This window comes from Callospermophilus lateralis, chromosome 1 (genome assembly GCF_048772815.1).
Source record: "Callospermophilus lateralis isolate mCalLat2 chromosome 1, mCalLat2.hap1, whole genome shotgun sequence".
Classification (NCBI taxonomy): Eukaryota; Metazoa; Chordata; class Mammalia; order Rodentia; family Sciuridae; genus Callospermophilus; species Callospermophilus lateralis.
This window is the reverse complement of record NC_135305.1, coordinates 31,698,060-31,764,390: the sequence shown is the minus strand read 5'-3', so window position 1 is coordinate 31,764,390 and position 66,331 is coordinate 31,698,060. Positions and strand designations below refer to the sequence as shown.

General features: G+C 33.7%; 1 protein-coding gene across 2 annotated transcripts; it reads right to left on the bottom strand.

Moving 5' to 3' along the window:
* Window positions 1-8,610: 8,610 nt before the first annotated feature.
* Window positions 8,611-50,446, bottom strand: Casd1 (CAS1 domain sialic acid O acetyltransferase 1). 2 transcript variants are annotated; one of them, XM_076833791.1, is made up of 18 exons: window positions 50,089-50,446; window positions 43,238-43,334; window positions 42,387-42,507; window positions 35,857-35,901; window positions 34,547-34,609; window positions 31,563-31,607; window positions 31,065-31,188; window positions 29,674-29,888; window positions 27,653-28,075; window positions 26,348-26,437; window positions 21,746-21,865; window positions 20,647-20,803; window positions 19,204-19,283; window positions 16,720-16,821; window positions 14,425-14,565; window positions 13,700-13,777; window positions 10,880-10,972; window positions 8,611-10,083 (listed from the first exon to the last, which is right to left on the bottom strand). In XM_076833791.1, exons 1-18 carry the CDS (start codon window positions 50,219-50,221, stop codon window positions 9,817-9,819), a joined length of 2,394 nt encoding a protein of 797 aa, XP_076689906.1. In that variant the 5' UTR covers window positions 50,222-50,446; the 3' UTR covers window positions 8,611-9,816. The 2 variants fall into 2 exon arrangements, with proteins under 2 accessions (XP_076689906.1, XP_076689914.1); XM_076833799.1 differs by lacking the exons at window positions 31,065-31,188; window positions 31,563-31,607; window positions 34,547-34,609; ... (2 more) ...; window positions 43,238-43,334; window positions 50,089-50,446 and adding an exon at window positions 30,781-30,883.
* Window positions 50,447-66,331: the final 15,885 nt, after the last annotated feature.

Below are 66,331 nucleotides of genomic sequence, written 5' to 3'. Positions count from 1 at the left end.
GAGATGAAAACAGATATCACACTTGATAACACAAGAATACAAAGGACCATTAGGGCCTTTATGGATAACCATATGTTCACAAATTGGAAAACGTAGAATAAATGGGCAAATTTCTAGACACTTCTAATTTACCAAAAAATAGAAAAAGCTAACAGACCAATGTTAAGCAATGAAACTGGATCAGAATTAAAAGTTCTTCTGACAAAGATCATGGTACATCCCCTTCCTATATCCCTGAGACCTTCCCTCCTAGGTACTTTCTCTCTAGCTATCATTTTTATTGGACCACAGTATCTAAATGCAATGCTATCGTATTATGACATAAGTTAATACAAAACTTTCCTGAGTTATTGCTCTATGTAACCAATTCTTTGACAGGGCATCATTGTGTCTCTTAGCAAAGTGCCTATACATAAATAGTAGGTACTCAGAATATTTGTTGAATGAATGAATAAAGTGTGTTTTCCTTCTGGGCAAGATCACAATATAAATAAAACATGATTCTTAACAATTAAAAAAAATTCTCCTGACAAAGGAAGGCCCAGGGCTGGATGGTTTTTCCACTGGGTTCTACCTAAGTTTTAAAGAATACCAATTCTTCTCAAATAATTCGAAAAAACTGAAAGGTAAGGAACTACCATACTCATTCTAGGAGGCAAGCATTACCATGACACCAAAACCAGATGACAACAAAAAAGGAAAACTATGACTAACATTCCTGATGAACACAGACACAAAAATTCTCAAAAAACTACTAGTAAATCAAATCCAACAGCGTATCAAAAAGATCATTCACCATGGTATTTATCCAAGGGGTGCAAGGATTGGTCAATATATACAAATCAGTAAAGGTAATAAATAATATCAACAGACTGATGGATAAAAATCATATTTCAAAAGATGCAGAAAAAGCATTTGATAAAATTCAACACTTCTTCATGATAAAACCCTGACCAAATTATATATATGAAATACTTCAAAATATTAGCTACAATTAGGCAAGAGAAAGAAAAAAAGGCATACAAGCAGAATAGGGGAGAAGTAAAATTATCACTGTTTGCATATATGATTATATAATTGAAAAATTAAGGACTCACTCCACCAAAAAATCTGGTAAACAAATTTAGTAAACTTGCAGGATATAAAATCAAGCTATAATTAGTATCATTTTTATATAATAATGAATTGGCTAAGAAAGAAATTATTAAATCCAACCTGAACACGATAGCTATTAAATAAATAAATAAATACTTAAGAATAAACTTAAACCAAGGAAATGATTCTTACAATAAAAATTACAAAACACTGATGAAAGAAATTGCACATACACTTATAGAGAAAAGACATCTCACATTCATTTATTAGAAGAATATTAATTGTCTACATAACCCAAAGTGATTTACAGATTCAATGCAATTCTCAAAATACCAATGATATTCTTCATAGAAGTAGCAAAAACAATCCCAAGGTTCGTATGAAAGCAAAAAAGACCCCCCAAAATAGCCCAAATAATCTTAAGCAAAAAGAACTAAACTGGAGGCTGGCAATTCTAGATTTCAAGACATACTACAGATCTACAGTGATCAAAACTGCATGGTACTGGTAATAAAAAGTAGATACAGTTCCTAGGAATGAAATAACTGGATGGTTCTTGAGAACATATATAAACTAAAAAATGCTACATTTAGTGGAAAGAAACCCAACTTTATAGCCTGTAACTCAATTCATGAATGTAAATAAGTCAAAAAAAAAATTTTTTTTGGGGGGGGCGGGTACATGGGATTGAACTTAGGGTTGCTAACAATTGAGCAAAATCCCCAGTCCTTTTTATTTTTTTAAATTTTGAGACAGGATCTTGCTAAGTTGCTTAGGGCCTTGCTAAGTTGCTGGGACTGGCTTTGAACTTGTGACCCTTCCGCCTCAGCCTCCTAAACCACTGGGATTAGAGGCGTGCACCACCAAGTCTGGAACTTCAGCATTCTTTTGCAGAGTAATATTCAAAGTGATAAGATAGGTCTATATTTCAGTATTTGTGATTAAGCTATAGGAGTCATTTTCCCTAAAATGATGTGAAGACTTTAATCTCCTTCAACCATTCTGAAATTTTCTAAGGACAATGCTGAATACCTTCCTGTCACACAGAAGACTCCTATGTGGTATATTCAATTCATAAGCTAAATATTGAACTGTCTGTAATACAAGCCATGGAACACAGTTTGTGATATCAACGACTATCTTAACAGTTTTAGTTATGAAGTCATTTTCACGGGATGAGTGGACTTAAGTTCCCTGTCACTGCAGAAATTTTTAATTTCAATTTCACTTTGTAAGTCCATGGATCTTCACAATAGCCATTTATCATACTTACTAATTAAGTTTATTAAGATGAGCCTATATAAAACTTTAAGATTCTATCAGAACAATCCATTAATGAGCCATTTCCTTATTATGAACCTGATAAGACTTTTTGAATCACTTGGTTACATTAGAGTTCTCACAGAAAACACAAATATAACTGGCATCTGGATTTTTATCCACGGCAATAGAAAATGGCACAAACTATACCTTTCACAATTTTTTTCCCCCTGTAAAGTCTCAGGCACATTTGAATATGCTGAGGGAAAAAAGTTTTTCCAGTTAGTCATTTTTAAAAGCTTATTTCTTTTTGGCATATAATTTCTACCAGTCAAAATTCACACTGTGTGCTGGGCTTGGTGGCGTATGCCTATAATTTCAGTGACTCATGAAGCTGAGGCAGGAGGATGGAGAGTTCAAAGCCATCCTTAGCTTCAGCAACCGGGAGGTGCTAAGCAATTCAGTGAGACCCTGTCTCTAAATAAAATACAAAATAGGGCTGGGGATGTGCTCAGTGGTTGAGTGCCCCTGAGTTCAATCCTGGTCTCCTCTCTCCCCTCAAAAAAATTCACAGTGTGTAACTTGTTTTGATGCAATTTTTTTCACTTATTATATATCTGAATTTTGCAACATTACTGTTTAAAGTTTTTCATGTGAAACCAAGTCCTGTGGAAATTTCAGTCTTTTATTCAATTCAATAATCTGTTTTTATCTACATTGGCATTCACATATACATTTCTATGTACTGGGTCCTGGTTTTTACTATAGTTTCATAAAGGTTTATTTATTTATTTATTTTTTTTGTACCAGAGATTGAACTCATGGGCACTGTTCCACTGTGTCACATCCCCAGCCCTACTTGTATTTTATTTAGAGACAGAATCTCACTGAGTTGCTTAGTGTCTTGCTTTTGCTGAGGCTGGCTTTGAACTCTCAATTCTCCTGCTTCAGCCTCTGGAGCCATCATAATGGTCTTTTGATAGTCATGGTTTCCCTATTGAACATGGAGGAATACTTTTTTACTTACCCCCCCCCCCCCCACACACACATACACAAATGTAATCTCTCTTTTAAATTCATGGCTTTCTTTTTTATTTTTAAACATACATTTATTTATTTATTTATTTGGTGCTGAGGATCGAACCCAGGGCCTCACATGCTAGGTGAGCACTCTACCATTGAGCCACAACCCCACCTCTCGTGGCTTTCTTGATTTACTTTTTCATCTTCTTACTTTAACAGATACTTGAGTGCAAAAAAATAATTCACTACTACAAGAAAAAAATTAGTGAAGTACAATAACAAATGACACCTCACATTTGACCCCAATAAAAAGTGAGAAAAAAGGAAATGTCAGGAACCATAGTGAGGGCAAGTTATGCTCTACCTGGTATGGCTGGTGCTTGGCTATGACAGGCATTTGCCATCGAGTAGAAAGATCCCACTTTATTTGGGCTATATTATATATTAAATTATATAATATTATATATTAAATTATATTTTTATGACAGCCAAATAGAATATATCTTTAGCCTTTTGTCCATATCCCAAAAGAATTTTTTTTTCCAAATATCTCATCAAATGCAGGGCTGTCTAGCAGCTTCAAAAACTGGGGTTAGTAAGTGGAATGGTTTTACAGCATTCATCAATTCACTAATTCAGGAAATGGTAACTGAGAGAAGCATTGTTAAAGCAGCCAGGGATACTATAGTAGAATGAAACAGAAAGATTCTTGTCCTTAGAAATACACATTGTAAAAGAGGGAGATGGAAAATTAAAAATCAAACTGTTAAGTATGTGAGCTATGGACATTAATCCAAGAAACAACAGTTGATACTGTTTTGGAACAAAATGGTCACATTGGAGGTAATGAAATGTTGCTAAATATGGATGCACTGTGAAAAGGAAGCTGGAAAGACTATTTAGCCCAAGACATGAGGTGTGCGAAGAAAAAAAGGCATCAAAATAACCCTTCAATCTTTTGTCTAAACTATGTAGTTGCTATTTGCTAAGATGGAAAAGACTGTGGGAGCTTTTATTTGTGTTTTTGTGGGGACAGTACTAGGGATATTAGGGGTTTGAATTCAGGCTTCTTACATATGAGATGTTCTTTAGCTATTCAGATGGGATAAAGTAAGCAGGTGAAGATGAGGCTGAATTTTGGAGAAAAGGTTCAGGTTGTATAGAATTGGTAGTCATAAGCACAGAGATGATATTTAAAGTCACCTGATTAGTTGACATCACTTAAGGAATGGGTCTGGTAGAAATCTGAGGACTGAGCTTTGGGAATTCCAGTTTGGAGGTAGGGGGTATGAAGAGACTGAAGGAATGGCTATCTCCTATCAGGGCAGAAATAAAACAAAAATGGGGTTGTCATGGAAGCATGGCAAAGAAATGCTTGGAAGAGGAGACAATACATCAACTGTTAAATGCTGCTCATGAGTCAAGTAGCATAACAACTAGAAATGATTGTTGGATTTAGCAATGTACATTCTCATTGATCTTGAAAACAGCATTCCTTTGGGAACACAAGGGGCAAAGAGGAATTTTGTTTTTAAGATAGGAAAAATGAATTCAGAACTTCTTAGTTCATTGTCAAGGCTTTCTTTCTATATTTACTTTGTGGACAGCACCTTACTGTGTCCATACTATCTTTACCCTGGAGTTTTGCAACCTTACTTAAGGAATGGAAGATAGGACAAAAAAAGGGACCAGATGATTAATGTTAGAATAGTTTAAAAGATGATTCAGTACTTGGTTTCACAGAGATGAAGTTTGTTATTGTTTGGATGTGAGGTGTCTCCTAAAAGCTCACATAAGACAATGCAAGAAGGTTCAGAGAATAAATGACTGGGATATGAGAGAGCCTTAACCAAATCAGTGAATCAATTATCTGATGGGATTAACTGAATGGTAACTGGAGGCAGGTGGGATTAAGCTGGAGGTGGGGCATTAGGTGTGTGGCTTTGGGGGTTCATATTTGTATCTGGCAAATGGAGATCCTTCTCTCTGCTTTCTGATCGCCATGTGAGCCATTTCCCTCCACCACACTCTTCCTCCATGATGTTCCGCCTCATCTGGAGTCCCAAGGAATGGAGCTGGCTGTCTTCTAAGATCTCGGTAACTGTGAGCCCCCAAATAAACTTCCTGTTCTACAATAGTGTTGGTTGGGTCTTTTAGACACAGCAGCAAAAAAGCTGATTATGTAAACAAAGTTTAAATTCAACTTTTAAAAATAAGTTGGATTGAGGCTGGGGTTGTAGCTCAGTGGTAGAGTACTTGCCTTGCATGCATGAGGCACTGGGTTGATCCTCAGCACCACATAAAAATAAATATTTAAATAAAAAGATATTGTGCTCATCTACAACTAAAATATATTTTCAAAAATCAGATTGATTTAGGCAGATAAAAAGAGTGAAAACAAAGAAGGGGAAAAGCAGTATTGTCTACGGTGAGCTGATATTCTTATTAAAAAGAGATAGGTGATAATATGGAGAGTGTTGGCCATTAGCTAAGAACTGGTTTTATTATTGTCATTGGAGATTACAAGTTACCAACCTGTGATAGTTCTAGAATTAGAAAAAAAAGAGAAAAAAACCCAATATTTTCATGAGAACAATATTTTTTAGCAATTTTCATTATTAGAAAATTCTTTTAAATGTGTTTTAATAGTTACTACTAGATATCAATGATATAAAAGCTAATACAAAAAGCTGAAAATTAACAAAATTATAATTATCTTTACGTATGGAGATTATGAATTACAAAAGTTAAAAACAACTTCTGGGTAACCAATACCTTTTAAAATGTTGCTCTATTTCATTTTTATTCTCTAGAATATTTTAAAATTATATTATAAATAGGATTTAGATAAATTATTTCTAATCTGTTTTATAGCTTATAATGCTCTCAACTTTTGAAAAAAATTGCCTTTTATACTACTTTATTAATGTACCTTTTAAGAAAATTTTCTATTTCTATTTCTATAAGATACTAGGAATTTTGTTAAAAGAAAAAGATTAAAAAGTGCTTTTCAAAAATGAATGTCATAAGTTTTTGTCAATCTTTGAAACTATCCTAAATAAAACCAAAGTTAAGATTTACAATATTTGAAATAGTTGTTAATACCAACTCTTCAAGTAATGAATCAAGTTTCTTTTCTTCTTCTTCTGTTTTTTTAAGCAAGAGAAGCTATTAGGTTGGAACATATGAAACTCTCTGTTATGGTTTAGATATAAGATGTTCCCCAAAACCTCCTCTGTGAGACAATGTATGAAAGTTTAGAGGTGAAATGATTGGGTTATGAGAGCCTTGACCTAATTGGTGCATTAATCCTCTGATAGGGATCAATTGGATGTTCCTGTGTCCCTGGAGGAGGGTCAGGAGGGGAATGCTCATAGGGTTTATATTTTGTCAGTGGTGAGGGGAGTTTTTACTCTGCTTCCTGGTGTGATGTCCTGAGCCAGTTTTCTCTGCCACACTCTTTCACCATGATGTTCTGCCTCACCTTGGGCCCAGAACGGTGAGGTCAACCATCTGTGGACTGACACCCCTGAAACCATAAGCCCCAAAATACACTTTTCCTCCTCTAAATTCATTCTTGTCATGTCTTTTGGTGATGGCAGCAAAAAGCTGACTAAAACATCAATTTTGTAGGTAAAAAAATGAGAGCAAATAGCAATTTAATATTGTTCAGCAGAAAAATCTTTAACTTGGTTGCCCCAAGATTTGCTAGATTGATAAAAGTACAAATTTAAAGAAAGAAGGGCATTCTCCTAGAAACTGCAAACATTCTTTGAGACACTGACTTTCATTTAGTGTCTATGCCATGAAGGCCCTGCCCTCTCTCCTATGGATATCCATCTAGTCAACCTTATGGTTTACAATTAAGTTTAAAAAAAAAATTTAAAGTCTACAGACACACCTAAGCTTAAGAGCTTCCTACGCTGATACCTGAAATATAACATATGTGGGGGAAAAAATTCACCCATTTAAAGATTTTTAATAAATTACAACTGAACAGTAAGATGTTAATGTTATTTTACTACCAGCACCAAAAGCAACTAATATGATCTTTCTCAGAGGTACAATAAGTTATTTTAGGTGTAGGCTGACTTTTTAATACTCCTGCTGGCTAGCCACAAAATGGAAAGGTATGGCACAAGGAAGAAGGAAAGATCCAGGTAGAATTGAGTCAGGCAAGTTCCTTTTGGAGCCAGATGGCTGATTTCTGAATGTAATTTTTATTACAGAAAGCCTAAGTGAAGAAACTTTTGTGGTTTTTACCTCAATTTTAGCATATCCAAATATGTTTTTAAACATCTTATTTGAAGAATCTCATGACTGAGTAAGAAACTGGTCAGTACATGAGTCAATGCAGAAAAAAATTTAAGAAGTTTACCATACACAGATGCTTATCATTGTGCCCACTTCCACAATAACCTCTTACTTATAAAGACATATTAAATAATTTTAAGTATAAATATACTATATTTTAATTGTTAAATATAGTTATACCTAAAAAAATAATTTTGTATATTAAACAAGAACATGTGATGAAGAAATAGGGCTTATCAGTTAAGTTTTAGGCCTGAGTTCAAATAAGAGAGAAAAGCTTACATATAATCACATGGAAATCACTACTGAAAGATGTAAGTTACTGGTCATCTTTCTTTTTCAATTGTTTCATCAGGAAGAATCTTTTTCAGGTGATAAAACTTACAAGCTAAATTAAAATGCACTCTACTCATTGGCAAGCTACATGAGCAAGAATAATGTGATCACAGTACTTGGAAGTTTTTGATTTATAACTGTACTATTCTCTACTTATAAGGCTGCAGTCTAGGAGGCAGAGCAATGAATCATTACAATTGTCTATCCGGGAAATGTCAAAAGATTAAGTAAGGGCAGAAGAAGAGAAAAAAGGAAAAAACACACATTTCTGTCCAAGAAATATTCCTCAATTAGTGGAAACATATCAGTAGCACATAAACCCAGTGCTACAGAAATAATAATTAAATTTTAAAAGTCTTCAAGTAAAACTACATATATACCATGATGCTTAAACTTTCTGGTAGAAGAAGAGATTATCCTTACAAGTACTAACAACTAAGTTATTCCTTACTCACTGTAACTTAGAGATCTATTCCTGTTTAATGAGTTTGAAAAAGCACACTGAAATTAAAGAAATGAATTAGAAACCTGAACCAATTATTAACGGATCGAGCTTTTTAAAAAAATGAACATAAGTAGTTTAATTGATCCTTTGCCAATACAAAAATAAGCATCCACAGAATGTTTATTTACTGTTTAAATTACTCCACATTTTTACATACTGTGAACAGAAAATATATTTTACCTCACACATAGTAAAAGCAAATAAGTGCAATCTTTCAAACATTAAAAATCATAATCAAATCTGTACAACAGATAAATAAACATTTACCTCTAACAGTTAGCTTATAAAAAAACCAAACAAAAAATATTTATTGCCCAAGTCACCAGTTTACTTAAAATTCTACTACAGTCAAACATCTCCATCATAACAACTTGAATCTTTACTGCACATGTTTAGACTGATAAATATTTTTTTTAATGGGAGGGATAATAGGAAATACCAAAATGGTTATAAAGAACTTTCCAAACATTGGAAATAATATACAAAAATTAATTAGGGAGGGGAAAACATTAAACCACAGGGTAACTGGTATTACACTGCTACAGCTTAAGGAAAAGAAATGGGTGTATGTTTGCACTGAAAAGGAAAGTTTGGCCTTTTTATAAAAAGAAGCAATGACAACATCAACAATGATAAAACCCTGTCATGGAGCCTTAGAACAATTCTGAGAGACAAAGGGTACAAAGATTTAGACTTGTATACCTGACAACCACAGTAAGGACAAAAATCATGTCAGCAAACATGAACAAGCAAAACATGAATACATATAAATTAAAGGCATACTGTTCATCATTCCATGTCATTGCACATAAGAACACAATACTGCAAGTCATTCTTGAGTAGAAAAGTTTTCAATGAAGTAGAAGTTCCACAATGAAGACAGGCACAGATAATCTTATTACCACAAATTTAGTAAATATCAAAACAGTGGTGTCACTAGGCTAATTATATCATCTATACTTTGTACTGGAAAGGTAATCATTTCCCTGCCTTCATATGTTAACTTAAAATCATCATAAATGGAAAACAGCTCCAGTAGAAAAGACTTTTCACATGCACTCCTATGTTGCATTCTGGTTCATCAATTTTTTCTTAGTATTTCACATCAGGTATGTACACTGCCGATATATACAACCACACTGTTCAACAGACATCCCTAAACTGTTCTTTTGCCACATGTTTGTATTTACACAGACATTTGTATTACCAGATAGATCCTTTTCTTCTCCAGACAGATACAAAGTAAGCCTGAAGAGTTTTAAGTTTTTTGAGATTTTAGGAACCTAATGTCTTGATTTATCTTGAATGGATGATAAGATGAGTAGTCCACAAAAAAACGCAGCTATACATGCCAACCTTTTCAAGAGAGATGAGTTATCTTTAGGAATAATAATCTGTGCAAGATCATTAGTGATCTGAGAAATTTCATGTGCCACACAAACGAAGATGAAAGTGCTGACAATGATGTTGAGCATAGGGTTTCCAGGTATGAGTACCAAAATACCCCTTGTGTCGGCTGCCAGCCATATGTGATACTGACAAATAAACAGCTAGGAGAAAAAATATTTGAAGTTAGACATATACATAGGGTCCATGAATAAATCACAGTTTTTCTTAATTTACTCAATATTGGCCCTGAAAAGTCCAGTGCCATTTACTCTCCAGAATTCCTACCTCTGTATGCTCTTTCTTACAAGTGAAGCTGAACAAAATGAAGACTAACTCGAGAATGCAAATTTTTCCTACTTTAAAAGAAAACTTAATAAACTTCATAATATTAAAATTAATCTGATTATGATATAAATTCTATTGTTTTAAGACATTCTGTTTTACATAATAAAACTCAGGCTATGCAGTATATATCTACTTAAACTGACTTCATAGGTAATATTATATTATGCATCTCACAAAAATGTAATGAATTTAAATATTTTCCCACAATTTTCAATCATAATAAAGGTAAATTTAATTATGGTAAGCATCAATAATCTGAATTACAGAAACATGTTTAATTATGAAGATGAACAACAAATCAAAATCCCATCACCTTGATTTCATTTATATCTGGATGAGTATTTTTCTCTTCTGATCTCAGTATCTTGTTTGTGCTCAAATGCTTAAGACATCATGAAGAATGTTTTGAAATTATCTTCATCTAGTCATTTTAAAATAAGGCTTTAAAAATATTCTAAAGTACTTTAATGTTTTTAAAAGTTCTGAGTCTTTTCATAATTTTATAAATAAAATAGTTCTGGTTTAAAAAGGTGTGTCAGGTCTACACACTCACATTGTACACTCATACACAATATCTGGTTGTGAAACAAAGCAAAATATGAATGCACCAACCTCTAATGAAATTTTTCCAAACCAAGCAAAAAATGAACTGTAAACTGAACGGGCATATCCAGGAATATTCCTTATTAGGATGAAGGCTAAAATCTAAGGGAAAACCATACAGGTAAATTTCATTAACATATTTATTAAAAAGTATTTTGCATAAAGCTTTCCTTTCAGTAAAAAGTTTGTTCTTTATGTTCTCGAATTTGACACATATACATATAACTTTGAAAACGTGATGTGACCATTAAGTTGAGAAAATTATATGAGGTACTTACTATAGCATACATTGCAAGTCATTTAAAGAAACATTAGGTAATTAATAGTATAGGTAGTATACATAAGTGGTTAAAAAAAAATCATAAAAGTGAGACCTAAGTAGAATCCTCAAACATAAAACTACTTAATAGACTATTATATTTAAAATATTACATAAGTTGTGATATAAAATACTAGAAAAATTGACACATATTATAAATCATTAGCCTGAGGGATAGAAAATGTGGAGATAGTCACATGACTCTTCCCTTCTTTCTGTCTGTAATCTGTTATTTTCCAAGATGTATTTCATTTCTTTAGTATGTTCAAATCTTTCATTTTTTCATATTCTTAGGAATGTCATTGGGGGAGAAACTCAAAGAAATAATAACCATGGAGAACAAAGGTGAGGTCTGAAAAATTTTTCTTATTACTTTAACACAAACATAATGATAATATTTAAAATCTGACCATCATTTATCACTTGCTGGGTACTGTGCTAAGTATTTAACATACATTATTTATGGGTAATCACCTGTTATACAGGTAAGCCCTTTCTGAAATTTCTAACCAGACTTATAGGCAAACCCAAAAGGTTGGAATTCAAGACTAATACATAAGCCTTCTGATGGGTCAGGGAAATAAGTTTCAATAGAATACTAGAAACCTTTAATATGTTTAAAATTTTAAAGGAGCTCCCTCATATTATATATATATATATATTATATATATGTATGTATATGTATATATATGGGTGTGTATATATGTATATATATTATATTACATATATATTATACACACACATCCTTATATGACATATAATCACAATGTCCTATGATATACAAATACACACATACACACTCAATACACACACACACACAAATACATACATCTGTTCACACCTTAAAGTAAGAGTGAAATATGGGGCCGGGGATATAGCTCAGTTGGTAGAGTGCTTGCTTTGCATGCACAAGCCCCTGAGTTCAATCCCCCACACCACTATCACCACAACAAAAAAAGTGAAATATAGTCTGGAATAGAATGTAACCTATACTATATGAAGCTACTTGGATGCTGTTGACTTTTATAATGTGGGACAAATTTTCTTGAAAAGAAGTAGCAGTTGGGCTAGGGTTGTGGCTCAGCGGAAGAGCGCTCGCCTTGTACGTGAGAGGCCCTGGGTTCAATCCTCAGCACCACATAAAAGTAAATAAATGGATGGAGTTCTTCTATTAGTGTCATTCTATGTGCTGGAACCCTCTCCCTTTGCTTTTCTTATGTTCTTCTGTGTGGGTGCACTGTAATGCTAATGTTCCCTCCCATTCTGTAAGTCATGGGGCTGATATATGATATACAAAGCATTACTAGTACTGTCTACAGAAGTCATGAAAATGTTACTTGAATATAGTATAAAATTTCATTATCAGTTTAATTTGGAAAAATCTATCATCTGCTTGGTGCCACTTAGTATACAAAGGTTTAAAGGAAACAAAATAGTCTCTGTATGGAAAAGAAGACTTAAGAGAAGATTCTCCAGGAACTCTCCCTGCTCCTCTAGGTTGGTCTACTCATCTTTCAGACTTCAACTTAGACACTATTTCCTCTAAGAACCCTGCTCTGAAGTCAAGATAAGTTAGAAAGAACTTCTACATGTTTCCAAAGCAATCTGTACTTAATCATCCCCATACTAATCACATCGTATTACTACTAGAGGTGCTATACCTCTGCAAAATATCAATCTTATTTTAGTTGTCTCCATCTCTGTACTAATTGCATACTTTTCTGGATTTTGGCTCTCTGAGTTCCAACCTTAGTGCCCTTTGTTCAAGTTCCTTGAATATACCATGCTCCCCTCCACTACAAGGCCTAAGTTTTTGCTTCCCACTGTGCCTTCATCCTTTCATTCTCAGTTTAATTTTCCCAGGAAAATCATCCCTGGCTCCTGATCAACTTCCCCTCAACTCCAAGTAGGTCTCATACCCTTATTATATTCCATTATAGCATTATGTATTTCTGTTCAGACTTATGTATTTATTATATGATTACTATCTGTATGATAAGAATGTAGGCACCATGAGGGTAAAAACTATGCCTGATTTGGTAACCACCGCATCCTCGGTATAATATCTAACATATAGTATAAAAAATTGTTAAATGAATTAAAAAGTGTTAAATATTTATTGACCCATATCTCTATTAGGGTGTAATTTTCTTGTGGACAGGTTTTTATATGAGAAGGAAATTAACTTTTCTTTTTTTTTGGTGGTGCTGGGCATCGAACCCAGGCCCTTATGCATGCAAGGCAAGCACTCTACCAACTGAGCTATATCCCCAGCCTGGGAATTAACATTTCTTAAGTGACAAAAACTGAGTTACATGATTTCCACATGTTTAATACAACAATTCTGAGACAGATTTTAATAACTCTAATATTACAGAGGAAGGCAGCTCTTGAAAAGATTTAGTTACTTCCCTACATTTTCTGGAATTTGAATTGAAATCTCTATCTCTAAAGACTATGTTGTTATAAAAAATTAAGGAGTAAAATTTTCCCTAAATCAAGATAATTACCTGCACCACAGAAACAGATGGGTGGAGTTCATTGCACTCTGCTTTGTTTTTACAACTGCTAGCCCAGATGGAATAGGTCTACAACAAAAAATGTACCCGTAAGTTCACAAAAATAGATAATTCTTTTTTTTTTTTTTAAAGAGAGAGTGAGAGAGAGAGGGGGAGAGAGAGAGAGAGAATTTTTAATATTTTATTTTTTAGTCTTCGGCGGACACAACATCTTTGGGTGCTGAGGATCGAACCCGGGCCGCACGCATGCCAGGCGAGCGCGCTACCGCTTGAGCCACATCCCCAGCCCATATAGATAATTCTTAAACAGAAAATTCTCACAATTTTTAAATAGTTTTCTTCATTTAAAACATTACAGTTCCAACTATCTGCAGGTGTATTCATCAATATTCTAACTTTATTGTGCACACAAGAAAACAGGGGAAAAGAGATTTGTGCTTTTCTGGAAATAATGATCATAAAGCAGTGATACCAAACATGAGCTCTTTATGTCAAACACTTTATAATATATTTGATTACTTTTGAAACTCCTATTTCATTGAACTCTCAATTATTCTTTTAGAATGTGCCACTTGGAAACTATAAGGTTAAAAATGGAATTTTAAAAGTATATATCTACTTATTAAAAATAACTGATTATGTTCCTATATCTTAAAGTTCATTTTCTATACCACTTAAGACTTTAGTAAATGAGAAGATTACATCTTAAAACTTACCAAGAAAGAAACTACTGAAATAAACAATAGAAAGTTTGAAATTTTGTTTGAAAAAAGAGGTTCACCCTTTCCTTCAGAAAGTATTTGACGCTTCTGTAAAGCCAAATAAATAAAAGCAAACAGCATTCCATGGAAGACTACCTGAAAAAGAGAAAATCTGTTTTTAATAGATACTTTCAAAACTCAGCAAATATATCTATATTAATAACAGTAAGTAGGTTGAAAGCTTTAAAATTTAGAATTCCTATCAAGAAGCTAAACTTCAAAAGTAAAACTTAAAACAACAAAATAAAGCCAATGATAGTTAAGAAACCTCCAGCAACAGACAGGCAAACATGTCTGGCAAAACTATGAGATAAGGGCTGGAGTTGTGGCTCAGTGGTTGAGCGCTCAGCTAGCACGTGTGAGGCCCTGGGTTTGATCCTCAGCACCACATAAAAATAAATAAATAAATATTAAAAACAAAACAAAACAAAAAACTATGAGATAAACCTGGTTCATTTTCAGCAATCCCACTCAATGTTTACTCAAAATCCCAACTAAAATTTAGTTTTCTAAAGTTAGAATCGAACTTAGTTTTCTAAAATTAGCAATTGTAACAAAGGCAATTTACTTATTTAAATTTTGTTGGTATTGGGAATTGAGCCCAGCATGCTAAGCTACTGATTTATATCTACAGCCCTAAAAATTTAAAAGTAATAAGAAACTCTCCTAAAGAAACATGATAAAATTTAAATATACCCAACAATGATAAAACATTTTTTACTGATCCTTTTAGTTAAATAAAAAACAATACGACCAAATCATTCTTTTAAAAAAGAGTATATGCACATAAGAATGAAAAAAACGTTGGAGCAGAAAGAACATGAACTTTTTTGTGTATGTATGTAGTCTTAAAAAAGATATACATACATACATACACAAAGACAATGTGAATTATTACTACAGAACAAATATTTGTGTCCCCCTTCCCAAATTCAAATGTTGAAACATAATCCACAATGTGATAGTTTTAGAGGAGGAGCCCCTTTGAGAAAAGAAAAGGTCATGAAGATGGAGCCTTTATGAATGGGATTAATGCCTTATAGGGCCCTTTTGCCTTTTCCATCATGTGAGGACACAGCTAGAAGAGAGCAGTCTACAGAAAGTAGGCCCTCACCAGACACCAAATCTGCCAGCACCTTATCTTGGACTTCCCAAGAGAAACAATTTTTTAAATTGTTTATGAGCCACCCAGTCTATGGTATGATGTTAAGATAACCCAAAAAGACTAAGATAGGTATATCATGTAGAGTGTACTCCCATGAGACCTTAGCAAAGATTTTTTTTTATTTATGCAGTTTGGAAATGCAGTGAAGTACTTCGGAAAGAGCATAGGTACTGAAAACCAGGAATGTCACAGAATAGATAGTAAGAAAATACTTGTTGAAAGAAAAAAGAAATTGTTGTTGAGGCTGGCTTTGAATCTGTAATCCTCCTGTCTCAGTCTCGGGGGCAGGGGATTAGCAAGGATGGTGGAATGTGATAGACATTATTACCCAAAGTATGCGTATGAAGATACAAGTTGGGTGTCAAAATACTATATATACAAATAGAGAAATGAAAAATTGTGGTATATATGTATAAGAAGAATTGTAATGCATTCCGTTGTCATTTTTTAAAAATCAAATTAAAAAAGGGACAAAAAAAAGAAAAAAAGAGTCAAAAGATGGGAAGAAAAGAGGAATGAAATAATATTTATTGTTTAGTATTTTCCAGTGCTGTACTAGATGTTCTATATTTTCTCAGCCTTTTAAATCTTAACCATCTTTCAAAATTAAGTTCATGGAACTTAAGTTCATCCAACTCACTGCTTTTCTTCTTTGCATATGTCTACCATAAAACCCGAATCACATAGTTTAGTATCCCACTATAACTAGTTATAGTGGATTTTAAACTACATTATTAAGGCTTAGAAGCCCAGTGGTACATCTTCTTTCTTCAATATATATTTCATCACACTAACACCTAGGACATGTACTGAAACTTAGTAAATGTATGTTTGTGTGTATATAGATATGTGAATCACCTATAAGTTAAAATTATAACTCAGACAAAAGTCACTTACTTCATAGACAACATTTTTACATTTTCCTGCTAATAAATACACCCACGCATGGGTGGGTTTGGACTGCTTTGCCTTACTAAATCAATGTTTCTTTATTCTAAAATTAATCAAAACTAGATAGAAAATCTCCAAATCATTTTGTAACAGTATAATTTGAAAAGGCAAAATATCATAAAGTAAATACATACATAACGGTCTAACCGCCATCTGAACCACCATTCATATACATTCCCTTTCAGTTCAAAACACTTGGACAATGGCCAAAGAGAAAAGATCTTCTCAAATGCACCCTAGGAAAAGAATCCAAAAAAATATTAAGCTAAGATGATATATGTCAAAACTTGCTTTGTAAGCCTATTGTAAAATTTAGTTTTCTAAAGTTAGGATCAATAAGGGTTCATTCACAATTTTTAAATTCTATTCATTTCATATGAAAGTATGACTTCATTTGAAATTCATTTTAAAATAAACTTACCCATGGCTAATAAAATGACTTAAAGCTTTTTCAACTGATTTGGATTTCACATAAAGCTACTGACACTGCAAAAATTTAAAAAACTCTAGTAATTAGGAAATTATTCTTTTCAAATTTTTAGTCTAATAAACAAAACAATTAATATTTACTAATCTACCAGAAAAATACAAAATAATTCAACTAATATGTTAATACTATTTCCAAAGAATGATTGTTAACGTTAAAATATAGTTTTTCTTCCTCTAAATGTCCTTAGTAATCTATAATTAACTACTGGAGTTAAAAGAGTGCTCTGAATTAGTCACCTTACCCAAATGCCATTACTAGCCTTTGAAATAGTTTATACTTTTACTTTGGTCAAGTTAGTGAATGGTACCCTCTTAGTAATCTGACAGCTGGAAAATCTGGGAATGAAGAGGCAGAAGTCTTGGGTACATTCCTGCACATTAATGAAGTCTTTTAAAAAGAGAACAAAACCCTCAATTTCTAGGGTAAGGAATGATGACAAACTCTATTATGGAAAGCTCCATTTTTATCCCTAATGCCACAGCATATGGCTTTAAAAAAGTTATTTAAAAACAAGGAAATAAATGAAAATAATATTGTATTTTAGGTAATGATGGATCCTTAGGTCAGAAGAACTTTATTACTTTATAACAAAATGCAATAATCTTCACTTAAGCACAGAATTAAGAAATGCATATAGCACATTAAAAATAGGTTCTATTAAAATCTACAGCTCAGAAAATTAAGAATAATTTTTTACAGAGTTGCAACCTGAAATACACTGAAATATAGCTATGTTATATATATCTATATTAAATACAAATATATGTATCTCATAGATCACATATGTAGCATATCTGACAATATATTTGATATATTTATAATCTAAACTTTTATTATGTGATCAACAAACAAGTATTTATTGAGCATTCATTTTAAAAACGATAGTGGGCTACACTAGACTATGTGCTTTTTTGTTATCCAGTGGTCAACACTGACCTAAAGCTGAGGAAACTTTTTAATATCTTCTATTGAATCAGTTTTCTTTTATTTCCCTTAGAAGTGCTCACAGAGTGTTGGGAATATTAATGAATTAATGTCATGTAGTCATTCCTGTTGCCTATTTTTTTATACATTTGCCTGTTGCTTTCTTTTATTTTTTTTTTTAAATATTTTGCTTTTTAGTTGTAGTTGGACACACTACCTTTGTTTTATTTATTTTATTTTTATGTGGTGCCGAGGATGGAACCCAGCATCTTGCACATGCTAGGTGAGTGCTCTACTACTGAGCCACAACCCCAGCCCAGTTGTTTTCTTATTACTTTATGTCCTATAAAAACCCTGGATGTCACAGAATAGAAATGTTTTAAGTACTTTCAAGTATGAAAGTAAGTACAAAATCCTCCCTTTCCTACCCCAAATCTCTCCCCAAAACATCCTTGCAGAATCATACATATACACAATGTATCTACAGTGTATTTACACCTGACACAATCAGGTATAAAACAGTGTTGGAGATGTGAGTAAACTGTAGAATATGTCAAAACTATAGGCATTCAAATTAAAACATTTTGTTATAAATATCATGCTGCCCAAATAGCATGCCTGTGGGGTAGATTTAATCAGGAGTTAGTTAGACTGTTACCCTGACAAAATAACAGAAAATCTCAATCATCAGAATAGGGGGATATAAGGTCAGAGATGGGAAGATGACCAAAAATTTTAATAAATTAAACATATAACACATATACAAATCCCTCTTCGCCTAAGTTGGTTTTACTAACTGCCAAAATTTTACTTCGTGCAGTTACAGAAAAATCAAGTTACAGTTTGATGCAATGAATAATGCACAAACTAAGTTACAAATTCTGTCAAGAGAATTTTGATTTCCACTTAGAGTAGTGTCTTATAAGAGGCATTCAATAAACGTTTGATTGATCAAAGTCAAGTAAAATGGATCTTGAACAATTGCCAGAGGAAGAGCTTTAAATTGCTCTTACAACAAAAACAGTGGTAACAAAAGTAGATAGGTCTCAAAAGAACTATACTGAGTAGTCAACTACAGAGTGACACTTTTATTACAGTCATTAAAAAATGAAGCTAAAAAAAAGCTCTGATTCTTCTCACATACTTTAATAGACTTGAACTTTAAAATAAATTACAAAATATAAACTGAAAAGACTGTACCAACCTGAGAATATGCCAAAAAACATATGCATAACAGCAAAAAGCCTAGTTTCAATAAAAGGCCAAAATGCCAGAAACAATTTCCTAAGAGAGAAAATATTTAGTTTACTAAGAAATAGAAATTTACATTAGAAAGCATGTTAAATATTCTTAATTTAACATATTTATACCCTGAATAGTTCTTAAAATAATTTAAGGCTGCTTATAGGGATATGCAAAATATAACTACATAGTATAAATTACAGTAAAAGAAAAAAAGGCGGAGGATTCTTGTGATGAATGAGGCTACAACATATAACTGACACCCTATGTACCTGCTGTTCATGTACTATAAATATATTTAGAAATTACATCTGGGTTCAATTATACCTGTCCATTATCAAAAGATACAACAAAATATAGAATGATATACTCAATGTACTATTAAAAACTCATGCTGAATATAACTTAGGTAATATTGCTTATAACAATGAAGTTTCAAGAAGAGAGCTTAACCTCTCTAATGGACTAGGATTTAATCATAAAACATATTTTAACATGCATATTTTAAGTTATGTGTTCAAAGTTTAGGTATATTGATTGTTTAGCTGATTAATATGCTAGGTTTGTAATTAATGTTAGGTTTGTAATACAGAAATTACACAATAGAAACTGCACAAAGACACTAACATTTACAGAGGATGGACCTCTTTCTTGAAAATTATTCGTTATTATAATGAACACCAATGGAAAAATATTTTTGATACACAACATTTGTTTGACAGTTAGATACATTTGTAAAAATAAAAATTTCTTTATTTTTCCAAAAAGGGGAAGATTTCATTTTCAAGATATAATCTTGAGAGAAAAAAGCACTATATAAATGACCTTGGCCTTACTTTGAACATGATCAATAACAGGATATGGTAAATCTGAAAATGACAACCCTTTGAACACTTTAGTTACTTATATATAAAACTGCTTAAATGGTTGTCTAGATGATAAAGTATGCTAATGCTTTTAAACTTTGACAAAAAAAATTTACAAGTGAATGTTTACTCAAAATCTCAATATATTTAAGAAATATAAAAGGTGCTAATATTGAACCAAAATAAAAGGGGCCTGAAGCCATATTTGGCTTTCCCTTTTCTATTACAGCTACTTTTACTCTGGCTCTTTGTAAGGCAGTATGAAAACTGTTTCAATTAACATGTGAAATTGTTTTAAAAAATTTAAATTTAAAAAACAAACACACACCAAACATAAATGTAAATTAGTATTCTGGAGTGTTATATTACATTATATTATATTCTACAGTGAGTGACTTACATTTTAGAAACAATTTTTTTAATTTCAAAATATGAGAACTACATATAAACTGTCTACTTCTCTTAATAAAAATAATAGCTTTTAGTGACTAAAGAGAAATTTAATACACTGAAATAAATTAATAAGAAAGTATACTTACCGTTTGCTCTCTTTTGGATAATCTGTGGCCACAGTGCTAAAGTAACATATATGACCATGAACCATACAGTGACCAAGGGAACAAAGTAATAGAATTGATAAGGTCGATCCATTACTATACATAACACCACTACCAGGAAATTGAGACGAAATAAGACCTATTAAAAAGGAGAAGAAAATGGTTTACATTTCAAGTATATGTAAAAAGCAAAGACAGATTTTTTCTGACAGAGTATTAAGACTCAAATGACAGTACATTTTACTATTTTTTTTTTTTTTTAACAATCACTGTAAAGAGTTGATGCATCCTTATAATCCTTATATTAACTACATCCCAGCAAAGTCCTAGCCTGAGTTGTCTGGCTACAAGTGCCACCTTGTTAAATGTAGGGGGAAAAGCTGTAACCCTCCTTCATAGGGCTATAGGTAAGCAGTGATTAGATGACCTTGAGAAAAGCGTGTCTGCCCCTTTCACACAAAGATGTTAATTTACCCAATTTGGGATTAAAATTCAGTGTTGTTTTAACTATGGAGTAATATTACTCAAGAGAAAAAATGTCCCTGGGGCCTTTATAACAGTCTTTCAGATACCTGTTTGAAGTTACTCAAAGGACAAAATTTGAGCAGATTTAAATAGTGCTCTCCCACTTACTATGTGGCTTTGGTTGATTATTTAATCTCTCTGAACCTCAGTTTCCTCATTTATAAACATGAAGATAACTAAGAGTTGCAACAGAGGATAAATAAAAATAATGGTTAGAAACTACTTAACATGAGGTAGAAAACAGAAATCCTCAGAGAGAAAAAACAGAATATAATAGTAATTACAGGTAACTGTGTATATCTCTACAAAACTAAATTAAAAATGTTGTTCCTTGTGGATCAGTGTTTTCATTATATATTCATAAATACTCTCTAAATTATATTTTCCTTCTATCCCTAATAAATTATTTATCTTAAATTACCAAATACAGAAATGCAACTGTGAATTGCTATTTCATAAATTCTAATCATTCATGTTCTTAAAATGACCATATTTATATTTTCCCAACAGTTAGGCACAAAAACATGTTAAATTAAAAAAAAAAATCCATTCTTACCTGACATACTCTATGGATTCCAAAGTCTCCTTTTATCCAAAAATATGAAAAATGTCCATACCCTGTCTGAAACAGATATGCAGCAACCAGAACTCGAATGTGCATGTACACAGGCAAAAACTGTTGACAAAAATAGATAAAATATAAGATGGAATAAACTATACCTTGAATCATCATAACAAGTACATTTAATGAAGATAATAAAATAGCATTTTAATTTGGTATTAGATCAATGACAAGATTATTCTCAATAGTTAAGGATCATAGCAGGAATTACAACAATGTAGATTTTGGAATCAGACAGATGTAGGTCCAAAGTCTAGTTCTGTCACTTTTTAGCTATATGACTTTGAGACTTCTAATCTGCAGAATAGCTCAAAATATTAAAAATATTATCATTTCAACATGCAAGGAGATATTTTGCATTCCTTCTTTATATAGTTTTTGACCTTAGTATGAATTTATTTTAAATAATCATACTTAATCTGTGATGTATTTCAAATGTATAGCACATCTTAATTTTTACTACTTGTACTTCAAGTGGTCAACATGGCAGAGCTACCACAATGGAGAATCTAGCTCTGGAGCCATTTTCTTGGGTTAAATCACTTACATCTGATGGTTCTACAAGTACTTGAAAACAAATGTCAAACCTATGCTAACTATCCCCAATGACTCCAACCACTCTCCTTATAACATGTTTTCAAGCTGCTTTAATACTGGGGCTGAGACTGCAAAGTTGGGCTTGATTATTATACTAAAACAGTAAATACAACTAACTTAAACTGAATTAAATACCATCACAACAATTTTCTAAATTCTTACCAATGTTGGCCTATTATAAACTTCATGAAATATTTTTCCTTTTTTTTCTTTTTGAGTACCAGAGATTGAACTTTGGGGCACTCAACCACTGAGCTACATCTCTAGCCCTGTTTTGTATTTTACTTAGAGATAGGGTCTCACTGAGTTGCTTAGCACCTTGCTGTTACTGAGGCTGAGGCTGAAACTGGCTTTGAACTCTCGATCTTCCTGCCTCAGCCTCCCAAGTTACTGGGATTGTAGGCATGCGCCACTGTGCCTGGCCTTTTCATAACTCTGTAAGATACTTATGCTAACAGAAAAGTTCTAAGACCAATACAATGAACATCTATATAGCATGGTGAAAAAATAAAAATTATGTTATAGAACATGTAGCAGCACTCCTAAATATTTCACCATGTTATCTCCCAGGAAGAAAGGATAGTTTCTCACATGACCACATTATAGCAATCATATCCAAGAAATTTATATGAATATAATTTTATCTACTACACAAGCTCTACTTAAATTCTGAATATTTTAGTACTATCCTATATGATTAAAAAATGTTTTTTAATTTAGGACTCTTAAATCAAGGATCATTTGTATTTAGTTGTCATAGCTCTTCAGTATCTTTTAATCCCAACTGTTTTTCTGGACTCCTAAGTCTTTCATGAGTTCAGTGTTTCTTTTAACAAAATTTTAGTATTAAAAAAATATATATGGAATTTTAACTTCATTAGATTTAATAATTAAGCTGACTTCTGGTTCTATTGTTTTACTAGTGTCCCCAATTTTTCCTCACAAACTTTCATTCAGGTCTCCTTCTGAAACTTTGAAAGGAAAAACCACTACTACTACCACCCCCTCCCCACATACACAAAGGCACAATGGAACACAAAATCATCTATTGTCCACACATGCATACATACATATATACATATTTATACACAAATATATTTGTTTGTGTTGGGGGGTATTAGGGATTGAACACAGGAGAGGAACTCTACCATTGACCTATACCCCTTTTTTCTTTTTTATTTTGAGACAGGGTTTCATTAAATTGCTGAGGCTGGCCTTGAACTGGTGATCTTCCTGCCTCAGTTTCCTGAGTCACTGGGATTACAGGCATGTGCCACTATGCCATGATACACTTTTTTGGGGGAGGGGGTGAATAGCGGGGATTCAATTTAGGGGCACTCAACCACCAAGCCATATCCCCAGCACTATCTTATTTATTTATTTATTTTAATTTTTGTAGTTGTCAATGGACCTTTATTTATTTATATGCAGTGCTGAGAATCAGACCCAGTGCCTCCCTCGTGCTAGGCAAGTGCTCTACCACTGAGCCACAACTCTAGCCCCCCAGCCCTATCTTGTATTTTACTTACAGACAGGGTCTTACTGAGTTGCTTAGTACCTTGGCTTTGAACTTGTGATCCTTTTGCCTCAGGCTCCCAAGCCCCTGGGATTATGAGCATGTGCCACTGCACCCGGCTACACATTACATTTTTAAAGCATGTTTGTACTAACAAGTACAATGTGCCAGACCATCTGGGTTATTTTAATAATTCTGTTGAATTTTGAAAGTTTTTCTCTTTTAGCATAAAAACAGTATAACTAAAAGTTTGGCATATTTTACTCAAAATATTCCATTTATTTATTTATTTTAATTGTAGATGGACACAATATCTTATTTATTTATTTTTATGTGGTTCTGAGGATGGAACCCAGGGCTTCATGCCAGCGAGGCAAGTGCTCTATCACTGAGCTACAACCCCAGTGCCTGTACTCAAAATATTAGATTAGGTAATAAAAATAATCATGGCAGTTAAAAAGTTTTTAGTGAGGTTAATGTCTCAACGATCTAAGAATCAGGTCCCAAAAACATCTATATTAACAATGTTTTGCTAATGTAGAAATAGGTAATTTTAAACACAAAATCTTATCTAATACAACAGGGATATTTGATTAATCATTATAAATGACCTGTTAAAGAAAAGTATATCCTTCTAGAACAGGTTTCTTTTTGTGTTTTTTTTTTAAATTATATATTAGAATATATTGGGATGTAGCCTAAGAAGATATATTAGACTGTTAGGCTGGTAAATGATTATAAGAAAATCCAAATTGCCTTCATTCTTTTATGATTTAAATCCTTTCTAGAATCACTGAATCGAGGAAGTTAATCTGCCATTAATTCTTTCTACCTAATTTTTTTAATAGTAGTATCACCTTTTAATATGTCAGCAATTAATTATGTCTCTAAACAGCATTTTCAAACAAAACACTTTTTTCCCCAAATTAATTCAGTCTTCATTCATATGTCAGATATTTCTAGGATTCAATTTCATACCTACATCTTTCTTAGAGAACCTATGGATTTATCCAATTAATTCTCAGCTAGGTTTACAAACTAAGTCTTACCATCTCCATTTTTCTTTGTCTTGGATCTCTTTTACTTTCCTGGCTCAACCAGAGTTTCTTAAATCCACCATCCCCTTTCAGCTGCAGTAATCACAGAATTTTCACTGCTCCCACAAATATATATATCATAATCAGTAAAAATTACATTTCATTCCTTTGCCTTCTACCCTCCAAACAAAACATCTATAAAATCACCAACAGTTTTTGGAAATAATAGAGAAAATGAAGTATAATATTTTTTTCAAATTTTTAAAGTCATCTGAAAATACCCCAGTGATAATATTAGTTACCTTCTTAATTGGCTGCTATTAAATTTTCAAATTACTCTTTTTTGAGCACTTTCTCTTATCTCAATTTATCATTGATTCAAATACTGTTTATAGATATATGCTTTATATAAGCAAATACAGCAATACAATAATTTAGTTGTTCCCAAATTGAGATTCTTAAATTTTTAAAACATGTTTTATAGAAGTCAGTTTGGATCTTTACTCTAATAGCTGTGTGAATACAGGTTGTTAGGCTCACCTGCAAAAGCATGTTTTACCTGTAGGCTAGCTGGAATGTTACAACCCAGAATGAACACATCTTTATCTAACCCTACCATATCTAAGGTAGCCACACATCATGAAAATACTGAGTCTTTTAAGACACCTAGGAACATCAAAAGGAGTTTGCTGAGGTACAGAAGGATCCTCCACAGTACCAAGGAGGAAATGCTCAGGAAGTATGGTATACCCAACATAGTCTACAATCGCAGTCCATGTGTATCTGGATTCTCTAAACTGAGGAAAGAGAGTTTTGTGTTTTTTTGTTTTGGACACAATAGTTTTATTTTGTTTATTTAGTTTCTTTATGTGGTGCTGGGATCAAATCTATTGCCTCACACATGCTAGGTAAGCTCTCTACCACTGACCCATGAACTCAGCCTGACAGTTCTAAGCTTCTTAAACTTTAAAAATGTAAAACTAATTGGTAAACTTCACAAACTATAGTGAAGAGTAAAATATAAACTAATTTGTTTACTTTGATAGTTACCTGCCTATTCTAAATAGTTGGTCATCTACAAAGTTTCTTGAAAACCTTGCATTGGCTATTCAACAAGATGACATCAAATAATACCCTGAGATATCAGCTGTTCCTATTATGTTAAGGCCAAGTTAATACAAATCAAGTAAAGTATTGCTTTTCTTTTTAAATTCATTTTGCTTTTAAACTAATAGATTCTCAGAGTTAGGAGAATGAGAAAGATTGAGAGCTAAAAAGGGTCTCTAACCTGTAGAGAGAAACAAACAAAAAACCTGTATCCCTGAAAAAAATGTTAAACTGACATTATTTCCTATATTTTCTGAACTTAAAATTTAAAATACTCACAGTACTTGCTCCAGAGATGTGATAAATCAAAATCACAAGTTGCATCCAGCCCTTCCACTCATCTGTTTGTTCTCTATTTAATACTTTAGTCTGTAGAAAGGAATCAAAATCTGTTTTAAAATCTACCAGGAAGTAATTATTTGAACAATATATATCAACTATAGTTTTCTTATAGTATATAAAGTTAATGCTTTTGTCAAAAGACTCTTGATTATGTGAGTGATGAAGATGGTTACAAATTATTATTTAAAAAGATCTAATAAATTATTTTGAAGTTAAAAAAAACTATAAACTAAAAAGATTCTGAATGTTTAAGTTGATCTTTACATTCTTATTAGGTGATCTTTAAACTATGACAGATGTATTTATAAATCTAAAAATGGCATTCAACAATTTATCAAATTTTAGAATTTCGGAGATTAAAAAAAGATTTTACAGTTCTCTTACATTTTACTGACAGCTCTATTATTATAATTTATTTTACTATATACTCTCATTGGAGATGAACAGTTGATTAATCATCCTCATTTGAGAGTTATTTTTTAAGTTAGAATTAATTTAAGTAACTCATGCCTTAAAAAGCAATTACACAAATATTCTGAGGAATGACAGCAATTCTAAATTAGGAATTAGTGGAGTAGTGGCCACATCATCATGTAAATTCTAATTTGTGTGTGTATATGTATATGCATACCCACACACATGTGCGTGCGCGTGCGTACACACACACACACACAAACACACATACACAGGCATTTGTTAATACAATTTTTTAAATAAAAGAAAATAAAATAGTAGATTCTAGTTAAGCCTTAGATGGGGCTTAAAGACCATTATAAAATCAGAAGTGCTTCTACTTTTCTCCATCCCCAAGTAGGCAAAATAACACTAAGTCATGACTTCTTTTGCACAGGTCATACTTTTCCAACTTTTCAACAATCTTCATTCAACCCTTTGAACTTTCTCCAAACTATTTCAAAAAAATTAAGTTAAAAATCCACTAAGTGGGGAACGGAACAAAAAGATGGAAAGGGGAAGTGCTGAAGAATAAAATAGATCAAATTATCTTATATGCATGTATAAATATGTTACAAAGCATTCCACTATTATGTGTAATTATAATGTATCAATAAAATAAATTATTTTTCTAAGAAAGAATCCACTAAGTAGAAGTACAAAATTCCTTCATCCTCATCTGTATACATGTTTGTATATTCTGGCATAATAAGTAATATTACTTCTTTAACCTAAATTTTGGAATGATATAAGATGGACAGTAGAAACTAAAAAGAGAACGATTCTTACCTCTTTAGTATTTTCATTGTAAAATACTCCCAAAACCAAGATGTAGATAATTGGAATAAAGAAAGACGAATGGGTATAAAACTTGTTTTCCTTCATAAACAGATTTGCACGGTCACACATGTAGAAGTAAGCCATAATCAGGCCAAGTTTGCAGAAAGATTGTAAAAGTATTTCTAATGGAGATGCAGGGTTATTAATAATATTTTTCTTTTCCTCACCACTTTCCAAATCAGTACATGGCTTATTCTTTCGATGAGCATTACGATGAATTACATAAAAAATTAAATATCCAATAATAGATAAGGTGAAAAAGCAAGCAGCTAGTTTCTGTATGAGAGTAAGAGGAGGCTGGGGTTGACAACAGGAACCATCTACAGGCTTCAAAATCTTATTGCAGTACACATTCATAAGAATCATTGCACTCTGCGAACAAATCAAGTTATTTGGTTATTATCTTGTCAGTGATGTATTTCACATTTGATTTTTCTCCTATGAATATTGCTGAGTTTTCAACACTGAAACCAAAATGGACTGTATATTTTGTAACCATTTCCAAAAAAACTCATGCAAATAATGGTATTCCACCAATATGCAATGAGTAGCTCAGGGTGCTTCAAACTTCTAGGCTATGATCCATGATAAAAAATTCAGATTATAATGTGACGCAGGAAGCAATTTATAGGAAACGATACCTGTCTTTATTACTTGAAATACATTTTTGATATGGCACTATCCTTTGAGAAAAAGATGGATTTCATGGCTGCCAATGGATCATAACCTTTGGTTAAAAAAATAATGATGAGTCAAGGACCAAAGAATTTTAATTGGCAGACTTTCAAAACAGAACATACCAAAATATTTTAGCATTCCAGTCTTTTGAGGTTTAAAAAAATGTAAAATAACTGCCATCACAAAATTAATTCTTAGCAAATTATTAATTCTTAGCATTTTAGTAATGGCTTATGGACATTTAGGACTCTGCAGTTTTAAGATTTCTAACGTTAAATAAAATGTGGAATCTTCAACATGGTATGATTATAATAAAAATTTCTAGGTAAGCTGATGAGATTCTATTTGAAGACTCAAACTCTAGTTTTATGAAAACTTTTATAGTTCAGACATCTGTGAAACTCTTTGAGATCAATTATTTAATTAAGCTTAGCCATTCAAATAATCAATCAAGTGTTCAGAAAAATCTCATCATTTTAGCCCTGGGACTTCAGGAAGTTCAATGCTTAGTACTGTTGTAGGTCTGAGCCTACAAATTCCATAACAAATTTCTTAAAACATTTTTGAAGGAGTCCACAACATTCTTTAAAGTATGGAGAATTATATGTATTTGCAAACATGTATTTTTCTGCAGGAGATAAATAGAACCACTGTTTTTTTTTTTTTTTTTTTTTTTTACCAGATATCCAAAGGGCTTATATGACCCTCAAAAAGGTTAAGCACCATTACTTTATTAGAAAAAACAAACACAAAAACACAACTGTTAAATAATTTGTTCTACTATGTGTGAAAATTTATAATTATGTGCAGGTTTATTTTCACATTTAATATAAGTCCCTTTCTATTGGTTAGACTGAATTTGTTCACTGTCAACTCTATACCTTGAATAATGCTTAAAGTATAACAGCTATAAGAAAATAAAGAATTATTCTCTATATTAAAAACTGTGCTCTTCCCCGAAGTTTAATCTTATAAGCTTAAGGGTTACAGTGAGAAAATAGGGCAGTAGTGAGCTATGAACTTATATCCTCCTTAGAAGATATATTAACAGTGATTAGCACTCAATAAATGAAGCTTCATTTCCTTCCTTCACTAATTTCTTTTTCTCTTATACTAAAATTCTCACTTATGTGTTCAGCAAGATGAATCAAAGCAAAATTATTTCCAGATATATCTTTAGCTAGAATAACTATGAGTGATTAAGACTGTAATAAAATATGTATAATCATGTTGTGAGACTACAACCAACTGATGTTATAGTCTCCATTACAGAAAAATATAAGAATTCTTACAGTTTCTCTGCTTGATTCAGGAAGATGTAAGCCATCCAAAGACTCCATGATGGTTTCTTGAGCAATTAATTTGGAAACACTGAACATCTTAACATTTGACTTAGAATTTCTGGTGCTACTATTCAAAATACTGACTGCAGCTTCATTGTAGGCATCTATCTTCTCATTAGTGATCATTTTTCTATTTTCACTTAATAGATCTTCATAAACTGGATCTGTACATGAAACACATTTTTAAAAACAAATTTAAAAAATCCCTACCCGTAGAAATTGTGATCATGCAAGTTAGTGGATCATACATTATATTTTGTTCTTAAACTTCAGTTGATAACAGGCACCAAATAATGATTTTTACATAAAGCTGACCAAGGTTTGCAATAAATTCCCTACCTTACATTTAATTTTTGAGTCAGTCATTAGCTCCCTCAAATTTGAAGAATGTTTACTCCTTTTCCATATACACAGCTTTGAGGAACCATTTTTGTGTTCTAGTATGTCTTTTAAAGAGTTTAAATTTTTTTATATTGGTAATAAGAAGTTAAAACTTGATTATAAAAGATTGCCTAATAAAGAATAGCAGTTAATTTTTTTCTCTTTTCACCTAAACTTTGTTCACATAATTCAAAAGTAATATTGAGGACTCAGGTCTGTATATTTTCTTGATATTTATTATAAATAATTTTTTTTTCATTTTAGTAAGAGAAATGCTATGAGTCTATGAATAAATAGGATCTGTGGAACAATATCATTGCCCTTTCTTGTTCTTTTCACCTTGACATTCAACTAGAAAGTAATCATAAGAATTTCTAACAAACAACTTCAGTCGTTAAAATATCCAAGGCATCTCATATTGTGTTAGGCATTAAGTAATGGACATTCAATAAATTCCTGAAATGAGTTGACCTAATAACTACTTTCTCTTTAAGAATTTCATTACCAAGTATAAAGTAGATGGTGTGAATTTAAATTTACTTGTCAATTTGAAAATGATTTATTTCCAATGACTGTAATGTTATAAAACAGATTTATTAATAGTTTTTTATGCATTTTGCAATCACAATAAATATATTTTGTAAAATATTAAAGAATCAGAGGCAACCAACTTACTTGTTTTGGGTTTATCTCTTTATTACATTCTATAGCCATTCTGCCTATTGAGTTCTTGGAGAATATTTTTTATTTATTTATTATTTATTTATTATATTTTATTAATCTGTTCCTTAAATTAAAAAAAAACAAAGCAAATAATTAAAGTTTATTCTAATCTTGCAAACCTTATTTCAAAGTTTATTCTCATAAAGCAATAATTTTGCTTCTTGAAGCAGGAGATAATAAAGCACATGCCTTAAAATATATACAAAATGACATTTTTTTCATTACTGATCTCTTACCTTGTAAGACCCAATAAACATCACTAGTCTTTGCCAATTTTTCTAAAAGCGGTGCTATGGAGGTAATGTTCATTTTATATTGAGAAAGTGCTTCATTGCTACCATTGTGAATCTTGATGGACCACTAAGAAGTAAAAATTAGCATTTTTTCAGTATTTGTCACAGAAAGTTTAAAGTATATAATTTACCTATTGTAAATTCCCATTTTATTTAATATTAGAATAAAATTTGGTAAAATTATTTCATGAAAATAGTTAAAAAAAGCTGTTACAAAATTAGACTTTCAAATATAACACTTCAGAGGAATAAAACTATAGATATAAAATAATACTGAGATTTAACATTAGTTTATCGTTTGCTCAGATTTTCTATTAAAGTTAATCTACTTTAATACAAATAAGAAATTAAATATAAATACAATCAAGAATTAACTTTTTCTTAGCATGACCTTAAGTCTGAAACAAAAATCATCATGTAGAATAACAGATAAGTACTTACTGTGGCAGCTCCTGCTACAATCACATGGGGCTTTGCAACAGAATCCTAAAGGAAGAAAAACCATTATAATTATTCTACACCCATACAGAGACTGAATACCTTTTTCCTCAAAATTTAAGTTCTTCTTCCTCCTGAATGCATTTTAAGTTTCTAGACTTCTTCTCTGAATTCTTGTTGTGACAAAGATATATATAGGATACCTAAACTCTTACAATGCTGTGTGGTTATACAGAATGGTAATACACTTGTTAATTCTTTTGTTGTTCTTAGAAAAAAAAAAAACACTACTGAAATCTAACATGACCTAATATTATTCTGAATTCTGGGTAAATTGCTTAGAGTAAAGCTTTAGTCAATTATATCAACCAATTAAAAGGTATTCGTGGAAGCCCACAGGGTACACAGTGTAAGTGTTAAATAAAATACAAGATCAGTGCCCTAAGGAAATGTAATCTTTTGGGGAAGCTGAATCTAACATGCATTTAACAAATAAACTGATCATTATTAAAGGTTCCATGCAGAAAAAAAGGAGAAATCTCTAGAATAATACACTAAAAGTGTATTATTTACAATATGCAGTTATGCTATAATAATATAGGTACATATAGTAATATATATAGCATCACGATTATATAATATTTAGTAGTTTACTATTTTCCCTTAAATTATCTCATTTTAATAAAGGTTCTTACCACCCTATGAAGTAGGCACAAAGATATAAAACCTATAAAACAAGGATACAGACTCAGTTATTGCTGATCTGTAAGGTTACTTCTAGTGCCTACTAGGAACAGTCAAAAGTTCACTTTTCAACTTTTGAATTTATGCACTTTTCACCACATGAACAACCCAATATTATAATAATGTATACAAGAAACAATTTAAAATAAGCAAGAAACTTAAAAAGATTTTTTATCTGACCCATATAAAAATTAAAATGACAGTTGTTACCTTCCCATTATCAAGATAATAAATGTTCAGTATAGTACTCTAAGAAAATAAAGAATAACAAAACGAATCATTTGTCTTCAGAGATAGGCCCATTTCTACTCTAGCTTGCTTCATTTTATACCATTACAGAATTTGATAAAAAAAAATTCTCATTAAAATGAGATTTCATTAATTTTTCACTAATGAAGGAAAAAAAAAAAAACCTTTATCCTCATCCCTGGGTAGTTCCCTTTCTCATTCTTCAGGAAGAATCCCAAGTCTTAAATTCCTCAAACACGTTTTCTTGGTCCTTTTCCCCAGCATAAAGTCTAATTCTCAAACTTTACAAAGAAACAATTCATCTAATACATGAGCTCTTGCCTTCTTGCCTCCACTCTTATGACTTCATCTACCTGACAAGAGAGGAAAGAAATGTGTCCCTGTTCCCAACAGCTCATTCCTTATGGTGTTTAAATACTTCCCTTTTCATTTCTAGGGCTCTATGGTCCATGATAACATTCAGAATGTCAATTTTGTCTCCCTCTTCCACTCTCCTTCCTTCTCTTAACCTAAAAGTTCAAACATATTTATCCTCAAAACTGTTTCCTTTAATGCTGTCTATTCTTAGTCTTCTTCATCGCATGCCTCACCCACAGATTACCTGAAAGAGTATTCTGTCCTTAGCATGCGAATTTCTTTCTCTCTCAAGCATCACCTCAATTTATTATGTTTTGAGTTGTACTTCACCATCCATTTAAACTGCAATTAGAGCTCATTAACAAACTCTGGATTGCCAAATCCTGGATCTTCTTTCTATCTTATCTCGTTTCTAAGGACACACTACTGACTATCTACATTTTATTCCCTCCCCCCCCCCACCACATGTGATATCACAGTTACTTCTCTTTTGTTTTTCTTTCTATCCCTTCTACTACACTTCTCAGAAGCTTTTTATAATTCTACTCACCACAAACTCTTCTCTTAAATTTCTAAATTCTTTACCTTTTCAAATTATTCCATTCAAACAACTTCAAGCATCACTTGAACCAAGATTTCTCAAATCCATCTTAATAGTTGAGCTATTTTCTCCACAATTTACCTTAAGTTCCTCCCACTTTTCAACTATTTCTCTCCATTCTGTTTAAAACTTTCAATGTTCTCTACTACCTTCAAAAGATTTGTTCCAGTGTCCTTATTTCACTAAAAATAACTGAAAGTATTTAGAATAACTAATAATCTAGTATCTGTCTACTTCATTGCTTATCAACTCTTCCCAAAATAAAATACATAAAAAGAACACCAAAATCAAACATAAATCAAAACAAAAAACCTCAAACCAGACCAAAAGAAAAAAACTGTTGCAAACAAGTAAGCAAAATAAGGTCAACAAAACTGAATATTGTTTATCCATACCAAATGCAAATGTCTCTATGAAAAAATACAGGTATAGTCAAAAGACTGATCTGAAACTTTTTGGAGACTACCACAGATATTGTAAAGAGGATTTATGAGAATTTAGGGATTTTTCTGAGGTTAACAGCATACTTGCCCTTGTATCTAATTTATCTTCAAAAATTATGAGCTAAAATATACTAGTCTTATCTGCTGGGTCTTCCCTTTAAAAGGGAATAAAGTTTATACAACTAAAAAAGTTTTCTTAAGTACCTGGACATGAGTTTGAAGGACAGTATGGAAAAATGCTCATGTATTAGAAAACATGTATTGCGCAGAAAAAAGATTACTCGGGTTTCAATTAGCTGAGTTATCTCAGTAAAAGAAAAATTTCAGTCTAGAAAATCTGGTATAAGCATCATCTGCCTTAGGATTGTAATGGTGATAACAGGGCAAAGACATAGGAGCTACACTTGCTGTTTGTTTTCAGTGAAGTGTTAGCATCAGTCTGGTACAGCTTAATTGCTCTCAAGAAGGTGGGAGAAGTACAGGAGAGTGGGACAGGTGAGTAGAGGGAAGAAAAACATGGTTGCTCGTGAATTTTTTAAAAAATTTGGTTGCTCACCAAAAAAAAAAAAAAGCCTATATTTGCAAATACAGACCTCAGTCCACACTTTGATACACTGTTTCATAGAACCATTAACTTCTGGATGCCACAGAAAATCCTAAAAGAGAAATGTTAGAAATAAAAAAAAAGTACAAAATACTAAAATTTCCACCATTGAAAATAAATACTGACAACATTCTCTTAAAGAATACTTAAAAACACCCAGTCTAAAACATCTTCATCTCCTATCTATCTCAAACTTGCAAGAGTCTCAAGCAAGTCTCCTCATGTGCAATTTTGTTCTCTTCCAGTCTCTATACTTATACCAGAGAAATCTTCAAGAAATTTAAATCTGATCTTGCCACATTCTTATTTAAATATTCAAGAACTTTTAATTGGCCTCAGAATAAAACCCAAAATTCTTTAAAATTGCTAAGAAGGTAGAGAATGTGACCTCTACCTGTCCCGTTTGACTTTTCTCGTTTCCTTTTCCCTGCTCTGTTATAGTTTGGATCTAATATGTGCCCTGCTGGCCAGGTACTAAAGGTGTGGTCTCCAGCTAACAATGAACTGAAACCTGAACCAAAATAAATCTTTCCTTTATTGTTATTTTCCCCAGGTATTATGTCATAGTGACCATAAGCTGACTAACATGCTAAGTACCTTTTCAGTTCTCTTTCAGCTCCTTGAGTGCTCCACATGCTCCTTTGTCTCTAGAATTTTCCCATACACTGCTACTTCTACACAAACTGTTTTTAATGTTCATGGACTCTTCCACTGAGTTTGACCAATCCTACTTATCCTTGAGAACTATGTTAAAACATCTCTTCTTCAAGGAGGAAAACTGTTTTTAATTCTTTGCTCTGTGCATTCCTACTTCTCCACTTTTTGTTTTCTGCTATCCTATCCCACCTGTATTTGCATGCAGAGAACTATAATGACCTACAAGTTCCATAGGTGAAGGGCATTTCCATATATTATCGGGCTGGGGATGTAGCTCATTTGGTAGAGTGCCTGCCTCGCATGCACAAGGCCCTGGGTTCAATCCCCAGCCCCGCAAAAAAAAAAAAAAAAAAAAAAAAAAAAAAAAAAAAATTATATATTCTTTTCTAAACATTAATCCTGTATACATATTCATTTCAAATTACCATACAAGGTTATTTTCTCCTGGATAAAAATTTAAGAGACAAATAATAAATGTTTATTACATGAAACAACTTACATAAAACATTTATTCCAGTTACTATATCAACTCTCAAGAATACACTTAAATCTATTTAGTACGTATAAAGCACTAGTTGATCTACAAATAAACTGACCAATGAATATGGCTTCAACATTTAGCTTACTAGTATAGAAACTTACCACTTTAACTGATGCAATCTTGTCTTCGAAAGGAATGTTTTCATGCTGCCATTTAAAAAAGGAGACAACAGAGAAGTTTGTTGTATAGGTTAAACTTGTGTAAACAATGTTCCCTTTAGCTGTTTTTGTTGATCTATTTTTGTATACCAATTCTCGGTTATCTATATGTTCAACTTGAAAGGACAAAACAAATAAACAACAACAACAAAAAGTACATAACACACCAAAAAAGTAGGGGCTGGAGGCATAGCTCAGTGGTACAGCACATGCTTTAATAAGTGCAAGGTCCTAGATTCAATCCCCAGCACCAAACAAACAAAACAAAACAAAAAAAATGACACCAGTTGTTTATGTGTGATTTTCAACATCTAAGATGTGGATAAGACAAAACTTGAGCTAAAAACAAGTAGATGCATTAACATACTTATATAAATTATCTTTCTGCCAAACCTGCTATGAATCCAATTAAGTACTAGTATTACTATCTGTAGCAGAGACAGACTGCTTTCCTACATTGCCTAAAACCCGGCCAGTTAGTCAAGGCCATGATTAGTTCTGGCTAATGCAATATGGCCAGATGTGATGTGGGTCACTTCCAGGCTGAATTTCCCAAAACAGAAGGTAATTCCTCATTTACTGCCATGTATTTTAGATGGGCTGGCAAAAGGCTTTGTTCCACACAAGTCACTCAGGGATTGCTGCTATTGGAATTTTTCACCATTTTCTAGTGTACTTTGGAACTAGCTCACCTGACTTCAGAGACTGAGGAGGCTGAATGCTCCAGAGAATACCAGGTATTAGAAATTCCAATAGCAGAAATCCCTGAATGATTGGGTGGAACAAAGCCTCTTTTCAACCTATGAAGAACATGTAGCACTAGGTGAGGAATCATCTTGCATTTTGTTCAGATTGTAGTTTGTGGCTAAAGCAACATTTCAGTCCATTCTCAATGACATATTAGTAATGGGCCCCGATTGAACAGGAATAGATGTACATGACTCTAAGTTATGACAGATTTTACTTTGAAAACAGGAGATAAATATCCACTTGTATAAAAAAAAATAAAATTTGGAGACTACAACTTCTTGTTATCAGGCAGTCTATACAAAGAATGGAAATCCTTTCAGAGTTAGACATCCTGGGAGGGTGGAAGTAGGGGTGGTCAATAAGAAGCAAATTCTGTTTCTAAAAATAAGGTTGAAATGTTTTCATTAATTTAATCAAATAATATTTAAATTTATTTTCTCTATGAAATAAAGTTTACTTTTATCAATTGACTTCTAAGATTCTTGTTGATTCTCTTAAAGCTTCATTCCCCCCCCCCCAAAAAAATCTTGGGACCATTAAGTTAATGAAAGGTTAAGATTTGACATACGAAAAGCATTTCCTTGATGGAATAAATCTGGCAAACTAAACCAAACAATATCACTCTTTGTTCTATCCCATCCCCTATCTTTTAAATAAATTCTCTTCAGAGAAGTGTGTTGTTTTTCCTTCTTTTGCATTCTTTGATTAATTCAACTCAATCTCTTTCTTCCTTTCCTTTACTATTTTAATATCTGATATATATATATATATATATATATCACACACATTAAAGTTGCAAAGTAAAGTAAAAAGCAAATACTCATGAATCCACGATACAAAACAGAGCATTACCACCACAATGACCTGCCTGTGTAGTTCACTCCCTGTCTTAATTCCTGGCTTTGTCAAAAGAACTCCACTGTCTTTAATTTTGTGTTATACTTTATTACATTGCTTTTATCATGTATATATGCATCCCTAAACAATACATTGTTTAGTGCTGTTGCCTTTCCAACTTTTAATTTTGAAAAATTTTAAAGTTATAGCAAAGTAGGCAGTTAAATAAACACCTAAAACCCTTTGCCAATGGTTAATATTTCCTATGTCAGTTCCATCTCTCTCCCTCTCTATATACGCAAAGAAAATATATTGTAGACACCATAACTCCATATTGTTGGCATATAAATATGCAATAATTTTTCTTGTTGACTTTATTTACTAGGGATTTATTTGCTAGGGATTGAACCCAGAGCCCTGTGTGTGAAAGATAAGTGTTCTTCCACTGATTACATATCCAGCCCATGCAATTAATTTTTAACAACTTTATTAAAGCATTACAACTTATGTTTGTACATTCATCTTGTAATCAGCTACCTTAAAATCTGTATTACTTCTAGTAAATTTTCCATATATTCTTTGGGTTTTTCTATGTAGATAATTGTATCGTATGGACTCTTGAGTTTTCTTTCTTTCTAATGCTTAATTTTTATCTTTCTTCAGTTAACTCTTCTAATACAATATTGAATAGAAACAATAATAATGAATATCATCGTCTTTTTCCTAATGTAAATTATACCATATCCAACGTTGCACGTTAAAAACACTTACTGTAGGATTCTAGAATTTTTGTCAGGTTAAGTGTGACTATAAAATACATTACCTGAAAAAAAAAAAAAAGAATAATACCAATTTTCTGATACTATTGAGACATGGTTAATGGTATAAAATGTGATCAAAATGTTTCTTGTGTGCTTTGGAAAAATACATTCTTTAATTTTACAGTATGACTTATTAAGCTATAAAGTTGTAAAAATCAAACATGTTAACAGTCTATTATATGTTTCCTTTAATTTTAAGGCTAATTTAGTAGATGGTTTACAAGTTTAAAATCTTAATGATTTACCTTGTTAGTCATTACCAACTTTCTGTATTCCTGATAATGTTTTTGCCTTAAAATCTATTTTGTCTTGCATTGATAAGGCTTAACTTTCTTTAGCATCTGGTGAATCTTTATTCATTTTTAATTAAAATCTTTCCATGTCCTTTTATGTTTTTAAGCAGCAGGAAGTTTTCAAATTTTTTCAAAACATCCGAAAATCTAGCTCAAAAAATTTAGCTCAAAAGTTCCTTGCATTTATTTGGATTATATTTCTACCATCTTACTTTTTGATTTCTATTCCCCTACACGTAGTTTGATCATATACATATTTTATATATATATACTGCTTTTTATTTATACACATGATTGTACTTATATCTATGCATGTTTTACCTGAGTATATATGTGTTTGCATACACATATAAATACATGTTTGACACTAGATTAAATTTTGTTTTGTTCTGTTTTGTTTCCTTTTCTGGTTTAGAATTTACATCCTCATTCTATTATTTTAGTTTTTATCCTTGAAGTTTTACTGTACTTCTTTACCTTAAGTTTTAAAGAAAGATAATATATTACTATAAAGTACAATAGAGCATTTAATTGGACAATTCTTTAGTTATCTTTTTACTAAGTGCAAAAAGACAACATTATTTTATATAGATAGGTTTATATACATATTGTTTACTATTTTCTACAATCATTGATTACTATAGTTCAGACCTTTTTTTGTGAATATTTCCCTTTTTCAAATTTATTTTTTAAATACACGACAACAGTGGAATGCATTACAATCCTTATTACACATAGAGCACAATTTTTTGATTCTCTGTATATAAAGTATGTTCATGCCAATTTATGCCATTATACATGTAATCTTTTTTTTGCATTAAAATTCTTAATACACATATATATCACAATTTTTCATATCTCTGTTTGTATATAAGGTATGTTGGCACCAAATTCAAATCTTCATACATGTATTTTGTATAACGATGACTATCACATTCCATCATCCTTGCTAATCCCCTTCCCCTTCCCTTTCCCTTTTTATGTATGTTTGTTCTTCAGAAACTCCTTTTAAATAAATTTGTTTTATAGTAAATCCTCATAGTTTTTGGATATCTGAAAATGCCCTACATTTCAAGAAAAATAAAGACATTTTTATCCTAGGTATACAATTCTAATTGAAACTTAATGTTATAGCTTGGATCTAAAAGTGCTGGAAACTTTAAGAGGTGAAGCCTAGTAAGAAGTCTGTAAGTCTCTGAGGGCGTGCCCTTAAAAAGGATCACAAAACCCCACTCTTCTCTTCTTGGCCATGAGGTGAGCAGTTTTGTTCCAAAAGCCATTTTTACCATGATGTGCTGTCTCACCACAAGCCCAAAGCAAATGGGGCCAATCGATCACAGACTGAAATCTCCAAACTTTCTTATAGTAACAGAAAGCTGACTGACACATTTTCTTTCAGAAGTTTAAAGATATTATTCTACTGGCCTTTAGCTGCCAATATTGCTACTGAGAAATACACTGGCTCAAAGCTTAGTTTTCTATATAAAGGGAATTATAGCTATTGGCATCTACCTGCAGGACTACTTGATCCTTTACTACTTGCCTACCATCACTGCTCTTATCTCTGGTTTTGCCTTATACTTTGTTTCTTTTTGAGTAGTATTTCCCATTTTCTCGAAGTCTAGAAATACATCTACAATATTTTTTAAAATTTAGGATCCAATTCGTTTCAAGTAGAAGTGGCCCCCAGAGTATCTAGTCTGAGCTATGGCTGGAAGCAACCTTAAAGGGGTTTCTTTACTGCAAGACTTCTCAAGTTTTTAATATCCTAACCTAAATTAAAACCATCTAAGAGGGAGATATGAGATCCAGCTCTGCCCAAATTCATTTGATCAGAATTTCTCAACAGAACTAGCTTTTTAAGTAAAACATAATTTGAAAAACATTTTCTATTAAATCTTTTAAACAAAATTTTACCCCAATACAAAAAAGAAAGAAAATTAAAACAAATAATCTTTAATACTTCTATTCCACTCAACAATATTCATCCTGAGGCTTTAAAAAACAATTAATACACCTTTACAATACACCATACTATGCTAGGAACAAAAATAATTTTTTTAAAAAACAAAACACAAAACAATTAATGATAGAAAACCTCTGTCCTTGAAGGGCAGAGACAAGAAAATATGTAAACCGTAATTTGGCAAACTCTCTACTAGCATTTTGAATGAAATATTTTTTGATAACTGTTTCTTTAAGACTGAGACACACTGTCTTTAACTAATTTCTTTTTCAAAAACATACAGATTAAAATGTATCTTGTTTGTTAACTTTGGGATAGTGGGGCATCCCTAGAATATAAAAACTGAAAACCTAAGTATTATATTATTAGGGTTTAAAAATAATACAACATACTGCATCTACTTTTGGCTACACGCTAGGCCATTATAGCTTTTTCAACTATTGTCAAATCCATTAAGGTAATTTTTAGAAAGTCACATGACTCTAAGCCCAGAATTATTAAAGGCTATGAAATCAGAAATTTACTTTCTAAAATTTTACTGCAATTTTTACTTTAAACTGTGATAATTCCCATGTCTTTAAAATACTATAACTCTCCTGTATATTTTTTTGTGTATAAATAATAATGAAAGATACATTTGTAGGTAACAAATACAAAAAGCAACTTTATTCTTTTCCATTATTCTTATAAGGAATAAGTTCATAAGAACTTAGGACCACCATCAATCATTAGCACTATGGAATAGCTACTTGGTTATGAAGCCCTTAATTTTTCAGTTCCTTACCACAGGGTGGATTGATGTGCAAAGGCCGATTTTCATCATCAATTCATGTGCTATTACTCTTACAATTATGGATTTTCTTGTATTCTACTTTTCACCCTTTGCCATTCCCCATGTCTAATATTATGCTATTTAAAGTCAGAGATAAGAAGCTGGATCACTTAAAAGTGTATAAAAAGGAGAATATGATGAGATATGTCAACCAAAAAATAAGTAACTAATCAAATGTGGAAAGATATTAATTCTTATTAGTTTTCAAAGAAAGATACACTTTTATTCTTACTTTGCCAGGACTGGGGATTGAACCCAAGTCCTTACACATGCTAGAAAGTGCTTTACACCCCTGAGCTACATCCCCAGCTAAAAACATATTTTGAAATGAGAAATTTTCCATCAAAATAGCAGAAATTTATCACATGTTGTTTAATGGGTAGCATGATCATCCAGTGCCTCAAAGGTTGCAGAAAATTGGGTGCCAACATGATGCTAATTAGAAGACAAAGTGAAATAATTCAGTAATACAATTAATAATATTTAAATTTACATTCTTTAACATAATATTCACGTTGAGAAATTCTATCCTAAGGAAATAACTTAGAAAGCAAAATTTTTACACAAAGTAGAAATGCCCTTTTTAATTGAAAAAAAAAAATTAAAACTAAAAAAAAAAAGAAAGATTATAAGTATATTTTAAAAAGAGAGACTGAAAAAAATATGGCGAGATATTAACAGGAAAACAAGGGATATTTTGTCTTCTAAGGAATTTTTAGAAAATTTTCCACAGTAAGAATTTATTATTCCTGAAAACTAAATGTTTAAAGTGAAAAAAAGCTTGCCAATACCTATGCTCTACTTATTTTCCTTATGTTCCCCTTTTACAGCAATCATCCCTCTTTTCCCCTCAATTTTCTCAAAATTAAAGCAGAGTTTTTAATGTTAATATGGAGAGGTACATTCCTCCTATAATTATTAAATTGATTAACTTCTAAAACGATACCTGAGAGAAAGGAATAAAAGACTTTTACCTTATTTCCTTCTTCTTTGAACTGAGGGTTAATTATTTTTACAAAAGAATAAAACAATTGACGAATTCTGGAATCTCCAATAAATGCAATATGTTTATCTACAAGGCAATTCTTGGCTTCACTGAAATTAAAAAAAACAACAACACATTAATTGGCATTTCAAATCACATGATTTATGACAAAAGCTGTATAGGACTGTTTCCACATTTAGTCAGGTTGCTCTAGAAGTTATGTGGCCAGGTTTAACTTAACCAATCCATGTACTTAGTATGAACTAATTCATTAAGTATTTAAAAAGTACTCTTAACTGTATTATGTGCCTTATATATATTATCTCAGAATAACTCCATAAGGTAGATATCCAAGATGAAGAGCAACAATGGTCCTTTGCTCAAGCATTAAGATTCAAACACGGTTACCTCTTACTTGACTAAAAGCAGCTTGGCTAAAACTGTTGCACTAAAGCTTTAGGGCAAAAACTTTTATCTGGAATTAAGTTCTACCCTCAATCAGGAAATCTGTCCCATATATAGAAGAAAAATATGGTACTCTACTTAACCAACATCCCTCCACTAGATATTAGGACCTAGGCAAGGAGGCAGTGATGTAAGTCTGTAATTACAGCCACTATGGAGGCTAAGAGAGGAGGATTGCAATTTGAAGCCAGCCCTGGCAACTTAGTGAAACCTTATCTCAAAAGGAAATCAAAAAAGGGCTGGGGATACAGTTCAGTGGTAAAATGCTCGCCTAGCATGCATGAGGCCCTGACTTCAATCAGGGACCAATAACACACACACACACACACACACTCATGCTAAGGAAAGAAAACCAACAAAATAAAAAAAATTTACCTGATTTTATATTTATGCATCATACAACTGTGTGGTTGCCAAACTTTTTCTCCAAGAAATCTGCCACTTGAGAGAAGGTATTCACATGAATCATTGCCTATAACAGTAAAATGCAAGAGTTATAAACATCAGTTAATTTTTTATATATGGCTTTCTTGATACCATTTAAGCTCTTTGAGATCAGATAGTACACCGTTTTCTATGCTTATCTGCACTTTCCAGGTACATATAAACCATTCATGAAAAACATAGCAAATATTAATACATTAATATTCAAGAGGATAAGAGCCACTATGGTTTACACTTCACCCTGTAAGAGACTCCTAACTTCTAAATGCTGTAATCACTGCTCTGGCGGAGCCTTCCTTCTACTTCAAGTTTTCTTTCCAGAAACATCAAACTCAAATTTATACTTGAGAGAGAAAAGTTGAAGGGATAAAAGAGAAGACTTCAAAAATGACTTCCTATTCAACTATGATAATGCATAATGGGTATTAGCATATCTGGAAACCTGGTTTTAAACAGAGTCCATAGCTAGGAAACCCTCTGCCCTGTATGAACTGGGATAGAGTCATTCTACATCCTTTGGCTATTTAACCATATATTAGCCAAATCCACATGACCAAAGAAGTGAAAAGTGGATATGGAGGCACTAAGAGCTCAGATATGGCAAATGGATGAAGGAAAAATGAGATGTTTAGATTAACTGTGAGGTCACAATTAAATGTATACTAAATGTAATCTCTAGTTCCTTATTAATAGTCAAAAGCAAGCTAAATTTGTCTTATGATTACTTCAGGTCAGGCTAAGGAATCTGCTAAAAGGAACACTACAGTATAAAATAGTATTGACCCATTCAGGGTGGAGATAGGGAAGACTCAAAGATTTAAAGCAGAACAATACCTCTCATTTCTCAATCCTGTTATTCATTTATTTGGCCAAAATAAAAAGAAAAGGTAATATAAATGCAAGACAGGTATACAAAAATACTGAAGATATTGTTGCTTCAGTGTCCTAAATTAAAAAAAAAAAAAAAACAGTTAGGAAAAGTGAATACTACATTGTGTTGTTAGTGGAAAACTGTATAAAGAGGATACTTGATGATTAAGTTTTTGTAGTTATATAACTAGTCTGAACAGGTTCTTTTTTATTTCAAAGATTTTTAATAAGACATCTCTAAAGTATAAATCATTAGATTTTAATTCTTTCCAATTATTAAAAACTAATTCTAGTTCTAAAACAAAAATTAGGCTAAATAAATAACCAGGGATAAGTAAAGAAAGGACTGTAGAAACACACAATTAAGTTATTTTCCTAAGAACAGCATTCCTGTATCATTCTTTTATAATGGCCACATAGTAGAATTCCATTTAAGTCTAGTAAATGTTTAAAATCAGGATGATTATTCAATAATTATAGCTTTTCTACCTCTTTAGACACATTTATTAAACCAAGGTAATAGCACATCTATTTTTAAAATAAGTATGAATTGCAAAAACTAGGCAATAATTCATGGCATTTTCCTTCCTTTTCTTTCTCTCTTTTCTCTGTCATTTGATTTTTGTTTCTTAATAAAAGCCTATATAGAAATTGCTATATAGAAATTGAACAATGCTAAGTGTCTGGGATTATGCTGTTATGCATTCATGGGTTATCAATATGATTTTGTAGAGATGGAAGTTCTATACCAACATATTAAAATAACCACAAGAAAATGTGTTGAAAATGCAAAGTTCTTTATCAGTACTACTGGTTTTTCAAAAGTTATCTAGAAGAAAACAACAACTCTAATCTGATGAATCCATATTAGAAAAATCTTGTACCAAAACAGGTTTTAAGAGGTCACTAACCAAAAGGCACTACAGAAACTGGTGTTTTAGAAACCACTGATCCTTCAAGGAAAGAAAATCTTTTTTTTTTTTTTTTTTTTGGGGGGGGGGGGTGGTACCAGGGATTGAACTCAGGGGCACTAAACCACTGAGCCACATTCCCAGCCCAATTTTGTATTTTATTAGAGACAGGGTCTCAATGAGTTGCTTAAGTGCCTCACTTTTGCTGAGGCTAGCTTTGAACTCATAATCCTCCTATCTCAACCTCCCGAACAGCTGGGATTATAGGCATGTGCTACCGTGTCTGGCAGAAAATCTTAATTTACTAGTAAATGCTAGTTAATCATCATTCTTCTTAATATGTGTCATACTGCTGAGATTTTTACAAGCCTTTCATCTGAAATTAATAGTATCTATCAGAAGACAGAGATGACACCAATTACTTTAACAGAGATAATCTAATACAAAGAATTGCTAGAAAAGTAAAAGAAGTAAAAAGTCAAAAAGAAAAGTAAAAAAAGCAATAAGGTCAGAATGGTTTTTTTACATTTGTCATCAAAATAAAAATAATAGTAGTAATAAGTACTATTATAACCTGATTAAAAATAAACCTGATCTAGAAAACCCTGTAAAATTCTTTACTCTAAAACAAATTCTTTTTGATTAGGAAATATTTTTCAGATTAAATTAAATATAAATCTAGATGCCAAAATAATGTAGCCACATTTTATTGCATACATATATGTAAATATCTGCTGGCACAAAGCAAAACAAAAACTCCAGTCACTGTTTTCAATTGTCTAGCATAACTCTGATGGTTCCTTCAGTACAACCATCAAGAAATGAAAGTTGCCAAGTGCTCAGATAAATCAAGCCAAGAACACAATAAAAAAAGGAACTAAAGGACAGAGTTATCTATTTCAGCTATTTCCAATACTAAGATGAGTGGCTATCTTCCTCTTTATTCTATTTTCTTAAGGATAAGCATTCTAGTTTACCAATCTACAACTTCAGATTTTTATACAGGATTTTTCTGTAATAGATATTTAAGAGCAAACAAACTAAGCAAGCAAGCAAGCTAACACAATAACAAACTGAAAACCAAAATGTAACAACTAGAGAAAACATCCAAGTTCCTAAATGATTCACAATTTACACTTTTTTTTTTTTTTTTTAAAGACTACCTCTGGACTCAGTGCCTATTTATACTGAATCATCTTACTAAAGCTGTATTTCCTATACCAACCATGACAATTCCAGACCATAAAGTTTACAATATGATCTGTAAAATATTTTTGTTTGCCTAAAATTCAGCAAGTTATATTTTATTCTGGGTTGAAAAACACTTAACTTTTTCTTTAGAAACACTTTGAGTGATTCATTACAAGTAATGTCATACAGATCAGCACCTTTCTAGCAAAGAAATAAAAGACTGGAGTTGCTTTCTTGCTTTTAATTCCTAAAGCTTCAATGTCCTCTTCTCTAAAACATGCAATAATACTTAACTTTGGCATTTAATATACTTAGTGACATAAAAGAATTCAATTTCAACAAAATTAAGACATTTGAAGTAAGTTAACTTCATCAATTTAGGAAATTAAAATTTATCCAGATTGGAATTATCCTTAAGGTCACAGTTACTGGCCTCTTGTCACAGAAATTATGTTTTTAATCTGTAATCACACTATTATTAGACACTTTGTGATTCAGGAAGGTAAGAGATTGAATAAAATTGAGAAAAAATATGCTTAATTTTTTAAACATCATTCTAGTATTATACATGGAAGTGTTATTAATAATGAAAAAGTCTCTACTTTCTAAAATTGAGATTAGAACACGAATTTCAATAAAAGCTACAAACGAACCAAATGCAAGAAGAAAAATGGAAGGAAATAAAGACTTTGAAAATTATTTATCCAATAATTATTTATGGAGTTCCTACTGTGTGTTAGGCTCTGATGATTTAAAGATGAAGATACCCTTGGAAGCTCACAGTTTGTGTGGAAGAGGCAGATACCAATTATTACAATACATCATGATAAATAGCTTCAAGTTGTTGTGGCAGAACTGAATTTCTAATCTCTACTTCTGTTGTGGTGACATTTTAACCAGCCCTTCAAGGAAAAACCTATACTTTCTTTCAAGGGAAGAGAGGTCACTGCATCTGTGAGAAGTCTAGAAGAGAAAAGCATGCTTAGACTGTAAGCTTGGAGGTTAGGAAGAATAAGGGAAAACCACAGGTAGCAAAAGTAGGCCTGAGTCATATTTTTAAATATTACACATACAACTTTTAGAAAATTACCTCTTGACTGAAAAACAAAAAACCAACAACAACAAAAAAGGGAAACTCTTGGTTTGTACTATTACACTGAATTAGTATTTCCACATTATTTAACCCCCTAGAAAATGCTTTCTCACTTCATCTTCTATATTTCTCCAGGTCTAAGAAGCTCTGAGAAGGCATACTATAAGAGAATGGCATGAGGTAGTCTAACAGGATCCTAAATCGTAGCTCAGTCACTGAGTCACTGTATACATATACACTAGTTGTGTATCCTTCTTAGGCAATTCACTCAGGCTCCAGCTTCATCTTTAAAATGTATATACTACTGAATTCACCTAATCTAAGACCACTGGTTATAAGATTATAAGTGATATCACATTTTGTCATAGAAAAAAATGTTCCCAATTAATATTTGACATGTAAAGTCTTAAAAAGACTCATCCTGGTTACAGAGATTTTAAAGGAAAGAGGATGAAATATGGTAACTGTATCTACTCATAGAATGGTTGTACAGACAAAATCAGTTAAAACATGTAAAACTTTAGTAAACAGTGCCTGGCATTTAATAAGTGCTCAGTGTTAGTACACAGCGTTTGCCAAGTTTTATTTTCCGTAGTGTGTAGCTCTCACTTCCTTTAGCTTGTAAACCAAGAATATGAAATATGGATTCAAACTGTCCTTACTCCACCTTGCCAGAGCACACTCCTATCCCCACACCCAAGTTCCTAACACACAGCTTTACCTGCTTGCCCCCTGCTCCTATACAAGGTCCTTTCTTATTCTAAAGATTTACAATGTGATTCAAGGATATGTTTCTTTATGCAAAGAGCATGATATCTGGCATAGTTTGACACTGCATAAGGATGGCTAAAATGTTCCTGGTAAGATGTTTATTTTTCCCAAACAGTCTCTGGCTCAAGTTCTTGACATTCAGTCTGGGCAAGTACACACACCAGGTGTACTGCTTCACACTCAAGGCGCTGAAGTACCTACTGGAAACTGATGACTCGCTTCTGGAGGAGGCTTTACAAACAATCCCAGATTGCTACACTGACTCATAAGGTCCCATCTGACATTCTATTCTCCCTGCTGATGACAGTTCTTGATAAGATGAGATCCATAATCTAAATATAAAAATTAGTATTTCAAGCTTATTGAAAAAATAAAAAGCACAGTCAAAAGGGGAGGATTAGATGTTTACCTTTAGGACAATAGCATTATAGTTATAATATATATCTCGTAACAGCACATACACAAAATTACCTTAGATTACTGCCATCTCATATCAAACCAGCATAAAATGATTAATAGTAGATAACAGAAACACTCTCTCCAAATTGTCACAAATCAGTGCATTAACACTGCTAGCTATATTTGCCTAAGAAAGTGTTGGGTTTCTATCACCATGGCCTGCCAGGTCATATGGCCATCAATCTGTAGGGAGCTGGAGGAGAGAAGCCAAAAGGATAGAAAGAATTTATCTTTTTAACTCAACTTAGTATATTTATATCATGAACTGTCCATCCATATGGTACTACAGTATAAACTTTTTAATATTCAAGAGTTGGAGATAACAACAAAAGCAGCAAAATTTATCAAAATGCCCAAGCGCTGAAAGGTCTCTTGGGATTAGACGACAGCTCAGATTCTAGGACCCATTTACTGCATATTTTGCCAAAGTGGGTGTGAAGTTAAATGGGCACACTGTTAATATGCACCTGTCCATTACACATTAGATCTTGACTAATTAATCTCACAGTCACCAAGAACTGTCCAGATAATGGCTTTGATAGTACTAGGAGCCAAAAATAAAAGATCCTATCATTATTAATTTTCCTCCACCTGTCAGCCTCTCTCCTGGTAGCATTTTTACAGAGGGAAAAAAAAAAAATCAATCAGCAAGGACAAGTAAATATCCTTGATTACTGAAAGATAATTCATTCTGAAATAAGGAGATCATATTTCCTTTCTGCTTTTACACCAATTTCAAAATCCATACGGAAAGTCTGCTTTCCAACTGCTTACAACTTTTCTTTCACTACCCACCCCTACTACTGTCAACTCATAACTTCTTTTCAAAACTCTGTCCCACAAAAACCTGCAACCCAAAACTTTTAAACATGTGTGAATCATAAGACTGGGTGGCACCTCCTCCATTTGGACCATAGGCATCTTTAGCCAAGGGTGGCCCTTATGGCAAGGGAAAAGGGGCAGCCCTTGTCGCTGTCCAACAATTGGGCCTGACTATTTCAAGGCAGAGGCCACATTAAACAAAGGCCATAGCGCCTGACCCCTAAGATGCAGATCTGCAACCCGGCTCCAAAAGGAGCCCTTGTAGGGCGGCCTTGGCCTTCTCGCGACTAGGCAGTCTCCAGGGCTTCTTATCCGACCTCCTGCCCGAAAGCCTGGCCTGGCGCCATCCCTGAGTCCGGCCCGCCGGACCCCCGAGGCCATTCAGGCCAGGCGTGGGCGAGAGTCCCTGACCTCTGCGCGGGTAGCTGGGGGGCCCAGAGTCAGGTGCCCTCAACCTGAAGGCCCGCAGAGGGGACGCGCAGTTGTCCTGGGGCGTCGGCCCGCCACTGGGGACACCTGGGGCACGTGGGGGTACCGCCTCCCCCGCGGGCCGGGCCGGCAGGAGGCCGCGTGAGCGTGGGCGTGTGTTGGGCGAGGGGGCGGCCTCCGCAGCCGCGTCGCCGCCTCCCCCCCGCCGGCCTGGGCCGGGGGGAGGGCCCGCTCACCTCGGTAGCGGCGGGAGGCGAGGTGGCATGCCGCGAGCAGCAGCACAGCCACCAGCGCCAGCACCTTGGCGCTCCTCACGCTGAAGTAGTGGTTGATCTCCCGCTTGCCCAGGTTGTAGGCCAGAGCCGCCATCTTGGTTCCTCCATGACAACAGTGCGCGGCGGAGCGGGGAAGGGGCGCCGCACAGGGGCAGCACTGGGGCTGCCGCCGCCAGCCCCCGCGGCCGCCACCCGCGCCTCCTGCCTGGGAGCCTGACCCCGAGGCCGCGGCACCCTCGGCCTCGGCCTGCCCCTCCTCGGCCGCGGCCGCCTCGGCGGCCTCCCCCCAGCCCCGCCGCCGCTGCTCCGCCGTGCCGGTTCCCCAGGCGCCCTGGACGCCTGTCTCCTCCCCTTCCTCCTCCTCCTCTTTAGCCTCCTGCCTTAATAGCGGCTGCGCCTGCGAGGGGGGTCCGGATGCCCGGTGCTCCGGGGTCACTGGCCCCATCCGGCCCTCCGGGGTCACAGGGTCACGGGCGGCGGCGGGCGGCGGCGGCTGCAGAGACATGGGGCTGCTGGGCGAGGGGACCAGGGGTTCCAGTCTGGCCTGGATGGGAGCCCCTGGGCAGTCTGCTGGTTGTCGGCCGCTACCTGAGCCAGGTTGGGGCAATACAACTATAGTTCCGGGAGAAAAGTACACATCGTTCCACTCCCTCCTTCCCTATCACACCCTTTTCTGAACTTTCTACTATCCGAACCCGCCCAGTGTCGTGGGGGCTAGTGTGAGCTTCTCCCCAACCTGTCTGGCCAGTCTGGCTGCTCCCAGGTGCTGGCCAGGTATTGGGGTTGCTGGTAGTCCTAGCACCCAACCCACGGGGTAAGATCGGTCTTAATACTGACTTGGCCCTATCTCTTGAAACTTTTACTTTTTCTTTTAATGTCCTGATTGTCCAGTTCCAGTGGACCTAGAATGCACCAAAGTACGGAGTGGAAGGTACAGAAGGAGCCTAAAGTGTCAGTAAGAAAAGAGCTGGATTCTCACCTGTATTTACACAAAGGTTGACTAGGATATGAAAAGGAAAAACAAAATGTGCATATGACAATCATCCCTGCTCCTAAGGTTGGGCGGAGCAGGCCATTATTAATAAAGGATCCCACCTTTTCCTTTGTAAATCATTTGTTATCACGAACAAGTGTGTGTGTGTGTGTGTGTGTGTACATATATATTTGGTCTTTTTTTATGATGCCTTTCATTTGGGAATGATTATTTACATTGCTTGTGGTTTTTGCCTTGTTTAGAATGAGTCACTGGGTTAGTTGGAGGTGTTGTTGAGCTGAGCTTTCTTTACAACTTTCCCATTTAGCCAGCCATTCCTGAACTTGTGCTTATAGGCCCCTTGCAAAAGTATAGAATGTTAGATATGAAGGGACTGTAGAGATCTTGTCTAGTCATTCCCATTCTCTTCATCCAAGGACTCTTTTTATTATATTTTCAGCCATGGGCCTCATATCTTGAAAGATTTTGTCACTTAAATGAAATCACATACATCACTGTCATGAATGTAATGCTAATAAGCAATAAAGTTAAATAAGTGTACAAACACTTAGGCACTGTTCCCTGAAAATGGTCGCTTAATTTTGGCTGTCATTCTTCTGATCTGATGTTGATCACATGCTGGCAGAATTAAATCAGATATTGTAAAAACCAGATAAATAACTCTGCTAACAATATATGGTCTGCCAATCACATTGTAGACATTTTTATGATGTCATCAACAGCAAATTAGAATTTCTGATCAGACTTCAATAACCAGTGTTAGCCCGCAGGGTTGATTTAATGCCTGCCAAAAGTAAAGAAACTTGACATTTTATTTAATTGCGATTTCCAGAAGGCTTTCTGAAATATTGTAAATAGCTTGTGAACCTCTTTTATTCCTTTTCCTCTAGTTTAAAGCTAATCCCTCTACTTCTGCTCTGAATCTCTTCCTGCCCTCCTTTCTTGGGGATGTTGGTGCCTCCATCAGTTATCCTCATGTAAATCACCCTCTCTGTGTGTCCTCTTTAAACTCTCCCTCTCTCCTGGCTATTTGCCTTCCACTGATAAGTTTCTCTTTTTAATGAAAAACATCCATGGGTCTATGTTCATGTGTGTTTACCTCTCTATCTCTTTTCTCCTCTGACAATCACCTTGAAAGAGTAGTGTTGACTTGCAGCTTTTACTTACTCCTTGACACACTTCAGTTTTCTTCACCAAGATTGTGTAGAAAGATCTCTGATAATTGCAAAGAACACTTATATTCCTTATCTTCCTGAATCATTTTATAGTGTCTGACATTGCTCCATTCTACTTTACTTGGTATTCATCCATCAATTTACCCTTCTTCCTTTCTAGACCCTTTCTTGGTCTCTCCTTTAAATAATGGTATTAACCAGGAATCTGTTAGCCCATGTCCGGCTATTCCTAAGCAATCTTTGAATTTCTTATCTATCATTTAGTGTATCCCCATCATGCCCATAGGATCAATTACTTTCCATACACACAGGTACACATGCACACACATTCAATTTTTCAGTCCATCTTTATTTATCTCCATATTGTAGAATGATCTGTCTGCTGGATCTCTCTATCCCTCAGGAATTTAATACTTCTCATTCCCAATACAAACTCATCACCATCCTTCCTCTTTCATCTACTTTCAATCTATATGCCTTTCCCTTTTCACTATCCACCAAATTGTACCATACTTTCTTGCTTGCCTTTGTTTAACTCATCATCCTCAGGTCTGGCTCAAAAATCCAATGCTGTTCTCATTCTGCTATCCCTCTGGTAAGAGGAAACTAAATCTGATATGTCATTTCCTGATGAAAACTATTTAGTTGGCTCCGTACTTATTTGGCTAACCCTAAGTTATCTAGAATGTTCACTGCTGCTTAGCAGGTTAGTTCACCTCTTAATAGTCTGAAAGAAGACGAGAGTGTGGGGTGGGGGTGGGGGTAGATAGGAGAGGAGATCCCTGTGATAGGAACTTTAAAACAAACTACCATACTTTATCCTTTCCCTCTGACTCAATGAAAAAAATCTCTTCACCTTTCCCCAAACTGTCACTTTCATTTCTGCCCATGATTGTATGAATCTTAGTTGAGAACCTGGTCTCATATTTTTTCCCTCCTTATTTCTGCCTCCAGTTTATCCCTTTTCACTGTTTGCCAAATGCTTCCTACTTATAAATCACCTTTCTCCCTATATTGCACAATCTCTTATCTCCCTTAACCACCAAACTTCTAGAAGGAACACTCTGTGATCACTGCCCCCAGCTTTTATCTGTTTATTGCTGCTTTAAACAACTGAAAATGTCAGCCACATCCTAAATTACCAAATCCAATGTCTTTTTCTTTGATAACATTGTTAAAATATATTTTCTTAAATCTTATGATTCTCATGATCCTGTATCCCTCTCGTTCTCCTCTTACCCTTCCTATGCATTTCCAGGAAGATTCCTCTTGCTTTTTCAAACCTCTTATATGAAAAAACTTTTCAGGTTTCACTTGTTCCCTTGTCCCTGTTGTTAGGGAGCCTAATTACAAGTTGGCTTTACATATCACATCTGATTCAAGCATATTGCTAGGACTCCTCTCTGGTACTCTGGGCTTTTTTCACATACATCAGATACAGCGTCCTTGACTACCTCTTAGCACCTCAGACTCAAAGTATCAGAATAAGTTTTATTTTCCTTCCAAATCCATTCTTCCTGTCAGGTTTACTATTTAGTTCACCAGAACCACTACCCTTCAAATCATACCTACTCATCTTTGACTCATCCTCTTCTTCCTCTGCCTTGTCTAAAGTTCTCAGAGAAAGAGTGTTCACCATACAAGGCATTGGATAGTCAAAACAAAGTATGAAGAATTCTAAATACTTGCTAATTAAAGTATGCCTTCATTAGTATTTCATTTAAGGACTACCTTTTCTCAACACCTATCTTCATCTATATGTAGAGTCATGTCAAGTTTGTGGTGAGAGAAATCTTTAGGAGAGAGAGGGAATTTGTAATTGTGGGAAGCTTGATAATATCACACTTATTTGTTCACTGTCAGTAAATTGGACCCATAAGCCCATTAAATGATTAAGAGATTATATTATCTATTTCTGCTTAAACTCATAAAATGGAAAGGAACTTTAAAAAATCCTTCTAAGGTAACTGTGAATTATGGATAATTCTAATCATACAAATACCAGCAGACAGGAAAACCCAGAATGAAATCTTCCATGAACAGTAGCTCTTTATCAGTTATATTACAGCATTAAAAAAATCTTTGTATTGGGAAGATTAGATGAACTCTAGATAGGACAGAGGGGTGGGAAGAGAAGGGAGGGGCATGGGGTTATAAAAGATGGTGGAATGAGATGGACATCATTACCCTAAGTACATGTATGAAGACACAATGGTGTGAATATACTTTGTATACAACCAGAGATATGAAAAATTGTGCTGTGTATGTGTAATATGAACTGTAATGCATCCTTCTATCATATATAACAAGTTAGAATAATAAGTAAATAATAATGAAAAATCTTTGTGTCTCTATGTGTATTTATGATACATATGACACATATGATGACCGCTTAAATCTATAAGACATTAGAAAAAAAAAGATTATCAAAACTATTTGAAATTGTGATTCACATCAACTCATTGTTAAAGATGGATCATGCTATAAGTGTACAGGGCTTTGAGATGAGAGTTAACTACTGCTTTGAGAGCATCAAAATTAACAAGATATTTAGCAATTAAGCATCTAAAACATAAAGGAATTAAACAATACTCTTTGAGAGCAAAAAATGTAAGCACATATGACTATTTCATACTATATACATTATCTTAGTACATTAGTATATCAGCCCACAATTCATAAATAAATGTGCATAAGTTGGAGAGATACATGTTCAAATTTTTAACCGATATGAGTGCATCATCAAAAAAACAAAACAAAAAAACACTGTAGTCACTGAATCACCATATCCTCTTTGTTCTGCCTTCCCCTAAACTCACTCTTTCTCAGAATACTCTGGTTTAGGCTCTAATCTAACCAAGGCAACAGGCTCTACAACCCTCCTTATTTCTACTTTCTCACTTTTCAATCTCTCTCTTTTTCCAATTGCTGCTAGAATTATTTGTCTAAGACATATTTGATCTTGTCACTTGCCTGCTTAAAAATTGTGGCAGTTGGCTACTGGAACAAAAATGAATTTCCAACTCCTCTGTATGTTTAAGATCGTCAGTTATTTGACCCAAATCTCCCTTTTTCCTCTTAGCTCTCATTTTATCCAATTATGAGAAACTATAAGCCAGGAAAATTACATATCTGTGGCTTTTCTCTTACTACTCCTTTAGCTTGAAATACTTTCCCCACATCTTATATTCTATTCATTCTACTTATTTAAAATCTTTCTTTTAAAGATTTTCTAGTTTGACTCTTTCATTAATTTGTGTCTATAGCTCTTTACTGGAGTATAAATGTTTTCCTCTTCTGATTTCTCATGGCATTTTCCTTGAATTTAGTCAATAATTCTTAATTTCAGCTTAAAGATCATTTTATAAATAACACTAGAAAACAGATAACTTTCATCTTAGAATTTTTATGATTATAGTAAAAAAATTTTTAAGACTGAATTTTTGCTTATCTAAATAAGAGAACAACTTCCCCTAGAAAATTGAAGAAGGCTTATTTTTATCACAATGAATTTGAATATTGATCAGTTGAGTGTGTCCCAAACCCAAACAAAAATCAAATATCCAATTTGTTTTTACTCATCTATTTAAAAACTAATACAAAAGAATAAGCCTAAGAAATTCTAAAGAATTTTAAAAATTATTTTCTGGTTTTAGTGTCACTTTTTTTTCTTTTTTTTTTTTTTTTTTTGGACATTTTCACCTTGAAAAAAAAGATTTAAAAAAATCTCAATTATTTTGAATAATTATTTTGAGTTGTGCAGATAAAAGCTTCCTCCATTATATAACAATTTTTCAATATAAGAAACACACCCTGAATGCACCTTATATTCACAATTGCCCTGTATGCCTTTAGATTGCAAGTGCTTGAGAATTTCTGGTCCTTTCTATCTAAATCCTCTTCTATTCCAAGTGTGTTCTGTCCCTAGCCCCTACACTTTTTTAAGCTTTTATTTTGTTTCTTTCTGCTTCCAGTTGTAAGGCTTACCAAATATCTGCACTTACGAGAGAACTCCTAGCCTCAGTTTCTTCTGATAACTTAGGCAAAGAAGGAAGCAAAGGAAATGAGAGAAAAGTAGACAGATCAGAGACAAATTTTAGAAGTAAAATGTATTTACTGATGGATTGCGAGTGGAAGATAAGGGGGAAGAGAATCAGGGTGAGTTCTGTTTCTGTACTGGGAAACTGGTAGCTGCAGTGAACACTTCCTGACTGAAACCTATTCTTGGAGTAGGGACAAGTTTAGAAGAGATTATCACCGTATTTCATTTTATTCTTGTTTACATTAAAGTATACTTACAAGTTAAAACACACAAAAAATATAACATATATGAAATGTTCATGTCTGAAACACTTTCTCTAGCATCCTTAATACCTTTTCTCTCAGTACAAAAATTCAAAAAGTACATTTCTATTCCCAGCTTCCACACTTTTTTTTTTTTTTTCAAGTAAAACTCACATTTTCCATCAATGAGTTCTAAGAAACTGAGAGAAAGGAATGGTCGTGTGATAATTACTTTGCCCGGAGACTTCCTCAAAGGCTAAGACAAATTCTCCCTCCTGTGGAACAGTGGTTTAGATTGGCTGGGAATTCACAGTTCATTGCTTTTTAAAAGCCACCTTGTCCCTTAGGGAAGGTGAATATGAATATGTCCATTTTTTTTCTAAGGTGAAGGATGTTAACCATTGATCAGATCAGAGTGGGGCAATTTGAAGGGGAAAAGAAAATTCTAAACGACCTGCCTGGTCTCAGTCTCATGGCCCAAATGGTTCTGACATTTTCATTAAGCAGGTTAAGGAAAACAATGGAGGTTAATTAACTTAGAGATGTCATAGCTGAAATGGCCCAAACTGCCCCAGGTCTCAGGTAAGTCTAATGCTGTTAGCTTCATCTTGGCCTCCACTTTACAGTACATCACCTTTGAATGCCTGTAAACAAATTAGGATTGCTTTTTGTAGAAGGCTGTGTAGCTCACAGGGACGCGTGAAAATGTATTAGGTAGCCTCTGTAAAGCATTTTAAATGATTTATTCTTTAGCCACTTTTTCCTAAGGCATACTTTGTCTCACACACTTCTAATTGCCATCCAGCTAGATGATAAAGAACAATCTTCAACTAAACACTTAGTGGGTTGCAAGAGATGACTCATAGATCTTTTTACTCCATGCACACAGAACATATACTTAGATTTCTCATCACGAAATTCTGCCTTTCTAACTAGCAAATTCCTTTGTGACATTTAGATATCATTTTCAGTTTGCAGGAGTGGCAGGTATAACTTTGTGGTCGTTAGAGAAAAGTTTTTACTACGGGGGTAGAATAATGTAGTAAAAAGAGCGTAGGTTTTGAAAGAACATTTGCGTTTGACACCTGGCTCTACCATTTACCAGCTAAACAATGTGGCACATCATTTTACCTGTTGAACTTCAACTTTCTTACTTGTAAAATGAAGATAATAACATCTATCACTCAAGGTTGTTTTTATGACTAAATGAGTAATGTATAGTTCTTGACATTTAGATGATCTCAATAAAAACCTCTTTCTTCAAACTTCATTGTGGCTGGTGAGTTCATGAGCAGTTGCTCTTAAAATTGCCCTCCACCAGTATAAATCTACAAGTAAACCCGTATTTTAGAGACTGAATGTTTAATTGGCAGAAAATAGCCAAGTATAGATATGTACCCTTAGATATTTAAATAAACTTTTGCTGAGGCTGTTAAAAAAACAACAACAAAAAACAGTGTGACATTAAAGGACCCCATCTTTTGTCAATCCACCTTCCCACCTTATTTCTAAGTTTTAAATGCATTTGCTTAACAGTCACTAGTTTTTATAAAATACTCTGGAGATTATTGTTGATATATCTCACTCTATTTCTCTCTTTCTCACTCACACATGCACATGCATACACACATACATACACACACACATACAACTAGTTTCATTATGTTTTGGCCTAATTGTTTACATAGTTCAGTAAGAGGTATTAATTAATATGTGCTTCCTTGAGCATTCGGTATTGGTATTGATCAACTACTGAGGCTGAAGAACTGAATTCTTCAGAGTAATTTCATTAAGGAATACTGAATTTGATAATTTAAATGTTTCTATTATTTTTTCCTTCATCCAAGACTAGGAAACAAAGGCTAATAAAATTCATCCTTGAAGATCTTACTTTCATTACTTACAGATTCTGGCAAATTACTTTCTTCTTGAAGTCTCCAAATACACTGAGATTCCTGGTTGGCCAGCAAGTGATAGTACTTATCACCTGTGAGGTTTTAACAATAAAATAGGTCTTTTTTTTTCTTTGGTGATATTGGTAACATCTATAATTATGGTCTTTCAATATCAGTTGAAATGTCATTTATACTCAAGTATGACTCTAGGTATGACCTTATGTGGCTATTGAAGATGGTAAAATTGAAGATGGTAAAATTCTTTATTGGGGTTTATTAAATAATTCTTTTTAAAAAAATATTTATTTTTAGGTGTAGATGGACACAACCCAATGCCTTTATTTTTATGTGGTGCTGAGAATTGAATCCGGGTCCCACTCGTACTAGGTGATTGCTCTACCGCTGAGCCACAATCCCAGCCCCCATTATATAATTCTTTAAAGAAGACTTTGGTACCTGGTGAGAAGGAAGACAGCTCCTTTTTGACCCTATGTAAGTAACTTTATTTTATTGAAAGTTGTGAAGATTTAGTGAAAATATTTTGTTCTAAATTCTAAAGTGGGTATTGAAAGCTTGAAATAATTTTTAAAATGTTTGATTTGATGCAAACGGTTAGAGATAGAAATAGGTGGGTAGGATGGTGCTTGCCTATAATTCCAGGTACTCTGGAGACTAGTGCAGGAGAATTGCAAGTTTGAGGTCAGCCTGGCAACTTAGTGAGACCCAATCTCGAAAAAAAAAAATTCATCTGTGAGACCCTGTGTTCAATTCCCACTGAAATAAAGAGCTTTCTTCAATATTACTCATCAATTCATTTAGTTTGAGTACTTACTTCTTATTCTACTCTGACTTGAGTCATCAGGCTGCTCCTATGAAGTCATCTGCTTTTGCTCTAATAGGAGTCCTGGGACTCCCCACAGGTTCTCCTATACATCTGACAATTGTACCAGCAATGTTATCTTCATGTTACAAAGCTGTTAGGAAATTATTTGTTAGAATTTAAATAATTAAATGTATCAAATGCAGTCCATTCTGTGAAATTTTGAGATTCTCCATTTTTTAAGACAAAAATCTTAATTTAACCCAGGTTCTCTTAAACAAGCATCAGAAGATAATAGAAAATTTCTCAATAAGACTAATGATTATGGCTAATTATGGTTAATTTACTGTGTATCCAACAATATTAGATGTAAGACAGGGAAATTTTTTTGGGGGGGGGCGTGGTGTTGGAGATTGAACTCAGGGCTTTGTGCATGCAAGGCAAGCACTCTATTTACCAACTGAGCTATATCCCAGTCCCAGGTAAATTCTCTATTGAGGTACAATAGGTAAATTTTTAATAGAAACTTGATTAGAATGGTTAGCACCTCAGAAAAAAGAGTATTTTATCTATAAAATTTATCCTTTAATTTGGCCATTCTCTTGAACAATTTATACAATATGTTAGCATCAATTATTTTGGGCATCACTTCTATCATAAGGCAAAAAACAATTTTTAAAATGATTTTACAGGTGTTTTCTGGGAAATTTCAAGGATAGTTTTATGTATAAAGAAAATCCTAAAGATTTTATTTTTCTGAATCTGGGATATGATAGTAAGAAAGTGAAATGAAAACAGCCATCAGAGTATATCAGATCACCTATTAAGACAGGATCTAGTGTGCCTGAGAAACAATAAATTTGGCACATATTAATCAAAGTGACAATATTTTAAATAACAAAAGGTGACACAAAAGAAAGAAGTCTTAGCTCTTTCAGAAATGAGAAACTTTAAGTTTTTGTTGCTTGATGATCAAAGGCTTGACAAAATCAGTACAAAACACAGAAAAATATTTTCATGGGATATGGAATTTATGCCATATAGACAGATCACATAAAATGTGAAAGAGAAACCTTTTACTATCTTATTACGGTTTGGATCTGGAATTCCCCCCTGCAAGCTCATTTATTGAAATCATGGTCCCCAATATGACAAGGTTGAAGGGTGGGTCCATTATCATGAAATCTATAACCTCATCCTGAGGGTTATAACCTCATCACTGGATGGATCCATTTGATGGATTATTAATTTGAATGGACTTACTGGGTGGTAAGTAGGCAGCAGGGGACTATATCTGTCCCCGGGCCTTTCCTATCTCTCTCTGTTTCTTTGCTTCTGGCTATCATAAGCTAAGCAACTTTCCTCAACCATTCTCTTCCACCATGATGTTCTGATTCACATCAGGCCCAGAGAAATGGACTTGGTCAGCCATGGACTGACTCTTCTGAAACCATGAGCCAACATAAATCTTTACGTCTCTAAGTTGTTCTTGTCAGGTATCTGTGTAACAGCAAGGCAAAGCTGACTCACACATATCCTTTGATAAGAGAAGACCAAATAGTTAGCTTATGTTAATTAGCTACATCTTAATATGCATAAAACCAAATTCTAGCTTTACATTAATGTAATAGAAAAGAATTCATAAGATCCCTGCCCTATTTTTAATTTTTTTTTATAAATAAACCCATTAAAATTTGAATATATTGGATTCTTTTAAAACTCACAATCAGCAGTTGAGGCAAATATTTTTTCTGTATATCTATGACTTTCTATATTTGTCTTACATGATCTTTTTTTATATTCTAGAAGAAAAACAGAACTTTTACTTTAAGATAAAACTATCCTCCTATCCTTAAAAACAAAAACACTTTTCATGATCTCGCATTCATAGTCATACTTTTCAGTAACTATTGCTTTAATATAGTCTTTGATTTCCTATGTGAATTTTAACTTTCAGCCAAATTAGCTAAATTTTATTTCAAAGGGAAAACTGGGAGTATAAGAAGCACCTATCACACAGTTTAGCAAATTAGCAAAGCTCATGACTGTACTCATAACCCCTTAAGAGTCACACACACACATCTTTTAAACTTTTTAAATTAGCAAAGTAAGCATACTCATTAACTTGTCAACAGATGTATTCACTATAAGAAAAAAATGTGCATATATTGAAAACTGGGTGGCCAAATTTCAGTATTGTATGTTGCTTAAAAACTACCAAGATGTTCAGGGTTATCCATTAAATAACTTAAGAATAGTAGAAGGTACACTCAAATTCCAAAGAGACTGTTTCTGGGATCATTAATTCCTCTAATAATTATTCCCATGTCTTAGAAATTCCCTATCCTCCCCCTCTCTTATAGAAAAAAAAGTTATAAAAGCTTATGAGTCATGTTAAGCAGATGAATAATCACATTCCTCTTATTTTCCCCATACTGTGATTTTCCCCTTTTACACATTAATGAATTTGTGCGTTTTCTAAAAACAAACAAACAAAAAATAGTCCAAGGTTTCAGAGTTGAATAAGGATCTTGGTTAAGTTGACAAACTACAACTTTTTCTATTATAGGTACAGTACAATAATTTAAGAATTTACAGCTTTGTATTCACACAATTTAATGGTTAGAACTGAGAACTGAGATCTCCAATATAAATTATTCCTTCTTTTTGAAAACCCTGTATCAATTTGACTTCACTATTTGTTGTAAGAAATTCTTGTCCAGGAAGCTAAAGCTCTAAACCCATAAATAACTTCACTGTTGACTAAGAAATTTCTGAAAAGCGATTTATTGATATAGTTTGTTTATCTGGTCAAGAGCTCTCCTATGTAGATAAGTGTTTGATCACCTAGACAAATAATTAGCTTGTTAAACAAAAATTACCTATCAAGATTCATGTCAAGAAGCTGGCCTTCCTTGGGCGATGTGGTGGTGCATATAGCTTAGGAGGCTGAGGCTGGAGGATGACAAGTTCAAGGTCCTAAGCAATTCAGTGAGACCCTGTCTCAAAATAAAATATAAAAAAGGGCTGGGGATGTGGCTCAGTGGTTAAGCATTCCTGGATTCAATACCTGGTACCACAACAAATCAAAACAAAAACAATGCAAAAACAACAACAACAACAACAAAACACTTCCTCATATCTCCCATTCCTCAACTATCATGTCATGCATTGTCCTCCTGCTTCAGTTTTCTGTCTTGCAAACCTGCCTCAACCACATAAACCCAATCTACAAACCTTGTAAACATTTGTCTCTGACCTTTCCAATTTGAGCAATACAAGGATCTCTCAAGGTGGTGGTCTTTCAAGTGTAGTGTGCCTAATAAATTTAGTTTTGATTAATTAACAGAAACTGTGAGTTAATAAATGTTTGCTGTATTAAGCTGAGAAGTATGTTAATATTCTTATGGCAAGGGGAAGCCAGTTCAACCACGTTGATAAACCCAGAGAGTCATACAGCTGTTCCCACCTCAAAAGTTGTCAAACAAGCCTAATCTGTTAAAAAGTCACCTATGTGATGTGAATTTGTGTTTTCATCCAAACTCCCTCTGACCTTCAGGTTTCCATAAGAATTTTGAAGCCAGTTTTAGATGTTCAATTTTTTTTTTATTTCCTGGGAATTTGAGAATACTATTTATATAAGTACTTGTTTTTTCTCTATACACCAATTAGAATGTAGTACTTTAGATGTAAGAGTCTTTATAATTTATTTATATACTCCAGGGGTGTTAAAATGTCAAACTCATACAAATAGAGTTAAATGTTTTTCACAATTAAAGATGCACAGACCTACTGACAATTTTCAGTTTTTGTCCTACAACTTCATGAAGCAGCAGATATGGAACCATAAAACATCACTAGGGCAGATGTCAAAGAAATGACTTTACTTTCAGGGACAGTAAATATTTTCATGACTGACTTGTGTTCACATATTGTCAAAATGAGAAATAAATGGAAAAAAGGCTAATAAACCAGATTTTTCCTCATTTCTCATCCGATAGAAACTGATCCCCATTATATCCCGAGGGACATCACCAAATGATTATATCACAAAACCAGATTTCTAAATGAAACAGCAGTATTTGGAAATATGGCTTTGTACCATCAGACTTAGATATAGTGAGATGCTTTCTGGACTATGAAATCAAGACTATCTTAGTGTTCTGATGTACCCACTTGTTCCTCCATCCAGCTGTGGGGTTAGAGAAGACATCAACATTTGATTATTCTTGGCTGAGTAAAAAAAGAAAGAAATGAAAGCTCTTGAGGTCTATTCAGAACCATAATTTAGACTGTTTTAATATTAAAGTTTACATGGGGAGTACTATGCGCAAAAGGGCCACATTACTGATGACCTTGAATGTTAAGAAATGACAGTATGTCACTATTAAATATGTTAAAATAGGTAAAGTCATGGCTGGTGGTAGAACACATGCTAAGCATGGTCAAAGATCCCATTTCTCAAAAAGATAAAATATCACAATTTTCATATTAATATAAAAATAAATATATTAAAGATATTATTTAGCTTTAGGTGAAATGTTTAAGTTCAAAAGATAACTTTTTGAAAAATTATAATTCAGAAATATTTAAATAAATGTGCAAATGAAGGTAAAATTGGTCTTTGGGGGCAGATGGGAAGAAATTCAATTGATTCTCTACCAGATAGAATTGACTCATTGATAGACAATGAGCATTGTTATCTTTTATCTATATTTTTCAGAGTTGTAATATAGCTTAAGGACAAGGAAGGACAAGAATCAGCTTCCTGGAGGGGTAAAATCTAAATAAAACATACTTTTTACACTGAAGTGCAATTCTTCCCCTATAGTGGGCTGGAATTGTCTGATGATATGGGAAGGTGCTGGGACAGATTTGGGAACTACTTTAGGGAAGAAACCACAAAAATCGATAGTTTCTTGGATGTAGTTAGTGGGAAAAGGGATTTAAAGATCATCTATTGAGAGTGTAGCTGTTGCCAGTGCTGGATGGGTTGTTTCACGTGTGCTACGATAATGACTTAACACTGGCTTTGGGGTCAATAATGGAAATAGGAAGGAAATTGTTAAAGAAGGGATCATTTTGGAAACTCAAATTCTGTGACATTGAAAGGGAGCCTCTTGGGTGGAGGTTGCCATCCACTCCATCATTATCAGCCTCACCCTCTTCCAGTCACTTCAATTAATAATGGGATCCCATCGCAAATAGTGTGTCTGTTTTTTCTAGCTATTCCTTGCCTCTCCCTTTCAGAACTGGCAGAGAGTATGTCACCTTTTGATGCACTTGGTCAGAAATCATTTATGAACCCAGAGAAAATATTTTGAAGGGAGTTTAGGAAAATCCTAAAGTGAACAAGAGAGACATTGCTCGGTGCCTTCCTTTCTTATTGTAAAATTGATAGGTGAGAATATTCTGAGTTAAAAAAGAAAGGTTAATAGGAGGAATTGTGGAGATATTATCCTTTTTCTAAAAGTTTGGCTGAAAAGGTAATTATGTGACTAGGGATCCTTTTCATATTAAAGATATAAACAATATCAGAATCTTCCTTTATAGTGAAATTAATGTTTGCTTAGCTTAAGGTCATTTGAAGTTATGTTTTATATCAAAGATCACTCTAGTCAATTTGCTGTTCTCGTTTTTCAACATTTCAAAATTTCATCTTTTATTAATACAGTCTCTTCTGTTTATATATGGGAATGAGGTACTATTTTTTTTTTTGTTGTTGTTGTTCCAGGTTAAGAAAGAAGGAAGAGAAAAGGGAGGGATGAGTCAGAAAGAAAGCAAGGAGAGAGAGAAGGAGGAAGATGAGGAGAAGAGAAAGACAAGGAGAGAAAGAGGAGGAGGGGCAGGGATGGAAAAAAAAAAAAAACACCCTGAAGACAATTAAAGCAAAGAAAAGAGAAAGAAGGAAAGAAAGGAGCAACAACGAACCTGCACATACCCCCAGTGTGACTCTAGTTCCAGTTTGATCACTAGTGCGTTACAGGAATGTCAATCTGGTCATTACTGCAGTCCTGGATGCCCGTTTTCTTCTCTTGAGCATTGAGTAGTGATGGAACCCTCAACCTACAATCTTCCTTAAACTTCCTGACTGAGAGGAGACATTCCCTCAGGGATTATGATTGCTTTGCTGGATTCTCTTCAACTTCTCACTAGCTCCTTTTTCTTTGACTGTAGTCAATCTCTCGAAGAGGGTTTTAGAGAAGATGGGGAGAAAGAAAGAGAACCATTCTGAAGTGAGAGTAATTGACATTTGCTTTTCCTCTACTTGATGGAGTTGGGGAGACAGCTCATAAAAGTCAAGTGAGCATTTTTTAACCCCCAAAACCAAATGAGCAAGTTCAAGAGAACCACCCATAGAGACTGGGGTATGTGCAACAAAAGTGAGGCTGCAGCTCATTTTCTTATGGGTCATTTGCTTATGCAAGTACTTGTGGATCTGCCTCAATGCCACAATGACATAGAGGAAAAAATAATCTTAAGTGATCGAGTAGAGAGAGGCAGTGGCCTGTTCTAATACCTTTGCATGGCGAGGATGTGAAGCTTTCCCAGTTCACATGGACTCTATAAAATGTAATGAACTTGACTGACCTCTTGGCTCACTTAGTTGGTGAGTAAGAACTTTGTGGAGAGCCTCCAACCATTGCTGGAAGGTTAGAAGAGGAAAGCCAGAGTAGTCGGTCTGTGTCCAAGATTCCTCAGCACCACATAAAAATAAGTAAATAAAAATAAAGATATTGTGTCCATCTACAACTAAAAAATATTTTTAAAAATGAGTTAGACTGCCTTTTTAATAACTGAAAGTCACCCAACAGCTTTGAGAGCTGCCTGAGAGATTGGTAAAAGACAGGAAAACAAAAGTGCCCCATGCAAGGCTGAAGGCAGTGATTGGAAAAGTGTAAAACTGTTTCATGTTTGTTCCTCCATTGAGATGCAACTGCAAATAAACTTATTGCAAATAAGTGGGCTAATTTTGCTTAGAGTAAATGCTGTGAAGAGGTAAGGAGTAGAAAGTGACTATGAAGATGGGAGTGGG

Excerpts from the sequence above, each read along its gene's own strand:
- Casd1 (XM_076833791.1), bottom strand. The coding sequence starts at position 50,221 with ATGGCGGCTCTGGCCTACAACCTGGGCAAGCGGGAGATCAACCACTAC. Across the intron at positions 42,508-43,237 it reads ATGCATAAATATAAAATCAG|TGAAGCCAAGAATTGCCTTG; the intron begins GTAAATTTTTTT and ends TTTTAATTTCAG. Across the intron at positions 14,566-16,719 it reads GATGGCGGTTAGACCGTTAT|GTAGTCTTCCATGGAATGCT; the intron begins GTATGTATTTAC and ends TCTCTTTTTCAG.